Source organism: Sorex araneus, chromosome 2 (genome assembly GCF_027595985.1).
Source record: "Sorex araneus isolate mSorAra2 chromosome 2, mSorAra2.pri, whole genome shotgun sequence".
In the NCBI taxonomy this organism is placed as follows: domain Eukaryota; kingdom Metazoa; phylum Chordata; class Mammalia; order Eulipotyphla; family Soricidae; genus Sorex; species Sorex araneus.
The window spans coordinates 79439530-79511618 of record NC_073303.1 but is presented as its reverse complement, the minus strand read 5'-3'; positions in this window follow the sequence as shown (position 1 = coordinate 79511618).

Genomic DNA, 72089 nt, shown 5'->3' with positions numbered 1-72089 from the left:
CTAGTTTTTATCTAATTGCATGACAACTGACCACCACATTCTGAAAATTTCCTGGATTGTGTTTCCTAGTGTTAGTAAACCATTATTTGTGATTTGCAATGACATTCTCATGGGTAACAAGTTTTTGTAAGTTCATTTTTGTGTAATCACATAAAGCTGGCATAAGTATAAAATAGTATACCAGAGATAAAAATCTATATACACTGGGGCTTAGGGACTGGCTCAGTGGCTAAAATTGCCTGCCTTTCAAGCATGAGGCCATGAGTTCAACCCCCAGTGCTATCTGTATGTGCCTGTTGTCTCCTGTTAGTCTGCTCCCTGGGCTCCAAGCATCATAACTGAATGTAGAATCAATCTCTGGCACACTGCAGCCAGGAGTTTGCAGCATCACAACTAAAAGTGTCTGGACCCACTGGCTGGGAGTGCTATCCTCATCAAGCACATACATAAGCACCACAGTGATCCCTAGCACCTAACAAAACCAAATGTATAAGCACCACAATCAAATACATGTAACCCCTGGCCATCATTATAACAGCAACTGATGGGAAGATAACTGGGAAAATTTACATACAGAAACAATTACAGGGTTAGCATAGTTGGAGATATCTCCCAAGCTTATACTTGTGTTATAGGCTTTGGAAGGGATATGACAAAAGTCTGGGGGAAAAAGAAGAGGAAGGAGAGAAATTCCCATTTGACATTCAGGATAAAGAGACTGGTTAGTGGTAGGAGAAGCCAGACACAGTGAGCATAATAAAAGATTAATAGGGGCTGGAGTGATAGTACAGCAGGTAGGGTGCTTGCCTTGCATGAGGCTGGTCCAGGTATAATCCTCAGCATCCTATACGGTCCCCCAGCACTTCCAGGAGTAATCCCTGAGTGCAGAGCCAGGAGTAACTCCCGAGCATCGCCTGTGTGGCCTAAAACTCAAGAAAAATAAAGATAGATAAAGAAAGATAATACAAATAAAAAGTGAAGTCTCTTAAAAGAATTATATAGAAAAAAATTAGAGCTGGGGCACTGGTATCCTTGTCCTGTGCTGTCAAGTATCCTGAGCATTATTATGACAGATTACATGTATTTTGGAGATGCATTGGCCCTACACTTCACCCTCACACCACACACAAGATTTCATGGTTGATTTTCAAAACCATTTCTTCTCTATGTCACTATCAGGTTTTCAAAACTTCTCGCCTTTACAGAGTCTATTGTTGATTAGTGTCTTCTATATAAAATTGTTTTTAAAAACACCTTAGGCACACAGGGAAAAAAACAAAGCTTTGTAGCTTGTAAGTGTTTTGGAAAACATTTTTCAGTCCACTGTTCCCACCAACACAACTTCGTTAGAGGCAACTGACCAATTTGACCATTGCTTGAGTGATCTTCTGATAAGGCTAGTATGGGAATAATGTTTTGTGATTGGTTACCTATTTGTATTTGGCTATCTATCCATAAATTTAAGTGCAAGTTTTTCTATGTGCTCTGACCTACCTCATCTTAAGAATGTTTAGTAAATAACTGTTCGACATATTTTGAATATTTATACTACTTTTCAGAAAATTCTCTTTTTTTAACAGTAAAATTTCACTATAGGGGCTGGAGCGATAGCACAGCGGGTAGGGCGTTTGCCTTGCGCGCGGCCGACACGGGTTCTAATCCCAGCATCCCATATGGTCCCCTGAGCACCGCCAGGGGTGATTCCTGAGTGAAGAGCCAGGAGTAACCCCTGTGCATAGCCAGGTGTGACCCAAAAAAAAACAAAAAAAAATTTCACTATAAAATACACTAATTAACTGAATAAGATTCAGTGGACTGTAATGAAAGGCTATTGATATGTTGATTGTGAATGTAGTGTTGTAACATTGTACCTCTAAACTATAAATATTTATAGTTTTGCAAGCCAACTTTATCTCAATAAAATAAAATAAACACATACTAAGTAAATATGCTTTTAAGAAGTGGTGTTTCAACATAATAACTTCAGGCAAAGATAAGCTTACTGATTCACTTAAAATAAAATTTTGTAGTACAGCATGTGGACCAAATTTAAATTGTGCACCATGCTAAAATGCACCCAAAATGCTTTTCTTTGTGTATATAAGATAAGCCAACAGATGAAAAGGCAGCATTTTCAGCTGGTTATTCACATGGTCTATTTTGATGGGTTTTAAAGCATTCTTAAAGTTATTTAGTCTTTATTTTTCCCTAAGGGTATGTTTCTGTGGTATAATTTTAAGTATATATTTGAGTATATTTGAGTATAAGAACAGTTATGAATCTCAAAATGATTAAAAATTAAGAAAATAATTCAGAAAAAAGTGGTCTTTTAAAAAAATTTTATTTTCAGAGTTGTTACAGTGATTGATTACATTCAATATTTCAACACCAATCCCACCACCATTACACATTCCTACCACCATTGTTTCGAATTTTCCCACCACCATACAAACCTGCCCCAAAGGCAGATGCTAAATCATTTATTCTGTATTGCTTGTTATTACTAATTGACTAAAATGACCCCAAAAGATTTCCTTAGACAGAAGCGGCAGGCATTCTGGTGAGCAACGCGGCCCGGACAATACTCCGGACCCAAAATGGGGCCAGCAACACCAGGGAGCCGGAAGGAGGAGGTGCCGCCAGCACACCTTCTCCAGATGGAGCCCTGGCGACACTGAGCAGCAACTAACACGGCTCCAGGATTCGGGACTGGGACACATCCGAGCCGCGGGGGGGGCACTGGAGTGGGGCGGCGCCAGCCCAAAACTCCAAGTGGTCCCGGCAGCCGGAAGTCACGCCCTTGACCCACCCTCGGCGCCATCTTTCCATAATCCACACAGAAGCGGCAGGCATTCTGGTGAGCAACGCGGCCTGGACAATGCTCCGGACCCGAAACGGGGCCAGCAACACGGGGGGGGCGGAAGGAGGAGGTGCCGCCAGCACACCTTCTCCAGATGGAGCCCTGGCGACACTGAGCAGCAACTAACACGGCTCCGGGATTCGGGACTGGGACACATCCGAACCGCGCGACCTTTTCTAAAACCTGAAAACATACAATTTTTTAATGGAAAACTAATTATCAAATGCCTCCTTATTAGGGTTATCTTGTTTGGGGATATAACTCCCACAACAATAGTGAGTTTTGTGTTGAAATATGGAACGTAATCAAGGTGAAGAGAAAATGAAGTGAAATTCATCAGTTATACAGTTGGGGTGGGGGGGGGGCGGGGGGTACACCGGGGATTTTGGTGGTGGAATATGGGCACTGGTGAAGGGATGGTGTTTGAATACGGTATAACTGAGACAGAAACCTGAGAACTGTGTAACTTTCCACATGGTGATAAAATTAAAAAAAATAAAAATTTTTTTAAAAAAAGGTTTCCTTAGAGGAAATTGTGTGAAAATTGTTGTATCTCATCTTGAAGCTATTAAGTCCCTGTATTAGAGATCATGTACATTATATATATACAAAGATTGGTTGTCTTCTGCTTTATACCCTATCACATGTGATGTGCTACTCTTAGTATATCAGTGGCATAATCATATGAGATGTTGCACAACCACACGCTCCTGGAATTCTAAAATTTTTTCGTAGGGTGCTAGAACTGGAGTTAAAATGTTTTTAACTGGAGGATGATGTGGGGGTCTGGAGGCATCTCTGCAGCATTGCTCTCTTCTGAGATTCATTTGTGAGTCTGAATCTTGGCCATTAATGCACTTACACTTCTCCCAGAGGCAGTTTGTGGGCAACTGCCAGGAAAGCAGAAGTGCAGGGAGATGGGAGAAGGGGCACATTCCTGACTCAGAAAGCCTGGAGATTTTAGTCACAAGTCCCACATTCCTGGGTATTTCAGTGGATTCAATCTAATGTGTGGGGGTTTTGGGTCTAGCCAGTGAAGGTTGGCAGTATGCATGGTGGTGATTGTTTCTGGAGGTTTGTGGTTACTGGGGGATTTTTGTGGCAGGTGGAAGGACACACTTGCTCCGTCCAAGGTGCCCAGATGAGATCTGCCTGGCACAGGGTGGGGAGACATCTCTGCAGAGTGTTGCTCTGATCTTTCAATATTTATTTGTGAGCCAAATATGTGCTCTTTTTATCAGGAGAGAGGTCTAAACGTTTGAGCACATGCTTTATATGTTGGAACCTAGAGTTAGATCCCCAGTACTAACTGTCCTAAGCATCTCTGGGAGCAACTCCTGCACACCAAGACAGAATACCCCAAGCATCATTGGGAATTACCCAACAAACAAAAAATGTAGATTCCAAAAAATATCTTTATCATATTCCTTCTCTACTACCCAGCTCTTTTTTTTTTCAGAGCATTTTTAAAATTTTTTTTTTATTTTATCACCATGTGGAAAGTTACAGAGTTCTCAGGTTTATGTCTCAGTTATACTGTATTCAAACACCATCCCTTCACCAGTGCCCATATTCCACCACCAAAATCCCCAGTATACCCCCCCACCCCAACTGTATAACTGATGAATTTCACTTCATTTTCTCTTCACCTTGATTACGTTCCATATTTCAACACAAAACTCACTATTGTTGTGGGAGTTATACCCCCAAACAAGATAACCCTATTAAGGAAGCATTTGATAATTAGTTTTCCATTAAAAGATTGTATGTTTTCAGGTTTTAGAAAAGGTCGCGCGGTTCGGATGTGTCCCAGTCCCGAATCCCGGAGCCGTGTTAGTTGCTGCTCAGTGTCGCCAGGGCTCCATCTGGAGAAGGTGTGCTGGCTGCACCTCCTCCTTCCGGCTCCCCGGTGTTGCTGGCCCCAATTCGGGTCCGGAGCATTTTCCGGGCCGCGTTGCTCACCAGAATGCCTGCCACTTCTCTGTTGATTGTGGCAAGATGGCACCGAGGGTGGGTCGAGGGCGTGACTTCCTGTGGCTGGGACCATTTGGAGTTTTGGGCTGTCTACTACCCAACTCTTAATCACTGTCACTGTCATCCCATTGCTCATCAATTTGTTCAAGCAGGCACCAGTAACGTCTCTCATTGTGAGACTTATTGTTACTGTGTTTGGCATATCCAATACATCACGGGTAGCTTGCCAGGCTCTGCTGTGCGGGCTCGATACTCTCGGTAGCTTGCCAGGCTCTCCAAGAGGGGCGGAGGAATTGAACTCGGGTCAGCCAAGTGAAAGGCGAACGCCCTACCACTGCGCTATCACTTTTTTATTATATTCCATAGTAGTTTATTAGGACTGCCTCCAGCACCATATAATCCCACCAACGGCCAACATCCAGAGACTTAAAACCAAGCTCCCGGAAGAGAGCGACACAGAGAGTCTCTTGCCTGTGCACCTGGCTGTCTTCCCCAGGGCCCCTCAGAGACAGTGGGCTCCAGCTTCCCTCCCGGCCCAGAGCAGAGCTTCCGAGGCTGAAGACCTCCAGAGTCTAGCCACAGCCATGCTCAAGGCCCCTCTCCACACGTTCAGACAAGCCTCATGCATGAAGGTACCAGCAGAGGAACCCAGGTGTGTGGGACCCAGGGCTGAGACCTCCACGCCTGCTTGGATCAGGACTGGGCCTCTTCCACTCAGATTTCCCATTTTCCAATAGCTAGGCGGTCACACCCAGGGACTGCGCCCCTCACGCCATGTAAGCTCCTAGAAGCGACATCTTATAGCCTACTTCTCCCTCTGGAAGAGCTGGCAAGCTACTTAGAATTTCCTGCCCATATGGGATAACCTCACAGACTCCTCATGGTGTATTCATATGCCAAAACCAGTAACAATGATGGGATGGGTCTCATTCCCCTGACCCTGAAAGAGCCTCCAATGCGACATTGTTAGGAAGGACAAGTAAAGAGAGGCTTCTAAAATCTCAGGGCTAGGATGAATGGAGATGTTACTGAGACCGCTTGAGAAATTCGATGATCAACAGGATGATTCGATAATCCATAGTAAGTACAAAGTTCTATTTATTTTAAACTATTACTTTTTTTTATTGTTCAAGTGACTTATTTTCTAAGAGTATTATTTGCCTCTTTGGGGCTTTGTGCACAAGTGGGAAAATATAATAATGTTTCCTACTAAATTTAGTGATTATTTTTTAGTGGATCTTCACCTGGTGACAGTATTTCACAAATAAATAAAAGTCATAGAGCAAAGGAATACATTGGTGAGGTATGTATGTTATTGTTCCAGTCTTGAAGAAATGTGCAATTGTTTAAAGAAAGTGAATGCATTTGTACGTATAGTAAGCAGCATGTAAAACTTTATATGACCTATAAAAAATATGGCCAATGTTTTAAAAATAAGATATGTGATATCACATTCCATATTGTATCTTTTAGAAGGTCATTCAGAAATATATGTCACTTCTCAATTGATTATTTGATTTTTAAAATAAGATGTGGTGGCAAAGGGACTAAAGTCATGAAGAAACATTGGGATATAAAATGCCCTGTATAAGGGAAGTAACCCCAATGAAAAAAACATAGTCAAAGACATCATTACTAAGAAATTTCCAGAGCTGGAGAAGGCAGGCATCCAGATACAAGAAGTCCGAAGAGTGCCAGCAAAAAGAGACCCAAATAAAAAGACTCCAAGGCATATCATAGTCAGAATGGCGGATGCTGTAGATAGAGACACAATTCTACAAGTAGCAAGGTCAAAGAGGGAAATCACATACAAAGGAGCACCCCTCAGATTTACGGCCGATCTGTCAGAGGAAACTCTCCGAGCCCGAAGACAATGGTGGGACATAGTGAAAAAACTCAACGAAATGAATGCCTCACCAAGGATACTTTATCCGGCTAAACTCTCACTCAAACTCGAAGGAACCATACACTATTTCTCAGATAAACAACAGCTCAGGAACTTCATAGACTCAAAACCAAACTTAAAAGAAGGTCTAAAGGGGCTACTGTAAGCTAAGGAGGAACCCCATAAGAACTACTAACCCCACAGAAAGATGACACAAAACCCCATCACAATAATCTCTCTCAATGTCAATGGCCTAAATGCACCTATCAAGAGACACAGAGAGGCAAAATGGATCCGGAAATTAAACCCAACATTCTGCTGTTTACAAGAAACACATCTGAACAAACAGAGTAAACACAGACTCAAAGTCAAAGGATGGAAAACAATCCTGCAAGCAAACAACTCCCTTAAAAAAGCTGGAGTGGCCATCCTAGTATCCGACAATATAGATTTCAGGTTGAAAAAGATTAGAAGGGACAGCGAAGGCCACTTTCTATTCATCAAGGGATATGTACAACAGGAGGAAATCACACTCTTAAACATATACGCACCCAATGAACGACCGGCTAAATACTTAAAACAACTCCTTACAGACCTCAAAGAGGACATCACTAACAGCACAATAGTAGTTGGAGACTTCAATATCCCCCTATCACCTCTGGATAGATCAACAAGAACAAAACTCAGCAAGGAAACACTGACTCTGAAAGAAGAAATGGAAGAGAGAGGCCTAATAGACCTATACAGGGCTTTACACCCCCAAAAGAAAGAATACACATTCTTTTCGAGTGCACACGGAACATTTTCCAAAATAGACCATGTACTGGGCCCCAGAACATACCTCAATAGAATCAGAAAAATAGAAATTGTATCAACCATCTTTTCAGACCACGAAGCGCTGAAGATAGAAGCCAACCACACTCCGACACGGAGAACCAAATCAAACACCTGGAAACTAAACAACTCAATGCTGAACAATGAGTGGGTCAGAAAGGAAATCAAAGAAGAAATCAAGAAATACTTAGAAACAAATGAAAATGAGGACACGAGTTATCAAAACCTATGGGACGCAGCTAAAGCCGTGTTAAGGGGAAAATTTATAGCTCTCCAAGCATTCCTCAGGAGGGAAGAAAGGGCCCACATAGAGAATTTGACTTCACAGCTCAAGACTTTAGAAAAGGACCAGAAAAAGGAACCCAAACCAGACCGAAGGAAAGAAATAATAAAAATTAGAGCCGAAATTAATGACATCGAAACCAAAAAGACAATCCGAAAGAGCAATGAAACAAAGAGCTGGTTCTTCGAGAAAATAAATAAGATTGATAAACCGCTAGCAAGACTCACAAAGAAAGAAAGAGAGAGAACCCTAATAAATCGAATCAGAAATGAAAAGGGGGACATTATAACAGAAACCAGTGAGATTCAAAAGATCATTAGAGACTACTTCGAAGGTCTATACGCCACAAAACAAGAGAACCTAAAAGAAATGCATGAATTCCTTGACTCCTACAATCTCCCAAGTCTGAACAAAGAAGACTTGGAATACTTGAATAGACCCATTAATGTTAAGGAAATTGAAAGTGTAATAAAAAATCTCCCCAAAAGCAAAAGCCCAGGCCCAGATGGATTCACTGGTGAATTCTTTCAAACATTCCAAGAAGACCTGTTGCCAATTTTCCTCAAGCTTTTCCAGGAAATTGAAAAAACAGGAACTCTCCCCAACAGTTTCTATGAAGCACACATCGCCCTAATACCAAAACCAAACAAAGACACCACTAAGAAAGAAAATTATAGACCAATATCCCTGATGAACACCGATGCGAAGATCCTCAACAAAATACTAGCAAATAGGATCCAACAACTCATCAAGATCATACACCATGACCAAGTGGGATTCATCCCGGGGATGCAGGGATGGTTTAACATCCAGAAATCGATCAACATAATCCATCATATCAACAAAAGTAAAGATAAAAACCATATGATCATATCAATAGATGCAGAGAAAGCATTCGACAAGGTTCAACATCCGTTCATGATGAAAACTCTCACCAAAATGGGTTTTGGAGGAACTTTCCTCAAGATAGTCGAAGCCATCTACCACAAGCCTACGGCAAGCATTATTCACAATGGAGAAAAACTAAGGGCCTTTCCTCTAAGATCAGGCACAAGACAAGGATGCCCACTCTCACCACTTCTCTTCAATATAGTACTGGAAGTACTTGCGATAGCTGTTAGACAAGAAAAAGAGATCAAGGGCATCCAGATAGGAAAGGAAGAAATCAAACTCTCACTATTTGCAGATGATATGATACTATATCTAGAGGAGCCCAAAGCCTCTACTAAGAAACTCTTAGAAACAATAGACTTATACAGTAAAGTTGCAGGCTACAAAATCAATACGCAAAAATCCATGGCTTTCCTATATACAAACAATGAGGCAGAGGAAAGGGACACGAAAAAAGCAATCCTATTCACAATCGTGCCCCAGAAAATCAAGTACCTCGGAATCAGCTTAACCAAGGATGTAAAAGACCTCTACAAAGAAAACTATAAAATGCTACTCCATGAAATAAAAGAAGACATGAGAAAATGGAAACATATACCTTGCTCATGGATAGGGAGAATCAATATTGTCAAAATGACAATACTCCCCAAAGCATTATACAGATTCAACGCGATCCCTATAAGTATACCCATGCCATTCTTCAAAGAAATGGATCAAGCAATCCTAAAATTCATATGGAACAACAAACGCCCATGGATAGCTAAAACAATTCTTGGGAAAAAGATGATGGGAGGCATCACCCTCCCCAACCTCAAACTCTACTACAAAGCAGTAACAATTAAAACAGCATGGTACTGGAACAAAGGCAGAGCCGTAGACCAATGGAACAGGGTGGAATATCCCTACACACAACCCCAAATGTATGATCATCTAATCTTTGATAAGGGAGCAAGAGATGTGAAGTGGAACAAGGAAAGTCTCTTCAACAAATGGTGCTGGAACAACTGGACAACTACATGCAAAATAATGGGCTTAGACCTTGACCTGACACCATGCACAAAAGTCAGATCAAAATGGATTAAAGACCTCAACATTCGACCACAAACCATAAGGTACATTGAAGACAAGGTCGGCAAAACCCTCCACGATATTGAAGATAAAGGTATCTTCAAAGGTGACACAGAACTAAGCAATCTAGTAAAAACAGAGATCAACAAATGGGACTACATTAAACTAAAAAGCTTCTGCACCACAAAAGATACAGTGGCCAGAATCCAAAGACTATCCACAGAATGGGAAAGGATATTTACACAATACCCATCAGATAAGGGGTTGATAGCAATGGTATATAAAGCATTGGTTGAACTCTACAAGAAGAAAACATCCAACCCCATCAAAAAATGGGGCGAAGAAATGAACAGAAACTTTACCAAGGAAGAAATACGAATGGCCAAAAGGCACATGAAAAAGTGCTCTACATCACTAATCATCGGAGAGATGCAGATCAAAACAACCACGAGATACCACCTCACACCACAGAGACTAGCACACATCCAAAAGAACAAAAGCAACCGCTGTTGGAGAGGATGTGGCGAGAAAGGGACCCTTCTACACTGCTGGTGGGAATGCCCACTGGTTCAGCCCTTCTGGAAAACAATATGGACGACTCTCAAAAAATTAGAGGTTGAGCTTCCATTTGACCCAGCAATATCACTGCTGGGAATATATCCCAGAGAGGCAAAAAAGTATAATCAAAACAACATCTGCACATGTATGTTCATCGCAGCACTATTTACAATAGCCAGAATCTGGAAAAAACCCGAATGCCCTAGAACGGATGACTGGCTAAGGAAACTTTGGTACATCTATACAATGGAATACTATGCAGCTGTCAGAAAAAAGGAAGTCACGAATTTTGTATTTAAGTGGATGGGCATGAAAAGTTTCATGCTGAGTGAAATGAGTCAGAAAGAGAGAGACAGACATAGAAAGATTGCACTCATCTAGGGTATATAGAATAACAGAGTGGGAGACTAACACCCAAGAATTGTAGAAATAAGTACTAGGAGGTTGACTCCATGGCTTGGAGGCTGGCCTCACATTCTGGGGAAAGGGCAACTCAGAGAAGGGATCACCAACTATAATGTAGTCGAAGGCCATATGGGGGAAGGGAGTTGCGGGCTGAATGAGGGCTAGAGACTGAGCACAGTGGCCACTCAACACCTTTATTGCAAATCACAACAGCTAATTAGAGAGAGAGAACAGAAGGGAATGCCCTGCCACAGTGGCAGGGTGGGGTGGTGGGAGATGGGATCGGGGAGGGTGGGAGGGATGCTGGGTTTACTGGTGGTGGAGAATGGGCACTGGTGAAGGGATGGGTTCCCGAACTTTGTATGAGGGAAGCATAAGCACAAAAGTGTATAAATCTGTAAATGTGCCCTCAGGGTGATTCACGAATTAAAAATAAATAAATAAATTAAATAAAAAAATGCCCTGTATATAAATAATTCGCTTCTCTAGGAAGAGACAATCTTTAAAGAACCCTTATCCTCATAAACTTAAAGGAAAATATCTTCCTTTCAGCATGTTATACAGAAGACAATAGCAAGGTTAAGAAGAACTGACATAAATGGAGTATTGAAATATACTAGAGTGCTTTTCAAGAGGGTAGGTCAAGCTCAGTTCCCAGGAAGTGCTGACATTTATGTACCTCAAAGCAGTCAGTCAGCAAAGGAATTGACTGTGAATAAAGATTTCAGTAAATACTTCTTTCACTCCTTAAAACTGTTTGGTGAGGAGGTGGTGGGAGTGATTGGTGACTTAATACCTTCCCATTCAGAAATAAGAATTTGTAAAATATATTCATGGGCACTTTAGGACATTACAAAAAAAAATTCAAAGGCAAGAGAAGTTAAGTTTAGCCAGCTTTGTGTTTGAAAGAATTCTACAATGAATCACAAGTGATGGTACAAGTCAATATCCACCTTAGATTAAACAGTTCAAAATTGGAGACAAGTGAGACTGAAGCTAACATTCAACAGGACATATATTTCAGAATTTCTATGCTTCTGTCAGACTTTTCAGAATATGCTATAGTATTGCAATGGTAGTAGTTAGCATTATAGTTAGCATTAGTGCCTGAATACACACACACACACACACACACACACACACACACACGCATGCACGCACACACACAGACTACATTAGGGCATATTTTCCACTAACCATTCATTTCCATTCAACCAATTTCCTTTTTTGTCCTAAGTTTTTTTTTGTTTGTTTTTTCAAATTCTTAAGTTCATTGATGGGAGATTCTTGAGCTGATCATTTGAATGGATGCCATATTTTTGTAATCTGGCAGACATGGTATATTACATCTTGTTTTGCTAACAAGCAGATTGGTCTCCCTAGTGAACAAACCCATTTAGTAAAGATTCTTGCATTAATCTTTCTACAGCATGTACACGGGGCCTGTGAAGTCGTACTTTCCTACCCCAGATTTACAGAGATGTCTTTAGCCCTATATTGGCACATACCTCTATTTTAACTCTATCATCATTCTTAAATTGATCACAGGGAACTAAGACTCTCTAAGTACTTTTTAGTGCTGGTTCTAATACAGTCTTCTGATATAATCTGTGCATTTTAACATCCTGCCCAAGAAGATGACCTGAAAGCACTGCATTCTACAAGTTCGTCTGTCCTGGGCTTTTGTTTACAAGTGCAATACAGGAGAATGGAGAGTGAGAGAAGGAAGAGGTATTTATTTATATTGGATATTTATTTCTGCTTGGGTTAGCAGTCCGCATTTCTTCATTTATGGTCTTATAGCTTGTCAGGTGACTCATCTTCCAGGGTTATAGTTCTTCTGGGTTCCAATTCAGTCTTCTACCTTCTCCTTACGGAGAATAATGTGACTTCCAGGGTTGCCTCATCACTCTGTTGGTTCAAGTCCTTTGCAGCCAGTCACTAAATAAAACCCTCATCAATTACACCATTTTGATGTGTTATAGTTTCTGGCCTCCACATATTTCACAAATGTGATTTCTTCCTACATCATTTTATTCAATTCCCAAAATACCCCTATAAGAATTAATACTTTATTTATTTATATTTTTTTTGCTTTTTGGGTCACACCTGGCGATGCACAGGGGTTACTCCTGGCTCTGCACTCAGGAATCACCCCTGGCCGTGCTCAGGGGACCATATGGGATGCTGGGATTCGAACCCAGGTCGGCCGCGTGCAAGGCAAACGCCCTACATGCTGTGCTATCGCTCCAGCCCCAAGAATTAATACTTTAATTACCACAAATTATATTAATAAAAACTGTAACATACTCAAATCTAGATTAGACTGACTTTACTCCCTTGATTCTTCTACAGTATATGACTTGTCTCTTGAAAACATACTAGCACTTAATATTATCATCCATATACTTACAATAATTATTCCAATTTTGTAAGGATCAGAAGCTTTTTCTCCCCACTACCATCCACTCACATAAATAGCTTATTGTCTATATTATCATAATTTTATACTGCCACTATCTTTATCACAGTTTTAACTATTTTAGGAAGCATTGATACATAGAGATAAAAATATGAAATTTATTTAATATTCCTCTTGAGAAGTTCCTGGGAAATTTATTTTTAATGAACTTAAGACTTTTTGCCTTTCTAGTAGAGAACATTAAACAAAAATTTGCTTTCTAAGACTCTCATTCTCTTATCTCAAAGACCTTATTTTGCTATCCCATATATCCACTCTTCTATTGTGATATTTACCCACACCTAATCAAGATCCCACCCCTGACATTAAAAACTTGCCTGATCCTCTCAGTATCTGTTTTGCAAACCATAGTGCCCAAAAGGAGAAGGGAGAGAAGGAGGGAGAGAGAGACAGAGACAGAGACAGAGATAGATAGATAGAGAGAGAGAGAGAGAGAGAGAGAGAGAGAGAGGAGGAGAGAGGAAAAGTGCCTTGATGTAGAGGCAGAGAGGCAGGCTGGGAAATGGCAGTTGGATATTAGTGGTGGGAAATGTACACTGGCGGTGGGATGGGTATTGGAACACTGTGTGACTGAAAATCAATCACAAAAGTTTTGTAACTGTATCATGATGATTCAATAAAAAATTTTAATCAAAAATAAATAAAAACTTGTCTGAGACCAAACCCTTAAAACTCATAAATATTACACATTTACTCTCTCCTCTCCAAGATGCTACTAATATATTATCAAGGTGTTTTCAGTTTTGTTTTGGCTTCCTTTGTTATTTTGGCCACACCCAGAAATACTCAGGATTTACTTTGGGCTCTGTGATCAGGTGACATTCCTGGCAATACTCAGGAGATCCTATGTGGTGCTGGGGATCAAACAGGGGCCAGCAGCTTGCCAAGCAGGTGTGAAATCCCTATATTATCTCTCCAGCCCTAACAAGAAATTTTTTATTACTGAATAAGTAAAAAACTCAGATTTATCTTATTAAGAGATTATGTTAGTGATGCTTCAAAGAGATAGGATTTGACAGTGTTTGCATCTATAGATTTTTATTATTACCCATGTTCATTGGGATAGAGGTAGAGCTAAGCTTCAAACCCAAGGGAATCTGACCCAGAACTCTTTCATAAGTAGCAAAAGAAAAAAAATTGTCTCCATAAGCTATAACAAAGGAAATTTTGATAAATTATGTAGCAAAATGCCATTCCCCAGTGATTTGAGTACCAGAGCATTATTATCATTTTTAGCTAAAAGCAAAATTACCAAAATATCGTTTTTTTACAAATCTTTCTAACCTTAACTTATTTAAGTTTTTGTGTCTTAGATTTTCAAATATGTCAGAAGTAGGCAGTGAAAGTAAAATAATTTCTTTGTCATATCATTTTTATCTCATTAAAGTGTTAAATTGTGTCTGATTATTACTGAAAAGTGACAAAAGGGACTTGCCTTGACATGTTATCATTATCCAGAGTACCCATTCTGAGTTGTTTTTACTATTTTATCATCTAGATGAAACTGAACAAACTTTCATTTTCTCCCCAAGCTGAAAATGTGGAAATAAAAGTAGACAAAAGCTACATAGCATTTTATTCCCCCCTTCTCCCCATCCCTATTTTGTTGTTGTGATGACCTAAGATTACACACGTTTGGTTCCAGTACTTGCCAGTAGTCACATATCTAGTGGCAGTTAACACAAACACAACCCTGGGATTTGCTTGAAGTGGGTCCACTGTGCTACCCACACAGCTCCTGGGCAGAGCCCAGGCTTTCTGCCATGTGGGTTGCATATTTTTTAAGTTGTAGTGTTGCTGGATCAATACTGAGCATGGTTAGGAATGATTCCAGAGCATAGAACCAAGAGTAGCCCCAAACACTGCTAAATATGAGCCCTCACAAACACAAAAATATCCAACGTTTTAATTATGAGAAATGTCCTTTCAACTTCCAGTTTTTAGTGATTATTTTGTTCTCAAGCCAGGGGAATGGAGCATTATGTTTTGGAAATAAATAATATTTTTCCCAAACAACATTAAGTGCATTCTCAGCCTAATTTGCACAAACCAAGTCTAAAAATGTTTTATGTTCTCTTGGGAATAAATTGATATGTTGAGTGGTAGGAGAAAAACAAAGATACTGGTGTTTGTGTGCCCCAGGTAATGCGCATTCAAGGGCTATCTGCAACTGATAGGTACAGCCCTTGAATAGAGATCCTATGTAGCATGAAGTATAGAAAGAAAAAAGGCAAAAAATTATAATAAATGGGAGAATTTGGAGCAAATAAGGAATGCAAGGATAGACAAAAAATTATAATGTGTTCAAGGAATAGCAAGATGTGACATTCACAAAATAAAGACTGGTATAAAAAGGGACAGTTAAACCCCAATTGGCATTTATGGTCATTGTGTACAGCATTAGGAAATCTTGGGATGTAAGAAAGAGTAAATCTAATGTAAGGGAGAGCTAAAGAGAATTCGCAGACAATAAAGGAAAACCCCTGCATGCTTGCTGTGTGACAAGGAAGGAGATGTGAAATGAGTCAGGAGTCTTGATGGCTGAGAAACTCAGAGTGAATAACTCACAACCAGCAGGAAAGTGGACAATCAGTCTGATTCTGATTTGGAGCCTTAACCAGCTGCTGATTCTTCTTTCAGCTCAACTAAGGTTGACAGAGGAGGACTCAAAGCTGATAAAGTGCCATCCAGAAAAACGTTATCTCTGGAGCCAGAGATAAGCATAGCACAGGGGTTAAGACACGTATCTCATATGGTCACCTCGTACCTTCAGAAGTGGTCCCTGACAGAGCCAGGAATAGCTACTGAGCACCAGGTGGAACCTCAAAACAAAACAAACACAAAGGCCATCTCATGTACAGAATAGTCTTCCCACAGGCTTCATTTATTACCTTTATAAAATCTTTCCTTCATGTGGCTGTCGATTTCACTAATGATTTTTTCAAGGTGGAAAAAAAAATCCATGAAAGTACAACTACTCCTCAAACTATAGTCTCAATAGCCGTAAGCTGCATTGAACATTGCCATTATTTGACATGAGGCTTTAAAACAATTTATTTTTATTTGTGGCAAACCAACTCCCTCCTCCCTCCCTCCCTCCCTCCCTCCCTCCCTCCCTCCCTCCCTCCCTCCCTTCCTTCCATCCTTCCTTCCTTCCTTCCTTCCTTCCTTCCTTCCTTCCTTCCTTCCTTCCTTCCTTCCTTCCTTCCTTCCTTCCTTCCTTCCTTCCTTCCTCCCTCCCTCCCTCCCTCTCTTCCCTCCCTTCCTTTCTCTCTTTCTTTCTCTTTCAAACTGTTTTTGGAGAAATGCCATAATGAGGCAGTGGAAGAAAGTAGAGCACTCTGGGCTATACCGTTTTGTACTCACGAATAAGGTTCCCTAAAGTTCCCTTATGAAAATATATTGAAATTAATTTGCTTCTGAATGGAAGAACCTGGAAAGATAGGGAAGTAAAGAGAAGTAGGAAAGTAGATATTACAGCAGAAATTTATGTGGTAATTGAATAAAGATAAAGCAGCAAGTGGAAAAACAGAATGACTAAAGGATTTTCTAAGAGGATTGTAGAACAGTCAGTGAAAGTGTATGCATTTCCACAACCAGACACACTCTCAGCTGGCTTTTCCCATCCCATCTTAAAGGGTGCCACACTTACCAATAATAGCACAGATTCGCTTGAGAAAGAGGATTATTACACTCAACTGCATGTTAAATAAAGCAGGCCCATAAGTATGATCAGATTTGGATGTAAGAGGGTCTATTCTTGGGGCTGGAGCCATAGCACAGCAGGTAAGGTGTTTACCTTGCATGCGGCTGACCCGAGTTCGATTCCCAATATCCCATATGGTCCCCTGAGCACCACCAGAAGTAATTCCTGAGTGCATGAGCCTGGAGTAACCCCTGTGCATTGCTGGGTGTGACCCCTCCCCAACAACAACAAAAAAAAGAGGAATTCGCTAGGGCTAGGAATGGTAATAATTTGAAGTAGGCAAGTCTGTACTAGTTTAATTCTGAAAATAATATGAATGTTTAGTTGATATATGAGATTACACTTCTTAGAGCACCTCGCTAACCATAACAAAGCCTTAATTGTGACTTTTCTTTAATGGCTAATACGTTATCAGTATTTTAACCTAATTGTATTTAGTGTCAATTGTATCTCAGTTTTCATTTAGTGACTTTCAGAAAATCCTGTAAAATTAACTATATCTAATGAATGATTTGTGTGTGTGCGTTCATAATTTCTGATTCTAAAAATAAGCCAATTCTTAACAAAATAAGGCTTTTGGAAAAAATATGACTACATTTTGCGCAGTGAAGATTGCTTTTCTCATTTTCTATGCTTAGCATTACTTTAAAAACTCTGTTGTATATCAAGAGATAGTACAGGGGTAAGGTGCTTTTGCCTTAAACTGCTCCACACCAGTTTGATTCCTGCATATTGGCTCCTTAGCAGCCACAGAAGTGATCCCTGAGCACAGAGTCAGGAGTAAGCCCTGAGCACCATGGGGTATGACCCCCCAAACCAAAATAAATATTTCAATTTAAAAAAATTTAAAAATCACAATTTTACCCTATTTTTTAACTTCTTTATCTTCGGTATCAGTGCGTGTCTTTAATAAGCTGATATTCTCTTTATATATATCAGAACATAGATTTGGTAATAGACATCCTTTTTTCTAAATGAGCTCAACATTATTTAGAAGATCTCTGTATGACTTCTGAAGAATGAACCACATAAGAGAATTTTCCAAACTTCCTAGTTCAAGGATTAGTTCATTTGAAAAATAGAACACAGAATCCTATTAAATTACTACCAGGTCATTTTGTTAAAAAGGGAATCTATTTTGTTAAACTGGGAATCTACTATTGGAATCTGTACATAGCTGAGACAATCAGTGATTAAAGATAAAGAAGCAGAGATGCCAGTTCTTTCTCCCTTTTAGTTTTTGCATTGTCAATGAGTAATTTTTTTTCTATTTTCCTGGAAAAGAAAAGCAAATCTATGAGAAGAAACACCCTCATTTCCTCTTATAAGCAGTAGATTAATCAGCCTCTGAATTAACTTCTATTCCTAAGTGGCATCTTTTCTCAAGAACTAGCATTTCCATGGCATTCCATCCTCTTTTGCCTTCTATATATTGTTCCTCTGGGATTAAAGAGATGTGCCTTGCATGTGGCTGAGCCTGGTTTGATCCCTGAAACACAGGATTTCATGAGTATTGCCAGATGCAGTTGACATCCCTGCCAGCTCAGTTAGCCGAGAATCACCCTCAAGCCTCCTGAGCACCTTGTGGAAGGACTTTCCAAAATAAAATTTAAAATGTTACTCCACCAATCTTTTCCACCCAAATTTTCAGTTTTGGCCCATTCTATCAGAATTTGAATATGGCCAAAATACCCCAACCTTTATAACATTATCGATCCCATACCCTCGTACTAAAACTATTTCACATTGTCTTACATTTTATAGCTGAACTTATCTGAAAGTTCTATATGTTCACTCCTTCTATTTTATACTCCACAGCCCTTCACTTTGGTTATTATGATTACACCCCCTGCCCAAAAAATCCAAATTATCTGAAATCATCAGAGACCTTGGTTAAGATAACTGTATAATGATATAATTGTTGCCTGGTTTCTCATTCTAATTTAACAGTTCGCCATCTTTTCTTCTGTAGAACACAAACCCCTTTTCACCCACAAACCCCCAGTCTCAGCTTCCACCACCTCCCACTTTACACTTATTTCTCTATATTCTTTTTCTGAGATTTCTTCTACTTTTCAATGTAAATTATTAGTAACAGCTGCCCAGAGTTTGACCCCCCCCCCCCGCCATCTTCCTCCCCTAAATCCATAGATTTTCACTCCTGAACATTTGTGGAGGTTTTACTTATCAACTTTTCCCTGATAATTGATTTAAATGACAATGACTATATGGAAGGCACTGATGATAATGATTTCTGAAGCGCCTTTGAGAAAATTTTGCAGAGATTCTAGCTTATATTTTGTCACATCCCAATGTAGGCAAAAAATCCAAGTGGGAAATTCTTTAGCAAACTATGAGCAATTTGAGACATTTTGATAAGCTCATCATTTTGTTCTTCCTCGGAAAATACAATTCATGTGACTGGATTCCAAATATCTTTGCTTTTTACTTTAAGGTTTTATTTTTCAAAAGGGTATATTTTACTTTGGGCCATTGTCTGTATTCTTCTTAGGAAATACATGATTTGTTTTTAGTACCAGGGTAAATACAATCTTTGTTTGAGTACTGTTTAATTAAAAATGCCTCCCTGTTTGAAATATTCATTCATAAAGGAGCCCAGGGACAACTCAGTTGTTAAAAGTACCTGCTTTGCAAGCATGACTCCATGAGTTCAAACCCTGGGGTCACCCTCATACACCAGTGCTGTCTCGATAGCTCTACTAAGTGGGAACACCCCGCACCCACCCCACCTTGGCACAATACAAGATATATGCTCTCCAGTAGACATCCATGTGTTTGCAGCAACTGAAAAACTGTGAGCACTTCAGCCAGAAATGCAGCTCTAAAGAGCACATTTGTAAGCACCACAGTGGCCCCTGATGAACACTATCACCAGAGTGTGTAACAAGAACAACAACTAAGTAAGTGTGATCCAGGTAAGCGTGCATGCAAGCACCATGACTATCAAGTGTGGGACTATGAAAGGCTTTGAGCAGCACAACCAGATGTGTGAGTATCATAACTGAGTGTCTTCAGCACAACAGCGTCAAAGGGAATGGAAGGGGTTGGTGAGAAAGAGCTCTGAGGACTGGAACATGTGATTATATGGTCGCCTAAGTTCTAGGACAAGCCCCTGAGCACCAACAGATATGGGTCCCTAAATGAAAGCACCTCAAAAAAGCAAACAAACAAAACCCCCAAGCAAAGAAAGGAAAATACTCACATTTAAAAATGGAATATTCTTGAAATTTTCTTAAAGCGTTTTAGCACAATGTAATAAGCTTGTAGTTGAATGGAGTAGACAGATGTTTATTTCAGGCAGCCTGGGTGCTTCAATTATTTCCAAAAAGGTTCCTTAATTAGGGCTGTTTCCTAGAAACCTGCTAGTTTGCATATTGAGAAACTTCAGCAGAGGTGAGCCCTTCTTCGTGGAAACTGCAGCGCCTTCAGGCTGAAAGTCCTAGTTTTGTGACATGATAGCTAGATAGCTTTTTGATCCTTAATTGGAAGGAGACTCTTTAAGGAACATTAAATTCTTTCAGTTAACCAGCTTTAAATCTGCTGCTCCAATTGGTGTCTGTGTCAAACAATAGAAGGCATGTGATTTGGAACCAAGCCAGAGTAGGTTCAAATGTAGACACTATACTTGCAATTAATAGTTGTAAGTTGGTAATTTAGTCCTCTTGAACCTCACTTTTTCACCTGTAACTTAGTAATATTTTAATACTTATTTTTTTTAAATTTTGAGCCATACCCTGCAGGACTCATGAGCCACTTCCAGACTTTATCTCAAGGTTTGCTCCAGCAGTGCTCAGGGGACCATGCGGTACTGGGGATCAAACCCAGGCCTCCTGATTGCAAGATTGCATTAACTATTTGAGCTGTATTCCTAGTCCCTTTAATTTTTTTAAAGAATAGTTTGGTTTTACAATGAAATTGAAAAATTCTAGAGATTTCCCATATATCCCCTACCCTGTTCTAGAGTCACATTCCTCTCCCCCATGTGTAATATTATCACCATAATGAACACTAACTCATCATAATCACTAAAGTCTGTAGTTTATCTGAAAATACCCTCTTGGTATTTTATATTATATAGGTCTGAATAAACACTCATTAACATGCATCTACAATTGCAATTGCATATAGAGTACAGTCATCTATTTCTTAGGAACATTTTAGTCAACAGCAGTCTATACATATGATGGTAATTTCAGTAATATAGACTATATAGCTAGATGTGTAGTAGGTGGTAACAACTATATATATATAAAATTACACCATGTCACTCACACAATGACAAAATAACCTAATGACAACTTTCTCAAAGGGTATCCCTGTCATTAAGCAATGCATGACTGTATTTTCACAGCTATAAAAATCTTCAGTGCTCTACCTACTTATCTCCCTTTCCCACCCTCCCTTCTCATGTAAATACCAATTTTTTATTGTCTCCATAGTTTGGCCATTTTCTAGAATATAAAGTAGAAAAATTACATAGCAGGTAGTCCTTTCAAATTGGCTTCTTTTACTTAGAAATGTGTATTTAAGTTTTGTTGGAGTATAGCTCTAAACATTTTAGGATAACATTGGTTTGTTCTTCCTCCCTTATCACAGGGAGCTTAGGTTTAAGCGCTCTGGAGACACTCCCGCTCTAGAGACACTCCTGTTCCTCTGTTTACCCGTAAACTCCTCTCTGTGCTCTCCTCCCCAACCAGTTAATCACCTTTTCCCCTGATCAGATTCTGTAAACTTGTAAGATCAGGTCCTTCTAAGAACATTGTACTTGCATTGTAAGTTAAATATTGCTTTCCTCTCTTTTGCATAGTTTACCTTAAGCAATGTCCTTTCTGCATGGACACAGGAAGACAGTTAATTTTATGCTTTGTAACTTGGGAGTTGATTGACTCCAATAATATTTATTCCTGGGCATCTGCTTTCTCAACTCTGTTGCCCTTAGTTCCTAGCATCCCCAAAGCAGGGTCCCGACAAGGGACTAAAAGGACCAGGGCAAGCTGTGAGCTACCCTGGCATTGAAATGGGCCAGGCCAAAGCACCACAATACTCAACTATAAGTTGAAGGCATGATCATGGACAAATGCTGTCATGATCCAAAGGTAATGACGAGATTAAGACCCTGCTGGGGTTAGGAAGATTAACCTGGCCTGAGGACTCTGGTCTGGAATGTATAGTGAGATGTCTTCAGGAAGAACCAAACTAAGTTTATATCTCTTACTGTGCTCATACAGAATGGCATTGCTAGAAATATTAGAGGTAGATTTACTACAAGTATTTAAGTGGATTACTAGCTGAGGAAAGAAGAAAGCGAAACACCCTTGTTTGGATCCCACCCTTGAGCAGATTTCCTAGTAATCTGGAGTAATCTCTTTAGATGAGATTTTGTCCTTGAGGAGTGATCTTACCTCTCTTTGTTGATTTGTTATTGTTCCAACCCACCTTTGTGTTACCACCCTATGTGATTGCTATATAAACTAAGACTAATATCTGAGGGGGTTGAGAGACAGAAGCAGAAGAGGAATGGAGATTGGAATAAACTGCAATTGATATCGACTAGCCTGGCACTCCTTCCTTCCTTCGCCTGCCCATCCTCATCAGCCTCCCCAGAGTAGGGGAAGTGGCATGAGACTACCGAACTCAGGCGGCAGGAGAGATAGAGTGCCGCCAGAGATAGAGTGCCACCGCTGCCTTTTGTGAATACACAGTTTCCTCCATATGTCTTTATAGCTTAGTAGCTAACTTATTTTTGGTGCTGATCTATATTTCATTGTCTGGATAAATTGTAGTTTACCCACTCCTCTATGGAAGGACATCTTGTTTGCTTTTAGTTTGGGTTCTGAATAAAGATGCTATAAAATTCCAGGTGAACATTTTTTGTGTGTGCATTTTAAACACTTGTGGTTGATTGCTAGGTCACATAATGTTTAGCTTATTAAGAAATCATAGGGGCTGGAGCGATAGCACAGCGGGTAGGGCGTTTGCCTTGCACACGGCCAACCCAGGTTCAATTCCCAGCATCCCATATGGTCCCCCGAGCACCGCCAGGAATGATTTCTGAGTGCAGAGCCAGGAGTCAGCCCTGAGCATTGCCGGGTGTGACCCAAAAAGAAAAAAAAAAGAAATCATAAAAATATCTTTTGGCATGTTTAAATATTCCACATTTTCAACAACAATGCATGAGCATTCCTGATTCTCCATCATCTCTATAGCATCTAGCATTGCCAATGTTCTGGGTCTTCTCCATTCTGATGGGCATGCAGTGATATACCATTGTATTTTTAATTTAAATTTCCCTGATGATATGTGATATGAAGAACCTTTTCATATGTTTACTTTACTATCTCTATATCTTCATTAACTAGGTATCTGTTAAGGTCTTTTAGCTATATTTTAATTATGTAGCTTGCTACTCAGTTTTTAGCATTTTATTTTGTATATTTTAAGTGACATGTTGTTGGTTTTGTTGCTCTTCTTAGATGTGTCTTTGGAAAATGTTCCTTTGTGATAGTTGACTAATAATTTAGTTATATTGCCATTGCATGTCACAGAGAAGACATTTTTAACTTTAGTGAAACATGGTTTATTTCTTTCGTGGGTCAGGTCTTGATATTGTAAACCGCCACCCCCCCCAAATTACAATATATATATCACCATAGCAAAGGTCATCTATCTTGATTTTTATTTATTTATTTGGTTGTTGTTTGATTTTGTTTGGGGGCCATATCCAATGATTCTCAAGGGTTACTCTTGGGTCTATGCTCAAGAATTACTCCTGGCAGTGCTGGGTGGGGGGTAGGAGGGGTGGGGGGTATAGATGGTGGTAGATCAAAACTGCATTGACCACAAGCAAGGCAAATAACCTAACTGGTGTATTATCACTCTGTCCCTATCTTGACTTTTATAAACCTCATAGTTTTGTGTTTTTGCTTAGATTTGTGGTTCATTTAAAAATATATATATTTTAGTGAATCACTGTGAGATAGTTTCTTACAAAAGCTGTTCATGATTAGGTTTCAGTCATACAGTGTTCCAACCAGTGTACATTACCCAGCTGTGGTTCATTTTGAACTACCTTTTCTGAGAATCTAAAGTCTGTATCTAGGAATGATATTTTGGTATGTTAATGTTAATTTTCTCCAGCTTCTTTTGTTGAAGAGACTTTCTGTGCTCCATTTGATTTCCTTAGCTTCTTTGTCAAAGATCAGTTGACTAGGTTTATGGAGTTATATTACATGTGTATTATTTTCCATTAAAGAGTACATTAAAAATATTATTTTAATTGAGGTAACATTGATTTATACTAGCATAAGTGTTTCTATGTTTTGGGGATAAAATGTCACCACATCTTTCACCAATTTCCTTCCATCAGTCTACTGGATTCTCCCAAATTCACTTCTTCCCCTTGGTATTCTCAGTCCTATCATCAAAGTATAAAGGTTTATTTTCATTGAACTTTGTATTTTTCCTTTGTTTCTTTTATGTACTACATATGAGTAAAATCATTCTGCATTTGTCTCTTTCCTTCTTATTTTGCTTAGCATAACTCCTTTTATTTAGTCCCTTTCATGTAGCTAAATATTTGCTATTCTTTTCCCATATGGTCTTTATTATAAAAGCTTTATAGTAAGTTTTGGAATTAAGTAATATCCATTTGTCTATAATCATAAGTTAAATATTCTAGTTATTTTGACTCACATAAACTTCAAAATGAGCTTGTATTGCTCAAAAATAAAGGTTGTGATTTTTGAATGAAATTATCATCAAATTTATAAATCAAGGACAAACAGATTTAAAATATTTGGTCTTTTTGTTTATGAACAAGAATTATCTCTCCATTTATTTAGTTTTTTTTATTTTGTTAATCAGAGTTTAGTCAGTTTCTCATATAGACTTTGTACACACTTTATATTTATATTGTGTTTATTTTCTTGAGTAAATAGTTCCATAAAAAAGGCTTTTATCGCTGTCAATTCCTTTGCATTTTTTCCATAAGCAATGATATCATCTGTAAGCAATGGCACTTTTGTTTTTGTCCAATCACATGTTTTATTTTATGTCTTATTACATTAGGAAGGATTTCCAGTACAACACTGCAAAAAAAAAAAAGTAGAAAGACAAATATCCTTGTATTATTCCTGATCTTAGTGAAAAATCATCTATTTTTTGTCATTAAACTATGAAATTATTTTTTGGGGGGGATTACTCCTGGCTTTGCACTCAGGAATTACTCCTAGCAGTTCTCAGGGGACCATAGGGATGCTGGGAATCAAACCTGGCTCATCCGTGTGCAAGGCAAATACCCTACCCACTGTACTATCACTCCAGCCCCAATCATTGTTTTTTTTTATTCCTAGATTTTTTCAAGTTGGGAAGCTTCTATTTTTAATTTATGGGGTTTTTTTTTGGTTAATGGGTGTTGGATTTTATCAAAAGCTTTTTCTGGTTATACTAATTTAATATACATGATTTTCATTTTGAATTTTTTTATCTGATAGTTTATATTTTTTAATTTTTGATAGTTTTAAATCTGTGATAATTTTTAATATTTTTATGTGATAAGTGAGGTTGACCTCATAAATGAAGTTAGGAAGTGCTACCTTTGCTACTATCTTCTGGAAAAGTTTATAGAGCGTTGGTATGATCTCTTTCTTAAATTTTTTGTTCAGTCAACACATATGGTCCTTATGCTTACTGTTTTGGGACAAATTTGGCCTAATATGCCTATCCTACAGAGTTATTATGAAAAGGCTGGAGTATATGTATTACTTGTGGGAACTTAGGTTCTCACGAGTAATACATATATGTCTCAATAATTTTTTTTTAATGACAGACATTTTCCTTAGTTTTATTCTTAAGACTAAAATATCCTCCAGGATATGAATCACTTTTTCAATGTGCCCTCCCTTTCTTCTTCCAGCACAGCTGGGTGTGGGCCTCAAAATTAAAAAAATAAAAAAATAAACAAAACAAAATAATGATCTCTTCTCTTCTTTCAGAAAAGGATGTTCTCCTTACTAACATAGATAGGCCAATATTGAAGCTCACATGACAGAAGATAGAGCAATCTATTGAAATAAAATCTCCCAGAGAGACACATGCCTTGGTTATTTTTCATTGGAAGTATGAATTCTGCTGACTGCCTGTTCATCTGGAAGGATGTGGTTCCTTCTGGGTTTGGGGTGGTGGGAGACTGTCATGGTGGGAATAGGGAAGGGGGCTTGTGCTATACACATCTGTGCTCAGGAGACAATAGGTATTGCCTTGGATCCAGGCTGGCTTTGGCTTGGCCAGTTCCTTAAATCCTACTATCTCTCTGGCCCTCACTTCTGGGGTTTATATTAATGCAGTATGTTGCAAAGACTTGATGACCAGACCTCAGGGTTGTGAAATTGAACCCTAAAGAAACCTAAAAAAATTTAGGTTTTCTTTATACCTAAAAGATATGTGGGACACGTTCATCTCTAAAAATTTGTTCCAATTTTCTAGAGCAGAACGTGACCTAGTAAAAAGAAAATAGTAAGGCTCTTCATCTGTTGACTAGGTCCTAAAATGTTATCCACTCTCTATGAAACTCATTTTGTACATCTATAGTGGAGGGAAGCAATGTGTATATAAAAGAATTAAACCATATATTTATTGTGGCTATTGAACCTGAAATGCAGAGAAGGTACCCAGGTGATGAAGATGTTCACTCATAGAAAAAATGGCTCTATCCCTGCCCAAAGTTGTCTGACTTTAGGAAAGCTATCACTAGTCAAATCTTATCTCTAAGGTTCAGTAACAACCACAATCATGTGGTTTTCAGAGTTCTGATGTACCTTTGGTGGAGAACATCAGTCAGTTTTCAGGCAGACCTACTCACATTATGGAAAATATCTTGTAGTTATTATTTTTGGGGGAGTGCTTTGCTAATTTAAAGTAGGTTGCCTTGGAGGAGAGGTCAAAGTACTGGGTGGATGCATTTTGACAAAATTTGAAAGCCCCTCAGCTCTATACACACTCCCTAAAGTCTTTGCTAAAAGTGGTGCTTGGTATTGTAGCTCTTGGCTCAGAGCCTCCAACTTGCTGCAGAAACATTGAAAATAATATAGAAAATGCCTTTTTCAAGAGATGTTATTTTCTCCTTTCTTTAGATACCCTCTTCTGTGCTGAGTCTAAACCATCCTTAAAAGTCTGTGTTATCAAGTTACAGTGATTGCAGTTTATTTTTCTTAGGAGACGGGATCTGTGCCACAACCAGTAATGCTCAGGGGCTATTCCTGGCACAATGCTAGGAGTGATCACCTACAATGCTCAGAGATCCTTATACTGAATTAGGGATTCACAAGCAAGAAAGCACGTTACCTCCTGTACTCTTTCCTCCATCCTTGGTTGTTTTTTTTTTTTTTTTTGCTTTTTGGGCCACACCCAGCAATGCTCAGGGGTTACTCCTGGCTTTGCACTCAGGAATTGCTCCTGGAAGTGCTTGGGGGACCATATGGGATGCCGGGGATCGAACCCGGGTCGGCCGCATGCAAGGCAAACGCCCTACCCATTGTGCTATCGCTCCAGCCCCACCTCCATCCTTGGTTTAGCTGGTAATGAAAGGGATAAATTACCTGTGTGTTGGGCTCTAGGGCAACTATATGCTGTTGACAAACTGAAGTTAGTTCATAGCCATTTGACTGCCCAAATCTCCCAGATTTTGTCTCACTTAGGTTCTTGCTCTGGTCTACATAACCTAGCATAACTGGCCCTTCTCCACTACTCTTATGTCACCTGCTGCCTTTCACATCAACTTTTAGCATCAGCTTCTCTGGACAAACTACCTCAAGGCTCTTTGCCCAGTAAACCATCTATCAGCAGGTTTCCTTCCTCACTCCTTTTACTAATATTGCATCTTTTCTCAGTCCCTGTTGGCTACTCTGTAACCTTGCAGTCATCACATTCCTCCCTCCTTCCATCATTTTTTTCTTCCATCATTTTTTTGCTAATTGCTATTTAATAGTATTTTATACATTTATTTACTTCTCTTGTTGTTTTACCTCCTCCCTTTTGTGAATTACAGGAGGATGCTTTTCTTTAATTGCTTTATTTTCTACTTATAAAGTACTTAAAATAAGATAGGTCCTCCAAACATTTGTATTGAATAAATGAATGAATGTTGTCCAACTCAACCAGGAGAAATGATTCATTTGGACAAATCATAAAATAATCAGAATCTAAGCTCCCTAAGAAACTGATTAAGTCTTGCTAATTATCCGCCATTTCCTCAAAATACAAAGTTTATAAACAGAGTGGGCATGCAATAATGATTCTGCAAATAAATTTTATCTTACAAGTAAATTTATTAATTATCAGTTTATTCTGGAGTAAAACATCAGATTCTGTGCTGCTGGTTTACTCTCATGTTAGAGATTGATCTAAGTAAGCATAATACAATGCATGTGTTTAAAATGCAAATCATTCACTCTGCCACTGAATTTTATCCCCTGCTCCTAGCAAAGAGCATCTTATTACAACTACACTCCCAATTATTTTTTCTGGTTTTGGGGCCACATCCAGCAGTGCTCAGGGCTGACTTCTGGCTTTGTGCTCAGAAACCACTCCTGGCGGGCTCTGGGGACCATATGAGATGCCAAGTATGGCATCCAGGTATGCTGTGTACAAGACAAGTGCCCTACACACTATACTATCACTCTAGCCCCTACATTACCAATTTTTAATTTAAAAGTTTAAATAAATTTCTCATTCTTGAGCTTCAATCTTTTATTCACTGCTTGGGAAAAATACTATTTTTTAGTGTTTCTATCTAAAAGTAGCAGAGTTAAGCTATATACAATGTTTGGCAGATAGTACAATTTTAGTAAGTATTATGTAGATTTTGTTGAATTTTAAAATTCTTCAATACCTTTATTGCAAACTACAACACCCCACAGGAGAGAGAACAAAAGGGAATGCCCTGCGGCAGAGGCAGGATGGGGTGGTAGGGGTTGGGGTGGGGGGTGGTGAGAGGGATACTGGGAACATTGTTGGAGGAGAATGGGCACTGGTGGAGGGATGTAAACAATCACTGTATGACTGAAATGCAAACATGAAAGTTCATAAGTTTGTAACTGTACCTCACGATGATTTCACTAATAAAAAATTTTTTAAACCAGTAAAAAAATTAATTAATTAAAAATAAAAGTCTTTTGGCTATAAAATTACTTTTGTGATACTGCTTCCATTGACACTGTTCCCAACTAGAAAGAATTTTTTAAAAATCAGCTACAATACAGCATTTGTAACAATAAACAAATTATAGATTCATGTTCTAAATCCTCCCTAAACTTCAACTACACCTGTGCAGGATGTACTATAGAGCACAAACAAGTTCTTAATCATTGACCACGATCAAAAAAAGGGGGGGGAGAGGGAGGAAAATCTATAACTTCCACAGGAAATTCCAAGCACAGATTCTCACAGTTGTGTCTATTCATTTGTTGTTACCGCTGTCCCCATTGTTTCAACTACAGCTCAAACAGACATTTGTTATATGGTGCTTTCACCTCCTTAAAGTTAATTGTTCTTTAATGACTGCAACTTACACTAGTAAGTAACACTAGTAAGCCAGACTGGAAAACCCTAGGAAAACTGGCAAGACAAAAGGTAAATCCTGGAAGTTAAAATTAAAGTTAAACTGTTAAAAATTCCAAGTGCAGAAAGTATGTATGTAATCCTCTCCATTGTAGCTCAAGAAATCAGTTTCTGTTGGAAAATATGCTTTATTAATCTTCATCTACATAGGTTTGGACATACAAGGATTAAATTCATAAAAATAGTAATATTATGGCTATTTTTTTCTTATCATTAACAATGAAGTATTTGTAAGAGGTATTGTTTTAAGAGAATCTTGATAAGAGAACTAATGTAATACTTCAGAGAGACTTCTAAATATATCCCAATTGTGAGCTTGCCCTACATATCTAAATTCCTGGAATTTATGTTTTGTTTTGTGCTGACAAGCCTTTGACTTGTTTATCTCATTAGTCTTCTTTGTTAAACTTTAATTAAGTTTTAATAGAGGCCACGATAGAGAACAGCACTAATTATCTGTGGGATAATTTGTTTTCTGAGTTGGTGAAAATGTCTCTTTTTGGGCAATTTTCAGTCATTTTCTAAACTTTCTTCATAGTGGTTAAAACTTTAAGCAAATATTTTTAAAAGTAAGACAAGCTTATGATTGGAATAAGTGTGGAAATGTCTTAAGATTAGTTTGCATACTTTTGAGTTAAATTCCATAGGAAAAAATATTCTATTTAGATACATTTAAATAATGACCTACAAAGATAAGCTTTGAAAGATAACTGAACTTTCAGAGAGATTGCAGGGCCCAGAGCGATTACAGCGGCTAAGGTATTTGCTTTGCCTGCAGAAGACCCATGTTTGAATGCTGGCACTGCATGTGGTCCCTTGAGTATCACTGGTGCTCCCTCCTGAGCACAGAGCCTTGTGTGGTCTCTGAGCACTACCAGTATGCAGCCCCCACCCCGCACCCCAATGTTTAATTTAAAATAAATGGTTTAAGGCCAATTGCTTCAATCCAAACTAATTTTGAGCTTAATGTAGTAAAATTTTGCTGAGTGGTAAAATTTTGCTGAATGGATACTTTGGTCAAGCTACCACATGGATTCTCTCACCTCTAAATGGAGCCTAATACCCCATTTAGGTTGAATAAAAATAACAATAAACCATGGTTTTCATTTCGAGACAGCCTTGGGTTGGCTTTTTAACTTCTGTGTAGTTCTTTTGTATACATTATTGACTATCTAATAGACAGAGGTAAATGTAATTTGCGAATTATGTTTTAGTAATATGGCTAACATTTTCATTTATTTATTTTGCATGTCTTTACTGAGGACAGCTGCATGACCTATACCAAATAACAAACATCTCAAAACTCTGTAGCTCAAATAACAGGAATCTTGATTATCTTTCATTATTCCTTGTGTTTGACTAGGACTCAGTTGGGTAGTTGTTCTGTTGGTCTGCTTGCAGATTCATCTGACTGTTGGCAGATGAAAGGTGGGTCCTCATTCACCCAGCATGTGCTTACAGTTTAGGCAGTTGGCGCATTTTTTTTTGTATTTTCATGTATTGTTTAGTTTCTTAGTAGCTCAGGCTCTGTGACATAGTAGAAGTTGACATAATAGAAGTTGCCTCCCTTCTGTAAGTCTTTTCTCAGACTTCCAGAACATTTCCACTGCATTTTATTGGACAGAACTGATCATAAGATAAGGCCATTTAAAAATTATTCACTGTCACTGTCATCCTGTTGCTCATCGATTTGCTTGAACGGGCACCAGTAACGCCTCCGTTGTGAGACTTGTTACTTTTTTTGGCATATTGAATGCGCCATGGGTAGCTTGCCAGCCTCTGCTGTGAGGCAAGTTACTCTCAGTAGCTTGCCGGGCTCTCTGAGAGGGCCGGAGGAATCAAACCTGGATAGGCCACGTGCAAGGCAAACGCCCTACTCGCTGTGCTATCGCTCCAGCCCAAATTATTATTATTATTATTATTATTATTATTATTATTATTATTATTATTATTATTATTATTATTATTATTTGCTTTTTGGGTCACACCCGGAAATGCTCAGGGGTTTGCACTCAGGAATTACTCCTGGTAATGCTTGGGGAACCATATGGGATGCCAGGTATCAAACCCAGGTCGGGTGCATACAAAGCAAATACCATATATGCCAAACTATTGCTCCGATCCCTAAGAATTATTTTTAAAGGAGGAAAATGAGAATTTCTGCTCAGGATAGATGGCTGGACAAATTATCACTAATACTACTGAAAAACAATAGCTGAATAAGCTGCACACTTATGGTATTTTGCAAGTTTCAGAGAAATAAGACTGAACAAAAGTCTGTTGGCAATCTAAAGAGAGATATGGACTTATAAAGAAAAATAAAGTCTGAGCACTTACATACCTCGAACTGCAATACACTGAAAAGATCATTTGACTAACAACTTTGAATACATTTCTAAGGGTTAAGCATGGGCAAGAAGGAAAGTCTTCTGAGGACTGAGAACATATGAGTGACTGTATGTTTCTCAAGAATTCTCTTCAAGAATTACACTATGGACACACAAGGAAGATCAGGGAGGATCCTCAGAAAATTTCTCCAAATGCTTTGTTTGCACCAAGAATAAATCACTCTCACAACTTTGCCTATACCTCTTTCTCTCTCCAATCTTTCTTATATGGCAAAAAATATTGCTTAAGAAAAAAAGCAATAAAAAACATAGCTTATGGACACTAAAGCAATCCATTTGAGCTAGAGAAAGAAAATCAGGGATAAAAACCCTCCAACCTCAGGGGAGGACAGAAACATGCACTTAAGTCAGCATTACATCTGAAGATCAGGAACACTTCCAAAAACATATTTCCAAGATTTACAGCATCTTTGTCTAAGATGAGGCTTAATCACAGCCCTGAAGAACAAGCCCATTACCACCACCACATTAATGAATTTGCTTACAGATAACTGAAGTTTGGAGTAGAGAGTGAATGCAAAGAATAGAACCAGGACCAAGACAAGAGCACGTGTTTGAAAAAAAAAAAAAAACAGAAAAAGTTACCCATACTATAAAAAAAAGGTTTCACCAGAGACATTGGGGAAGGGAGGGGTGGGCAAAGCACATGCAAGAGTGTTCAGGGCTTACTCCTGACTCTGTGCTCAAGAATCAGTCCTGGGGCCAGAGAATAATACAACAGAAAGGATACACGCCTTGCACATAGCCAACCCCATTCAATCCCTGGCACTCGATATGGTCACTGAGCCTGCCAGAAGTGATCCTTGAGGGCCGGAGGGATAGCACAGCGGGTAGGGCGTTTGCCTTTCACGCGGCCGACCTGGGTTCAATCCCCGGCATCCCATATGGTCCCCTGAGCACCGCCAGGAGTAATTCCTGAGTGCAAAAGCCAGGAATAACCCCTGAGCATCGCTGGGTGTGACCCCCCCAAAAGAAAAGCAAAAAAAAAAAAGAAGTGATCCTTGAGTGCAGAGCCAGGAGTAAGCTCTGAGCACTGTCGGTTGTGCCCCCAAACAAAAACAAATCACTCCTGGTGGTTCTGACGGTACAATATGGGCTGTTGGAGATTGAACCCAGAGCAGCCGGGTGCAAAGCAAGTACCTAACCTTGCATTGTACTATCTCTTGTGCCCCTTCACCAGAGGAATTTGATTCTCTAGACCTGTGTTTCTCAGCCAAGGGCCATATTGTCCCCCGCTCCCCAGGATATTACTGGTAAATATCCACAAAAATTGCACAAATGAGGGGTCACAACACAAGACTAAAGCTCTAACTGGCACCCACAGTAGAAAAAAAATGAGAAAAAATTATCCTAGAGAGATAATCAGAGCAAAAAACTTTAAGCTAAAATTCAAATTCAGTTTAACAACTGACTAGATTAACAAAAGTCTCTCTCTCTCTCCCTCGAAACCTAGACGGAAAAAGACAGACTCATTTCTGAATTTAAAATGTTACTTACCTCAAAATTGACTCCTTGGTAAAACACAACTAAATTCAAAAACAAAAACTAAAATGTGTGAAGTTTGTAAAAAAAATATGAAATGACAAATTATCAAAACTTGATACAGCTTCAGACCTAAAAATCAGAGTTGAATTACCAAAGAACTTAGAGAATTTAGAAACGCTACAATCACTTTGTTAGAGACTTTTTGTTTGGTTGTTTGTTTGTATTTGTACTCTACCCCTTGGTGCTCAGGAAATACTGTGGCTCAAAGTTCTGGTGTTATTCCTGTTGGTACAAACTCAGGGACCATCCACAGCATTGGGGACCAATTCTGGACCTCCTGAATACAAAGAATATATTCTAATCCATTGAATTCTCACTCTGGTTCATATAAGAAACTTTATTTATTTTTTTTATCATTTTAAATTTTCCCGCTGTTCGATTTGCTCGAGCGCGCACCAGTAATGTCTCCATTGTGAGACTTGTTGTTACTGGTTTTGGCATATGGAATACGCCACGGGTAGCTTGCCAGGCTCTGCTGTGCAGGCGGGATACTCTCAGTAGCTTGCTAGGCTCTCTGAGAAGGGCAGAGGAATCGAACCCGGGTTGGCCGGCTGAGTGCAAGGCAAAAGCCCTACCCACTGTGCTATTGATTCAGCCCCTCCCCTGTAACCCTCCCCTTTACCTTCCCTCATAACCCTCCCCTGTAATCTTCCCCCCAAACCATCCCCCTATAGCCCTCCCCCACAAACCTACCCCTATAATCCCCCACAACCCTACCCCTATAACCCTCCCCTCCCCCCTCCCTATTACCCTCCCCTATAATCTCTCCTAGTAAAAAGATAGCTTTTTCAAAGAGCAAAAGAAGAAAGGAAAGTTCACGTGGGAGAATAAAAGTGCAGTTTCATCTGATCCAGTTTCAAGTTTTACAAATGAGGTTTAAATATAGATGAGACAGTACAGCGAAATATCCAAAGATAAAAAAAAGGACATTAAAGAAATAGATGGGTTGCAAGCACAGTAACTGTAGAATGAGCAACCCCTCGTAACAAAATTTAAGTTTTAAAGTGAAAGGGAAATTGTTGGAAGGCATGAAGAACCCAGCAGATGCCCAAGTAGAGACACCCTTTAGCCCCATCTCCATCCCCATCCCCATCCCCATCCCCATCCCCATCCTCATCCCCAACCCCATCCCCATTCTCCCCATCCCCATCCCCATCCCCAACCCTATCCCCATCCCCATCCTCCCCATCCCCATCCCCATCCCCATCCCAATCCCCACCCCCAACTGCATCACCATCAACAACCCCATCTCCAACCACATCCCCAACCCTATCCCCAACTGCATTCCCATCCCCAACCCCATCCCCATCCCCATCCCCAACCCCAACCCCAACCCCATCTCCATCCCCATCCCCATCCCCATCCCCATCCCCACCCCCATCCCCATCCCCATCCTCATCCCCATCCCCATCCCCATCACCTATCTCATCCCCATCCCTATCACCTATCCCATCCCCATCCCCATCCCCATCCCCATCCCCATCCCCCCAGGGTAAATTTTACAAGGTTGACTAAAGCTTGATTAGGTAAAGAAACTGTCATAATCATAGGATGATTTTATATATTAAAGGCAGCATTGAATAAACCAGTTATTCTTAAGTTTAAGCACTCTGATTACTCAGAAAGCTTATTTAAAACAAATTACTGGAGCCAGAGAGATAATACAATATATGAGGTACTCGCCTTGTTTGTGGCTGTCCATTATTCAAAAGCTCTACATAAGTTGTTCAGGAACCACCAGGGCTCACTCCTGAGTATGGATCCAGGAGTAGCCCTGAGCAATGCTAAGTGTGGCCCCCAAATCAAGCAACAATAACATCAAATATTTCTTATTCAGTATATTTCAGGTGGGGTCTGACATTTTGAATTCTTCAAAGTTTGCAGATAATATTACTGTCTTTAGGCAGGGGATCACTGTCCTTATAAGCAAGTTCCTTATAAAGATAAACAAATGTCAATAAACAAAGGTTGACATTTGAGTCAAACACAGAACTGCTATCTCTTCACTCTGTAAACATGGGTGCAACCTTATTTTTTAAATAATTAATTGAGTAATGATAGCAACCATGTAGGGCTGATGCTAAAACACTATAAAATTCTAGCTGCATAATCTATAATAGAAGCTGTATGTAATAAATGAAATCTTTTCAACATTAATTAAATTATTTTCTTTTAAAAAATTTTTTTATTAGTGAATCACTGTGAGGTACAGTTACAGACTTATAAACTTTCGAGCTTGTGTTTCAGTCATACAATGATCAAGTGCCCATCCCTCCACCAGTGCCCATTTTCCACGACCAATTGTTCCAGAATCCCTCTCACCACCCCCATCCCGTTCTTCCACCACCCCACCCAACTCTGTAGCAGGGCATTCCCTTTTGCTCTCTCTCTTTCTCTCTCTCTCTTTCTCTCTCTCTCTCTCTCTCTCTCTCTCATTTTAGGTGTTGTGGCTTGCAGTAGAGGTATTAAGTGGCCATCATGTGTTTGGTCTATAGTCTACTTTCAGACCGCATCTCCCATCCTGAATGGGCCCCCCCTAGCACCCTTTACTTGGTGGAAATGCCTTTTCCCCCAGAATTTGAGGCTGGCTTCCAAGCTGTGAAGTACTCCTCCTGGTACTTATCTCTTCTATTCTTGGGTATTAGTCTCCCATTCTGTTACTTTATATGAATTGAATTTTTGATGATATCATTTCATATAACATCATGAAGAAGGTATCATTGAAGAAGGTATCAATGAACTATTGTTATGCTTTTCTCAAAACATCAATTTATTTTTTATAATATATTGAGGAAATGAAGCCATCCAGTTGAATATTTGATCTTGATAACATTGAGAGAAAACCTATCTTTTGAATGAGTAGTTTTCAATGCTCTCAGAAGTAATTTCATCTTGCAAAACAAAAAAGTTCTCAATTCACCAGTATTCACAGAATACTTTTGTCCTATGTATATAGACATACCAGGTCAATTCACTAGTCACATAAAGCTTAAAATGAATATAAATAGGCAGTTCTACTTTTCTTTCTTTCTCTTATCATTTTGCGTCTGGGGTTGGTTTTTCAATTTGCAGGTTGCATTCATTTGCTTTGAGCCCTTCCCCCATGCTCAACAGTCACATCTTGTATCAATTGAGCACCTACAGTCAAAGTGGCTAACAGATGTGAGGGTTCTGTTGTATTTTGGTATTGTAATTTCCTATTGCTGAAAAAAAAATGTAAGTGTCACCAAGAATCCAGGGGGATTTCCTGACTAGCAAGGCCTTTGAAGTTGAAGAATATTTTAAGGCAGAGGTTTTTAATTGTAAGGCATCTTAATCACGTAGAGAAGTATGCCTTTGATAGATTTTTTTCTTTGAATAGAACATTTACCAGTTTAGGAACCTCATTTCTATGAAATGATGTTTTAATTTTAATGCATTTGTTTTCCTTTCATTGTGTGTTTCCATAAAGCTACAATTTTTTTCTTATTCGTATTTTTCACATTCTGCAAATTGGACCACTTTCCATAAGCTATTCTATATGAAAGTTTTTATTCCCAGCACTTATTATTTTAGAGATGTACTATTAGTCTTTAATTAGAGAAAACAATATAAACTGGCTATGATTGATATTGTTCTGGGTTTATATTCCTGCTGTGTCTGCATGGAACTATTCTTCATTAGAAAATTTTAAGAATCTCCATTAATGTTAATTTTGGGTATAAACACATTAATCTGAAGAAAAAGGGAGTCATTATTTCTATTTCAAGTTATTTCCATTTTATCTTTCCTGAGTAATTCCACTTGCTTCACTACCCAACTACCACCATGCTCCAGGCCACTTTCCAGATATTTGGGCTAAGCCTCACTTATGAGTGAAGCCCCACAAAACCAGGTAAAGCAGAACTTTGTGACCTTGGACTCCAGGCTCAATGAGATCCGGAAACAAGATCTTCTGTCTGCCTCCTCCAATCTTGGCGCCCCAGAGATCAAACCCAGACGACCCACCCTACCCACGCCAGATAAATACCTAATCAGCTGACCTTTACTACCTCCACTACCCAGCCACCACCATGCTCAGGCTGATTTCTTGACCAACACACCATAAGACACTTAATACCCACTTTCCATAATTTCCACACAATATTTGATGAGGTTCAAATATGGTGTGAACCATGAGAACACCTGTAAGAGCGATTGGAGCCCACCCTAAAAGCCTCCATCTCTCTCAGATCCCTGGCAAACTACCGAGAGTACCCCGCCCTCACAGCACAGCGTGGCAAGCTACCTGTGGCATATTTGATATGCCAAAAACAATAACAACAATGGGCCTCATTTACCTAACACCGAAAGAGCCCCCAATGTGGCACCGTTAAGAAGAATGAGCAAGGAGAGGCTGATAAAATCTCAGGAACAAACTATACTGCCAAAACGAAGGACTAAAATAACTGTCTGTACTTTCAATGCACGTACACTGGCATCAGAAACACTCATCAAGGACCTAATGATGCAAGTGCAGAAGATCAAGTATGACATCATTGGTCTGACTGAAACGAGAAGGCATAGATCACATCACGCCATTTTCCACACTGGAGAAGAACTGTTTCTCAGAACATGTGACAACAGAGGTGTTGGTGGCATCAGTGTCCTTGTCAACATGAACTTGGCCATGAGCATTAATTCATTCGAATGCCTAACAACCCGAGTCAGATGATTACACTTGAATATATGTGGATCACTGCCAGCAGTTTCTATCTTTGTCCTCTACGCACCAACATCTAACTACGATGAAGAAGAAATTGAGAAGTTCTACATGGAGCTGGAGAAGTTCTATAAAGAAGGCCACACCTTCTACAAGATCATTGTTGGTGATTTTATTGCCAAGATAGGACCCAAAAGGTCACCCTAAGAACTCCACATTGGGACCCATGGCCTAGAATGGAATGAACCGGGTGAGAGACTGTCTGAGTTCATCATGTTGACCAAGACCATCCATGGTAACTCACAGTTCCAGAAGGCCGAATCTAAACATTGGACATGGGAGTCTCTCGATGGACAGTTCCACAACAAAATTGACCACATCGTATTCAACTGAAGATTTTGCCTGACCAATGTCTCTGTTGTCCCAAAATTCCAAATGGGATTTGACCACCATCTCCTTTGTGCAAAATTCTACTTCACAGAGCAGGGAGAAAGGGCTGCAAAGTTTAAGTTTAAGAAGAGAACTCCCAGAATAACCACCAACTGGGAGATCTTTGGCACTATTGTGGCAACGTGGGAAGATGCCGTCCTTAAAAACATCAACTGGGAATATGATTGACTGGTTCAACACCTCCATGACTGCTCAAAGAATGCCAAGAGTGGGGCCAGAGCGATAGCACAGCGGGTAGGGCGTTTGCCTTGCACGCGGCCGACCCGGGTTCGATCCCCGGCATCCCATATGGTCCCCCAAGCACCGCCAGGAGTAATTCCTGAGTGCAAAGCAAGGAGTAACCCCTGAGCATCGCTGGGTGTGACCCAAAATAAAAAAAAAGAATGCCAAGAGTGGGAAAGCCACAAACAGACGCCTGTCTTCGGAAACTCTCGAGCTCATTCACCAATGTGGTTTGACATGAGCCTCAGACAATCACAAGTTAAAGTTCAAGTTCACAAAGCTGTGCAGATAAGCGATAAAGGAAGACCTCAGAGAGAGAAGAGCAGCAGTGTTGGCCAATGCGGCAGAAGCTGGGAAAAGTATTCACAACACTCGCCTGTCCCTCGCCAACTACAAGATTAAGATGACTGCTCCCTGATATCCTGATGGATCTATCACATCTTCCAGAAGAGCAATGGAGATTATTATTCACAACTTCTACTCAGATCTCTTCGATAGCCACATCCACCTGCCCACATACCAAATTCCTCAGGATGGATATGTCGTTGCCAATGTCCTCCCTTCCAAAATCCAACACTCCATTTCATCGGTAAAGATGCATACAGCACCTGGTCCAGACAAGGTCAGACCTGAACACCTGAGGAATCTGCCACCAGTACTTGTCATTACACTGGCTCGGCTCTTCACATGCTACCTGTCTGAATGCAAGATTTCGTCCCAATGTAAAACCAGAAGGACCGTTCTGTTGTACAAGAAGGGAAACATCCACGATATCGCCAACTATTGCCCAATCTGCCTGTTATCCATTGTCTACAATTTGTTCACTCGAGTCATCCTGAATAGAATAGGCAGAACACCAGAGGAAGGACAACCATGTGCATAAGCCGGGTTCTGAAAAGGATTCAGCACAATCAACCATATCCACACAGTGACCAAGCTTATTGAAGTTTTGCGAGAATTCAAGATGCCGCTCTGTCTAACGTTCATCGATTTAAAGAGGCCTTTGATTCTGTTGAGACTGAAGTGGTCATCAAAGCCCTAGCTAAATAGGGTGTTCAAACTCAGTACATCAAGATCCTCTGTGAGCTGTATTACGAATTCACCACCAGGATCTCACCATTCTATGAGGAAGTGATCGTCGACATATAGAGAAGGGTTCGGCAAGGTGATACCATTTCAATGAAACTTTTCAGTGCCATCCTCAAGAATGTCATGCGACAACTGGAATGGGAAGGAATGGGAGTGAAGATAGACTGTTGGCAACTACACCACCTCTGCTTCGCTGATGACATTGTTCTCATAACATCAAACATTAGCCAAGCAGCACAAATGCTGGTTGACTTCAACCTCGAGTATGGAAAGGTTGGACTGCAGCTGAGTCTCACCAAAACAATGTTCATGAGAAAGAAACTAGTCCCTGATGTTCCATATGCTCTCAATGGAACGAACATCTCCGAATGCAGCAGCTATGTGTACCTGGGTTGAGAATTCAACATGAGGAACAACTTGGTGCCAGAACTGCGCAGGAGGAAGAGAGCAGCATGGAACGCCTTCAAGAGTGTCAAAGAAGTGGTTAAGAGGACAAAGAACCTCTGGCTCCCAGCACATCTTTTCAACTCCACCGTTCTTCTTGCACTAACATAAGCCTCAGAGACCTGGGCCCATGAAGACAGGATGAGAATGCTATTCGGATATCCCAAAGAGGAATTAAAAGAGCTGTGCTTAGAGTGTCACGTTTCAGGCAAGTGAGAGAATCCGGAGTTCCAACCTCCATTGACGGTCAAGAATCAGGGACGCTGTCTCCTTTACCAAGGCATCAAAAATCAGATGGGCTGGACACGTAATGAGATTTAGAGAGGACCGCTGGACTAGAGCTGTTACCGACTAGATTCCACAGGATGTCAAAAGATCACATGGCCGCCCACCTACGAGATGGTCAGACTTCTTCGTCAAAACCCTGAACAAACAGTTTGAGCTCTTCGTGTTCCTGCAGGGAGCAGATACCACTGGGATACACTAGCAGGCGACAGGGACGAATGGAGACATTACTGGCGTCCACTCGAGCAAATCGAAGGATCAACGGGATGACAAGTCATACAAATGATACAAGTGAGTAATTCCACTTGCTTGAAATTTTCATCAAATGCATTCATCTTAAAATGAAGACTTGATTCCCCAAAGATTGACACAAAAGGAAAGGTTTATCATTTAAGACAGGAGAACATTGCTCAAAGTTTCTCAAAAAACCCTTATTGTCATGTTTCATTAATCACCTCAATTAGAAGATAAGATTATGTTTTTGCTTATATTCATAAACAGTATTTCTATCTAGACATTTAGTTTGTTTTTACTATAAGAAAACATACACATATAAAATCATAAAACACAATTATATAAAATCATCAAAACCCAAATAAATTGATAAGATTCCCACTAGGAAAATATTCTTTTGGTTTAACTGCATTTCTGAAATGAATAATTTTTGTTTTGGTTTTATTTTATTTTGTTTTGTTTTGGTTCGGTTTGCCCGGTGTGACCTGGCAGTCCTGGGGTGTTACTTCTGACTCTATGCTCAGGGTAGCTCCTTATGTTACTTGGGAGACCATGTAGTATCAGAGATGGACAAGGCTGCTGGCATGCAAGGAATGAGCATTAGCCCTTTGCAAGGGTCTTGCAATCTCTGAAATAAATATTTTAGGTAATATTTTCATTTAAAACATGATCACTACTTGCAAATAGTTACCATCAACATAGTCTAAATGAAATATGTATAAATGTATTATTTACACTACTACAGCAGAGCCTGGCAAGCTACCTGTGGTGTATTCGATATGCCAAAAATAGCAACAAGTCTCACAATGGAGACGTTACTATTGCCCGTTCGAGCAAATCAATGAACAACGGGACGACAGTGCTACAGTGCTTACACCACTACTGATGTATATAGTAAGTAGATATATCTCTGTCTTCCTGTTCTTAAGATTTAGTTTCTAGGTAGTTTGTTTTGTGTTATTTTTGTCTTTGGTGTGCATTTTTAGTTCTGTTGCTTGGTAAATTTAATTTTTGCTTGAGGGAATATCTACTCCCTTTGCATATATGCATCTAGCATTAAAATATCTGGGTAACAGTAATTTTTTTATAAAAGGTAAACTGTGAGATAAGAAAGACTACATCCAGCACTGAAATGAAGTCCACTGAGAAGACCCCAGTGTAGTTCTGAAGTTGTGTAAAGGAAAGCTTAAATGACACTTACGACACTTTCCTTGCATGTGGCTAACTTTGGTCGTGAATTTATCTCAAGCAACACATAAGTCCCTTGCCCCATCAGGAATGCTCCCTGAGCACTACACAAGTAGTAAGCCCTGTCTACCATTGAGTGGTACAAACAAACCAAATAAACAGATAATTTATAAAGGATAAATTACATAGGATGGGGAAAATGGTGGACCTTCTTAGAAGCTGAGATTACACATTTACTAGATAAAACTGAGGAATGTCAATGGTATGTACCAAAGAATGAGAATGGGAGAAAATATATGTTTAGAAAAGCTACATGATGAAAGAATATGATTATAGTAGAATTGATATAGGAAGAGGATAAAGGTACATATAAAATTATCAATTTGCATGTCAAGAGCACTTTTATCTAAACTCAAATACTTATGTGCCAACTTAGTCAATGTTTAAAAAATAAGAATCATCTGGACATCTCAAATATGCTTTTATCTTTGCTTTAGTGAAAAGCCCAGAAAAAAAAGTCCTTAGGCAGTTTCATAAGTCATCTTTGTTTTTTGTTAAAAACAAACAGGCACATTTTTGAAATTCCCACACTTCATCCATCTCAAGTTTTCTTAGGAAATAACAAAAATAGCATTCTCCTTTAAAAGAACATTTTTTAAAAAAAAATCTTGCTTATACAAAAGCTGAGCTCTTGTAAAATTGGTAAAATAAAAATTCATTAATGATTTTGTTTTCTTTACTCTCCTCCTTCCCTTTGGCTGTTGTTGCAATGACTGTGACTCCCGTGGTGACTGCTTGCTCTCCATCGGCTGTGGAGCGTGTGCACATTCCGGCTGCCGTGTGCCTTTGTGGCACTGTGGGCATGTACACATGGGTCCATTGATGGCATTCCTGGCTCCCATGCTCCGGACATCTGTGGTCTTATTTGCAAGTTGCCATCCTCTATCTCAGGATACTAAATTTCTGGCCCAAATCAAGAACTAATTTTCTATGCCATCAAATGTGATTATACTTCTCCCAAGCTTTTTAAAAGCTAGGAAGACTCGGACTAACTCTTTTTAAAAGACATATTAAAGGAAATCAGTAGACATTCTCTAATGTCTGTAATTTTTTTAAAAAAGAAAATGTCAATTATATAAAAGTACATCTCCTCCATTACAACAAATTGTTTTGAATTCCAGAAAAACATGAAGTTAAAAACATTTTTTTTGATTCATAAAGACTAAGAATTACGGTCAGCATTAATAAGTCTTGCTCATGACAAAACCATTAAGGCCTGTTTTTCTTTAGAATACCATAAGAGCACTTCAATTAATAATGGAATAATTTTTAATCTTAGAGATGATTAAAAACAAAATTCAACTGAGAAAATTTTCAAGATCTTATTGATTTTGTTCGACAACTCATGACTTGGAAGTTTGCCTGTCTAGCAAATAGAAAGGAACTGTACAAAACGGGGGTGGGAGGACACCATGATAAGCAGGAGCAGAAAGAAAAATACTGTGCTTGTCTAAACAGCAGCACTTGGCCAGAGAGCAGGGAGAGAGTTTAGAGGATGAGCATATGGCTTGCATGCATGAGGTCTTGAGTTTGATCCCTGGGCACTACACGGCCTCTTGAGAAGTCCTGGGTTTGGTACCCTTCACACAGGCGAAAGTTTTGAACTTCCAGACCCACACACTAGGCCAGGTATTTCTAGGAGTGGCTTCCTGGACCCCCAAGCACTGCTGTGGAAATCCAACCCACATCCCCCCCAAAAGCAGATTGGCTACTGAAAGGGCTACTCATTGTAGAAGGTGGGTGTCTGTTCAGCAGATAACCTTATTAGCACTGATCAGATCTTTCCTAACTGACTGGTTAAATATGTCATTTATTTTATTTTTAATTTTTCTCTTTTTCTTTTTGGCTTTTTGGCTTGTTTGGGTTGCACCCAGCAATGCTCAGGGGTTACTCCTGGCTCTGCATTCAGGAATTACTCCTGGCAGTGCTCCAGGGACCAGATGGAATGCAGGGGATAGAACCCAGGTCAGCTACAGGCAAAGCAAATGCCCAACCTGCTGCACTATTGCTCTGGCACAAAGATGACAAATTTGTAATCTTCCTGGTTGGGCAATTTGGGACTCTATTATGATTTTATAATTGGCTTGTTATTAATTTTTAAAATATTTGGGGGGCTGGAGAGATAGCACAGTGGGTAGGGCATTTGCCTTGCACACAGCCGACCCGGGTTTGATTCCTTCGTCCCTTTCAGAGAGCCCGGCAAGCTACTGAGAGTATCTCGTCCGCACGGCAGAGCCTGGCAAGCTACCCGTGGCATATTCGATATGCCAAAAAGAGTAACAACACGTCTCATGATGGAGATGTTACTGGTGCCCGCTCAAACAAATTGGTGAGCAACTGGATGACAGTGACAGTGACAATGACAATATTTGGGGAGTACCTGGATCCATTATTTATGGATAAGATTCTTTCGAGGGACAAGAGTGACAGTGATCAGTAAGTTTAAGTACTGATTAGCAGGCTGGAGAGATAGTTCAAAGGGATGGATCTAGAGAGGTCTGGGTTTGAGTCTAAGCATCACATGAACTCTTAAAACACTTCTAGGAGCATGTTGTCACTGTCACTGCCATGCCGTTGCTCATCGATTTGTTCAAGTGGGCACCAGTAATGTCTCTCATTGTGAGACTTATTGTTACTGCTTTTGGCATATCCAATAGGCCACGGGTAGCTTGCCAAGCTCTGCCATGCGGGTGCACGTCTAACAAACTGGGACAAGCCCTTGAGCATAGCCAGGTCTCCCCCCTCCCCCAAAAAACCTTTATCTTTGGTCTGGAGGTCGTATGCAGTGGAATACAGGTGTTAATCCTGGCTCTGTCCTCAGGAGTGACCCCTGGCAGTGCTCAGAGGATCATAGGTGGTTCCAGAATCATACCGGTGTCAGGTCCAAAGCAGCAGCTTGCAAGACAACTACCTCATCTTCTTTAGTCTCTTTCAGTCTCCAGACCAAAATTACTGATTAGCAAATGATAAATTACTTTTCTTATCCCTGGTGTGTAAATAGGAAGTAATATTTCTTTTTATCTTTAATTATTCTTTTTTAATTGGGAAGCTAACTCTTGAATATTACTTTGACTATAGACTTGAATTCTGGTCCTTTCAGGAAAAGTTGAAAAATAAATATTTTGTTCAATTAGTAAAGTCATTTTCAGATTTAATGAGAGTCCTCAAACCTGCTGATCATGCTTAATAAAACCTAGATTGATGAAAATTCCACAGAATTTTGTAAATTTTTAACAAATATGTGTAGTGTCATCACTTTTGTCCTTGAATCAGTATTCAAAACACCTTGATTTTACAGAAATGTCCATCTTTCAAATATTCTCTTCTGTTGTGACTGTTTTTGTTTCAGCATTTAATGATTTTGGTACAAAAAAAATATCCATTGGTAGTTTGAATGCCTTTTGATTCTGCTTCTCAAGAATTTAAGCTTGGGGCTGGAGCAATAGGACAGCGGGTAGGACGTTTGCCTTGCACAAGATCAACCCGGGTTCGATACCCGGCATCCCATATGGTCCTCAAAGCATTGCCAGGAGTAATTCTTGAGTGCAGAGCCAGGAGTAACCCCTGTGTGTTGCCAGGTGTGACCCAAAAGCAAAAAAAAAAGTAAAATAAAATTAAATAAAAATAAAATAGTAAGCAAAATATTTATATTAAAGAATTAGAAGAGGATCCTCATTCAACTTTACTTGTCTTTATCTTAGTTTACTTCTTGTGTCTCTACCTCTAGTTCTCATGTGGAAATAAAAAGAAGTAAAAGACCACCAACACCTTCTAGATTACCTATTTTTCTTTGGTTTCATTTACTCTGTAAATGCTAAGAAGCAGCTCACACTCAACTCATACGGCTTTTTTCATTGTTTCCTTAGCAACCTGCTTACTACCTACTGAACCTGTGAAGTGTAAGATTGGTGAAGTCAACAAAATCACTGCTTCAAGTTTGCTCAGTAATTCACACAAACCTTCATAAGTCATATTCTGAGATGTTGGTTCTAGAAATTGCAGCAATATTAACTTTTTTGAAACTTTTTTATTGAATCACTGTGAGATAGACCATTACAAAGCTGTTCATGATTGGATTTCAGTCATACAATATTTCAACACTCATCCCTCCTCCAGTGTATATTTCTCAGCACCAGTGTCCCCAGGTTCCTTCCCATCACCCCCTACCCTCCATCCGCTTCCTGCCTCTATGGCAGGCACTTTCCCCCCCCCCCCCCCCTCTCTCTCTCTCTCTCTCTCTCTCTCTCTCTCTCTCTCTCTCTCTCTCTCCTTTTGGACATTGTGGTTTGCAATATTGATACTGAAAGTTTATGAAGAATATTCCTTACCTACTTTTAACCCTCAGATCTTGTCCAGCGTGATCGTGATCATTCCCAGCTATTATTGTCATAGAGTTATCTTATCTACCTTCAGCCCCCAAACACTTATGGTTAGTTCCAACCGTTGACCAGTCCTCCAAACCCATTTTCCCTGGCTATAGATATTCTTCTTCTACTATATATATATGTGTGTGTGTGTATACATATATATATGTATATATATATACCACAAATGAATGCAGTCATTCTATATCTGTATCTTTCCTTCTGACTCATTTCACTCGGCATGATACTCTGCATGTCCATCCATTTATAGGCAAATTTCATGACTTCTTTTTTCCTGACAGCTTCTATTGTGTAGATGTGCCATAGTTTATTTATCAACTCATTTATTCTTGGAAACTCAGGTTGTTTTCAGATTCTGGATATGATGAATAGTGCTACAACGAACACGGGAGTACAGTTGGTGTTAATGCTGTGTGTTTTGGGGCCCCAGGGTATATTCCCAGAAATACTGCTGAGTCAAATGGGAGTTCAATTTCTAGTTTTTTGAGAAACATCCATATTGTTTTCTGGTCAGCATTCCCACCAACAATGAAGGAGAGTCCCCTTCTCCCTACATCCATGCCAATATCGGTTCCTTTTGTTATTCTGTATGTGTGTTGGTCTCCAAGGTGTAAAATAATATCTCATTGTTATTTTGATCTGCATCTCCCTGATGATTAGTGGTGAAGAGCATTTCTCATGTACCTTTTGGCCATTCAAATTTCTTCTTTAAGAAAGTTTCTGTTCATCCTTATTAGGGTTATCTTGTTTGGGGATATAACTCCCACAACAATAGTGAGTTTTGTGTTGAAATATGGAATGTAATCAAGGTAAAGAGAAAATGAAGTGAAATTCATCAGTTATACAGTTGGGGTGGGAGGCGGGGGGTATACCGGGGTTTTTGGTGGTGGAATATAGGCACTGGTGAAGGGATGGTGCTTGAATACGGTATAACTGAGACAAACCTGAGAACTCTGTAACTTTCCACATGGTGATAAAATTAAAAAAATAAAAGAATAAAAATAATAAATGTTAAAAAAATAAATAAATATACAAAATGAAAAAAAAGAAAGTTTCTGTTCATTTCATCGATCCATTTTTTTAAATGGGATTTGATTTTTTTCTTGTAAAGTTCAACCAGTGCCTTGTATATCTTTGATATTAACCCCTTATCAAAAGGGTATTGGGTGAATATCATTTCCCATTCTGTAGGCTTTGTATCCCTATGACTGTTTCTTTTGAAGTGCAGAAGCTTCTTAGTTTAAGATAGTCCCATTTGTTTATCTTTGCTTCACTTGTTTGGTCAGTGGTGTTTTGTCTTTAAACATACCTTTAGCTCAATCTCGTGGAGGGTTTTGCCGATCTTTTCTTCAATGTACCTTATGGGTTCTGGTCTGATGTTGAGATCTTTAATCCATTTTTTATCTGACTTTTGTACATGGTGTTAGGTAGCGGTCTGAACACATTTTTTTCATGTAGCTGTCTAGTTTTGCTAGAACCATTTGTTAAAGAGGCTTTCCTTACTCCATTTTATATTTTCTTGCTCCCTAATCAAAGATTATATGATCATATATTTGAGGGTGTGTGTGTAAGGATGTTAAACCCTATTCTATTGTCTGCAGATCAGTCTTTGTTCCAATACCATGCTATTTTAATTATTGCTGCTTTGTAGTACAGTTTGAGGTTGAGGAAGGTGATGCCTTCCATCTTCCCCCCACCCCCACCAAGAATTGCTTTAGCTACTCACAGGGGCGTAAATATTAACTTTTATGCTCAGGAACATACTATATCACTGTATCACTGTCATCCCATTGTTTGTTGATTTACTTGAGCGGGCACCAGTAATTTCTCTATTCCTCCTATCCCTGAGATTTTAGTAGCCTCTCCTTATTTGTCATTCCCAATGATTGGAGGCTCTTTCAGGGTCAGGGGAATGAGATCTATCATTGCTGTTTTTGGCATATCGAATACGCCATGGGTAGCTTGTCAGGCTCTGCCTGTGCAGGTGGGGTACTCTCAGTAGCTTGCCAGGATCTCTGAGAGGTATATGTATATATATATATATACATACATACATACATACATACATATATACATATGTATATATATACACACACATATATATATCTGTGTGTATGTATATATGTGTGTATAAATATATATGTATATATATATTACTCTCTATGGTTTGTTGCCTACTGTCTGAACTCCATCAAATATGGTGAGGTAATTATGGAAAATGTGTAGGAATTATCTTATAATATGTCTTGCGGTCCAGAAAGCAGCCTGGAGCATGGCGGCTATTGGGCAATGGAGGTTGGCTACAGGGGCTAGGTCCCTTGGGGCGGGGAGGGTTCTCACCCTCCCCCATTCTGTGGTGCCCCAAGTGAAGACAGCCTGGTGCAGAGTCCAGAAACATACTAAGAACTTTAAAAATAAGAATAAAATTGGTTTGAAATATATAGAAAGAAAACAAGGGTGTTTTTATGGACAGAATACTTGTATCTCCCTTAAATTCATGTACCAAAATTCTAGACTTCAATATGATGATGTTTTGAGGTGGAGGTTGGGGGGAGGGTGTTTGAGAATTAATGAGATCACGAGACTAAAATATTCAAGAGTAGGATTAGTGGGAAGCAAAGAGATAGTATTAGGGTTAATGCACTTGCCTCAGAAGTGGTTGACCACAATTCAAATCCTGGCACATTATATGGTTTTATTGTCCCTAGCACCACCTAGAGATATCCCTGAGAACAGAGCTTGGTATAGTACCTTAGCATAACTGAGTGTGATCCCCAAAGAAATCAATTAGTGTCCTTAAGAAAGAAATCTCTTGGGCCAGAGCAATATGGCAGCTGGTGGTGAAGTCGTAAACAATTTCAGTTTACAACCTGCCCCACAGATGGCTTATGTCAGGTGGAGAGGGCAGAGAAGGTCATTTTCTCCCAATCCACCTCTGACAGCCCAGGATTGGTTGAGATGGCTAGGACTGATGAAGTCTGTGATGAGCCACTGTGTGGCATGGGCCAGCCAGAGCCCTTCCAGCCCCACCAGTAGTCCATCAAGCCACACCTGATATCCACTTGGTCTTCCAGGCATGGGAGTTGATCCCTGCGACCCAATTCCTTGGGGAACCACAAACTCAGGCTGAGTGAGGAATTACTCTGCAGGAGAGGAAAGTCAGTCCTAGGCCTTATCCAGGGTTTCTAGGTACTTTATCCTATCTCACAGAAAAAAAATCGGAGTAGATAAATAATGAAATAAAAAGATATTTTATTTGGAAACTTTTAGGAAGGGGAAGGAGGGAGAACAAAGAGAGAGTGATGCATTCAAGAAAGAATGCGACCCTCTCCATAGGTGGAGAGAGCCCCAGTACACCTCTCAAGAGGGGAGATGTGAGTGACACTTGTGCTCAAGTGCCACATGTGCTTGGTCATATAGGCACAAGTCATAAGTGGTCTTGGGCAACATATACGTCATATGCATGCCTTCCTTTCTTCGAGGTGGCTTTGGCCTTTTTTTTTTTTTTTGCTTTTTTGGGTCACACCTGGCAATGCACAGGGGTTACTCCTGGCATACAGGGGTAATACTCAGAATTACCCCTGGAGGTGCACAGGGGACCATATGGAATGCTGGGAATCGAACCCAGGTCGGCCGCATGCAAGGCAAACACCCTACCCGCTGTGCTATTGCTCAAGCCCCTGGCTTTTGCTTTTATAGGGTTCCTCCAATCTGCCCCCCATGTGGAGCTTCTACCTAGATAAAAGTCTGTTGCTAAAGTGCTAGCAAAGGGTAAAGTTGGAAGTGGTTCATGGTCTTCTCTGACATTCCTCTCTTGACCTTTGGTCCTGCTGGAGCTTCTCTAGGAGAGCAGTGGAGGTGGGGGCCCAGATTTCTCTGGTTCTCTTGGATCCTGGTGAAGACATCAAAAGTTGAGCTTTTTGCAGCCTCCAGAATGCTATTGTCATGGGGCCTTTCAAATCTACCTGCCTGATTACATCAGTAGGGCACTTGTACCTCAGAGGTTGCTATCTGTTTTCTGCAAGAGACACCTCATCAGACGCTGATCTTGATGGAATCTAGGTCTTTGTCAGCATCTTGCCAGTGGAGTTCTGAGGTTGTAGAGCTATGCCAGTGGGTTGATAAGAACAGGAGTAAACCCTAGCATTACTTCTGTACCAATCCTCCCATAAAGAAGGAGAAAAAGGAGGAAGAAAAGAAGAAGGAGAAGAAGAAGGGGAAGGGGAATGGGGAAGGGAAGGGAGAAAGAGAGGGGGGAGGGAAAGGGGAGTGGAAGAGGAAGAGGAAGAAGTATAAGGGGAAAAGGAAGAGGTAGAGGAAAAATGAGGAGGAGGAGGAGGAAGAAGAAGAAGAAGAAGAAGAAGAAGAAGAAGAAGAAGAAGAAGAAGAAGAAGAAGAAGAAGAAGAAGAAGAAGAAGAAGAAGAAGAAGAAGAAGAGGAAGAAGATGAAGAGGAGGAAGAAGAAGAGGAAAAGGAAGAAGAGGAAAAGGAAGAAGAGGAAAAGGAAGAAGAGGAAGAGGAAGAGGAAGGGGAAGGGGAAGAGGAAGAGGAAGAAGAAGAAGAAGAAGAAGAAGAAGAAGAAGAAGAAGAAGAAGAAGAAGAAGAAGAAGAAGAAGAAGAAGAAGAAGAAGAAGAAGAAGAAGAAGAAGAAGAAGAAGAAGAAGAAGAAGAAGAAGAAGAAGAAGAAGAAGAAGAAGAAGAAGAAGAAGAAGAAGAAGAAGAAGAAGAAGAAAGAATTTTCTGCTATTTATTCTACAATGAAAGCTTATGTGACTCTTATAGGGCCCCCTGGACTAAACTATATATCATGTAATTTATGCAATAACAAATGAGCTTGGCCTAAAAACAATCAATTTGTAGGTGGGAGAGATACCAGTGGGGTAAGCTACTTGTCTTGCATACCATTACCCTTGGTTTGGTCCTCAGCACGTCAGCACCACACACCACACACCACCAGGAGGGATCCCTGAGCACAGAGCCAGGAGTTAGCCATGAGCACCACCAGATGTGATCCCAAACCTCTGCCCAAAATCAGTTTCTTAAATGAAATTTATCTTTTTCCATGAAAGAAGAATAGATAAAAGTACAGGGATGTGGTAAAGGGAGAAGTAAAACACTCTGAAGTCAGACTGTGACCATAGTAAGCACATCTATGCTTCTTTTTCTTGTGAAAGTTGGGATCCACTGATTACTCTGTTTTTCCTTTTGACAATACCCAGAACAATAAGAAACTCAATTAACAATTGCTTGGCGCTTGAAAGGATAGAAGTTTCAATAAGGAAATACATCAGAATTAAGATTTCTCTTTTGTTCTGTTATGACTTACATGGTCTACCTGAGCTCTATATCAGCAAGCAGTTGAAGAAAATCACAGAGAAGCCAGGCTGGAGTCATTGTGAAATCAAAGATTCTAATCTACCCGGGAGCCTTCATTTCTTTTTTCCTATACCAGTCTTTGACCATACAATCTGCCACATGAGTTCACAGCCTGCTTCCTAGATAAATTAGTCTTTAGTGGAAGGAAACTCCATTCTTTCCCAGCCATATCCAAACTCTCTTACACACATCTTTGTCTTGCTTCTGCTGCAGCGGGAAAAGTGTCAGGCCTGGAATTCCTTCCATCTGTACTTGAGTCCCATCCTGCCTGCCTTCTCAGGAACATTTTTCGTGAACTTTTCTTTCCCTACTTTCAATCTTTTTAACTTTCTCCCTTTCTCTCTCAAAGTCAGCATGCAACAGACTTCACTTTTCGTCTAAATACTGTAACATTTTCTTGTCTCCAGTCCTTTTCTCATAAAATAGCCATTGTCTGCATTATTCTTTCCTCCCACACAACTTCCTCCTTAGTTAAATAGTTCTTACCATCCCATCACAAAACCCTGGGGAGGTATTTAAGCTTAGACAAATATCATCACATCACCTTGAAGGTGAGAGTTTCATATTTGAATTTTGGAAGACACAGTTGAGTCCACAATAGTGGATTTCTTAGATCTAAGAGTTAATACTCTTCATCAAATTTGAAATAAAAAATAGCTATCGATTTTCAAAAACTATTTCTGTTCCAGAAAGTCTTTTCTTTTTTCCTTAAGATTTAATTACAAGAGGTTAGGTCATTTATTTTCCCACATTTCACTGAGGCTTTCTTTGATGTCTCCTTGTATTCAATTTTATATAATTTTTACTTTGTTATCTTCAAGTTGACTGATGCTCCATTTACAATTTCCAATCAGCTTTTAATTCATTGTAGTTTTCATTTTAGATATTGGACTTTTATCCCTAGGGCTTCCTGTTGCTTCATCTTTTCTTTCTTTTCACTTTCTCATGAGCTTCCTCTAGTGTCTCCAACAAAGTTTATTTATAACTTTATTTGCACATCCTTGTATACTTATTCTAGCATGTTATTTATAGGACTATAGATATTAGCTGATTTTTTTTTCTTGGTTATGGGTCACTTTTTTGCATACCAGCTCATTTTCATTGAGGGTCAGACACTGTCACATTTTACATTGTTGGTTGCTGGATATTTTTGTATGCCTTTAAATAGGTTTGGGTTTTGTCCTAGACAAAGTCAAAATACTTGAAAGCAGTTTGACCTTTTCTTGGTTTTTGTTTTGGGTCACACCCAGCTGTACTGAGGGTTTATTTCTGTCTCTGCACTCAGGGATCACTCCTTGTGGGCTTCGGGGACCATATGGAGTATTGTAGCTTAAACTTGGGTCATCCACATTCAAGGCAAATGTTCTACCTATTGTACTATCACTCTAGGCTGAGTTTACTTTTAATATTCATTATGGTAGGCTGAGAACAATATTTAGCTTAAGGAGTATCCACCTACCACTAAGTAATAACCTTTAGTGGGCTGTATCTGATAGCTTTTTAGTGTGTGTGTTTGTGTGTGTGTGTGTGTGCTTATGTGTGTGTGCGCATGCACATGCATGTGCATGGCTGCTGGAAACATAAATCATTCATGGATCTATAGGAGGTGTGAGGATTGTTCCCTCTGCTTCTCTCTATCCTTTTCCAGCCTTGAATCAGTTTCTCATTTATATCCTCAGATCAATTCCCAGTAAAAGATTTTAGAAGATATCTTACCATGTCTTCCAGCTGTCCTCTGCATTTCTTTCCTCCCTGCTATTCTCCCCTGAGAATCAGAGTCACCAAGGCATCCTAAATTCTTTCTCTTGGTCAGTGAGATTGATGCTATGTTTGAGTATCTCTTAGACTATAGGCTGAAAATATTCTCTAGACAGAAAGCTATATTAGCAGCTCCTGGTTCTCATCTTGCTTGTATGCCCTTTCTTGGGAACCATTACTCTAAAATGGTTTATTATCCAAAGTCCAGAAGCTCAAATCTTATTTTCTAGTTGTTTGAGTTAAAAGGCTAAATCCTGGGACCAAGATACATATGCAAAAATTCTATCAGCATAAATATAATTCAATCAATCTGTTCTTATTATATGTTGTTTGATTTGTTAATCAAAAGGTGATTGCCTAGAACACAGCTGTAGCTACCACTCTCATTCAAATTCAGTACCTTGGTATTGTGCTTCAGTTGTGCCAAAGATGATCCCTAAGCACAGCTAGGCCTGCCCCTCACCCCACCTCCCAAACAAAAGGCTAAATCCAGTTCCTATTATTCCATCATGACCAGAAATAAACTTCTCATTTTCCAATTACATTTGAATATTGTTTTATTAAATTTCTAAATATTAAATTTCTGCATGTATCTAATTACTTCTCTGTTGTTCTAATCAAGTTGCCTGTTCATGAGCTAATAACACTTGTAATGTGTACAAGAAAAATCTCTCCTGTACATCTCAACTTTTCAAATGCATATGTATATATGTGTGTGTGTGCATATGTATATACATAAAGATATAAAGATTTTCTTTTTTCAGATAATATATGATATTTAGAAATAGTTTATAATTAGTCTTGCTCTTCATGTCTGTGTTCATTCTCCCTTGAACACATGTCTTCTCGCTTGTCTCAATATTTCTTTGCTTGCTTATTTCTACTCTGTAGAAGCCTATATTCTCTCTCAACACACTTTCTCTCATCACATCTTCCTAAACAAGCTTCATTCAATAAAAACTACCTTAGTTCAAAAAAGAGGAATTTTTTAATTATATTCAACTAGGTAGTTAGAAACTATTATTTATTATTTTAATCATATTATAAACAATATGGTTTGTGCTTTTAATTTGCTTATTATTCCTAGTATAAAATAAAACACTAATTTTTGCACATTTATCTTTTACAAAGTAGTTAATTTTAGCAAAAATTATATCAGCATAAATATAATTTAATCTGCTCTTGTTATATATCATCTGATTTGTTAAAAATTTCTGATTTTACTAAATTTGTGTCATGAAATGGCAGAAACAGTGTTGTATAATTATCGTAATAGAAGCATTTTTCTTGTTCCTGGTTTTAATGAAAATGGCTTTAGTATTTCAGCATTTGTACTGTTTGTTGGTGGTTTGGAATATTTAACTCTTATTATATTTAAAATATTATAATGCCTTCTTGGGGCTTAATTAAAATCTATGTGATATATCATATTGTATGTAATAACATATTGTATTTTATCAAGTGCCATTTCAGAATATATTAAAATGATCAACAGATTTTCTTTTTTGACTTACTAATAATTATGTCAATTAGGGGCTGGAGCGATAGCACAGCTGTAGGGCGTTCGCCTTTCACGCAGCCAACTGGTGTTCAATTCCTCCGCCCCTCTCGGAGAGCCCCGCAAGGTACTGAGAGTATCACGCCCGCCCAGCAGAGCCTGGCAAGCTACCCGTGGCGTATTGGGTATGCCAAAAACAGTAACAATAAGTCTCACAATGAGAGACGTTACTAGTGCCCACTCGAGCAAATTGATGAGCAACAGGATAACAGTGACAGTGATGTCAATTTGACTGCTTTGAGGTTGGATTTCCTTCCATTTTTAACATAAATCCTGTTTATTCATCTGGACATATTTTGCAATTGTATTAAATTTAGTCAAATACTGGTACCAGGTAAGCTGTTCATGTGGAAGAACACATGCCTAACACATGCAAGATTCCATATTCACCTCTCGGTGCTGCATCCCCACCCTCTCAGCCTACCTCCAAGCATTGCAAGGTAGCTTTAGGAGTAGCCTCTGTCTGAGACGCCCTAATAAAATATATATGAGTTAGATACTATTCAATTGGATTTTAAACCAGCACCATTATGATATTTTTTTGGAGTCAGAGAGGTAGCTTAGTGAATAAGAAGCTTGTTTTGCATTCAGCTAAACTGGGTTTGGCCCCCAGCAACACAGGGGATCCCCCAGGTCCCTCCATGAGTAATCTCTGAGCACAGAGACAGGAATTAGGCAGACGTTAATCCTGAACACAGCCAGGTGAGGTCCAAAAAAATTAAAAATTGTTGATTTCAAGGATTCCTCTTCCCCTTCCCCCAGATGTGTATGCCTCCCAAGCTTGGGAATAGGAGTGCTCAGGAGTCCCTGGCCCTGCTGGGAAATTTGGTGCCAAACAGGTTGAAAGTTTAATTCCAGAGCCTGAAGATATGGTACTGCCCAGTCTCTGCCAAGTCTCCCTGGCAGTGCTGGTGGCCTCCAGGGCTGCAACTGCTGTGCTTGGAGGACCACATGCTCCTTGCTGGAGATCAGTCTTAACTAGACTCTCTACTAGTTTTTCAAGGATTACCTTCATGTCTGCTGTTTGTTTGTCTGTTTGTTTGTTTGTTGCCACACCCAGCAGTGCTCAGGGCTTATTCTGGCTCTGTGCTTGGGTTCACTCCTGGCCTGGCTCAGGGACCACATAGAGTGTTGGGGATTGAACTTGGGTCAGCATATGCAAGGCAGACACTATACCTACTGTACTACCACTCCAGCCTTTATAAGGATCACTCTTAAAGCCAAAAATTAAAACTGGGAAAGTGCAAAGTATGAGGGATGCAAGAAGAACATAAAATTTCTCTATATACTTATGATGATAGAAATATTGTCATAGTTCTTTCAGCATCTGGTAAAATAAGAAAACATGACAAGAAACTGAAACACTAGGAGAAAGAAAAAAATTTTAATATGGAATGTGACATCTTTATTAAAAAAAGCAACCAAGATAAACAAAATGTTTATGTTCTCATTTAAATCAGTATCACTGGGGCTGGAGCACAGCGGGCGGGGCGTTGGCCTTGCACGCAGCTGACCCGGGTTTGATTCCCAGAATCCCATATGGTCCCCCAAGCACCACTGGGAGTAACTCCTGAGTGCATGAGCCAGGAGTAATCCCTGTGCATCACCGGGTGTGACCCAAAAAGCAATAAATAAATAAATGAATAAATAAATCAATAAATCTATATCACTGAACACAGGCAAAAGTGTGAAGAGAGACTAAGAGTTAAAAGCAACCTGTCCAGCACCTGTATATTTCCAGCTGTTTATGAATAACATCTTAATACTCTCTATAGTCAACCTGGGGCTGCCTGCCTGCAACTCACAGTTCACTTTTGAACTTTAGCTGTACTCAAACCTAAGAAACTAGAATATGCAGAATCTTCTGAGGTGCAGTTCATATGAGAAAAACCCCTATCTGGCAACTGTTTAAAGAATACGTAGATATCAGACTCTTGGAGGCAAAGAACTACTCTTCAGAGACCCAGGTGTGGGCATTACAGAGGTACATAGATCACTCTAGGCAGCTGCTGCTATGGGCATCCAGAATATCTCCTAAACACCTGGCACGTTAGCGATGAGTCAACTTTTTCTCTCCTTAACAGCTAATTGTGAGGCTGTTATGTTTCTTTCACCTCCCAAGCTACTATGGTTCTAATGGAAGGAGCATGTAGCCTTTTCAAACCCTTCCATGAGTTTATCTTATTACTATTACTATTATTATTATTATTATAGAACTGGGTCATCCCCCAGGGAATTAAGACTTTACCCTGGCTCTGTGCCCTGGGATCACTCCTGGTGGAAATTAGGGGACCATATGTAATGCCTGGGATCAAACTGGCATTGGCCAGGCAGTGCAAGCACCTCACCCCCATACTATATCTTTTATCCTCCAAGCATTCTTTATCTTTGCAACCAAGTTAGGATTGAATATTGTCCTCTGTCTCTTTTTGTCCCTTATTTCTATCTCATTACTTTCATTTCTCCAGGATTTTTTTTCTGGTTATATCCTTTCCACACATAATTATTTTGCAAAGGTGTCTATCAGCATGGCACTAGTTGCAGCTCATTTTAAAAGCCCACTGCCATGAAAAATAAAGAGTAACTTCATAATACTAGTAGTAGTGAGCTTGGAATTATGATAACAAGTTCAGAAGACTCAGAAGAAGTGGTAATTCTGGTGGTGGCATATTGAATAAAGGTAGAAGTACTTTCCATGGTGACAATCTTAAATTCAAGAGAACCTGGAAGTGAATAATGGTCATATTCAACTTCTCCGAGGTCAGTGCTACTATCCCACTACTTGTAATGGGAAAAGTAACTGCCTCTCTAACATGTAATTTTACTTATACCTTTGGCTTGGATATAATTTAACTTAATCTTAGTTCTAGAAATTGGATCTGGTGTAACTTAAATCAACTTTGACAACTATTTTATTGCAATGGTTTTAATAAATCAGTTTAAGGATAAGTAAAAGTGCAAGCCTAGACCAGCCAGTGCATAGAATTCTGGAGTGATAGCACAACTGGTAGAGCATTTGCCTTGCACGCAGCTGGCCCAGGTTTGACTCTTCTGCCCCTCTCAGAGAGCCCAGCAAGCTACCAAGAGTATCACGCCCGCACGGCAGAGCCTGGCAAGCTACCCATGGCATGTTCGATATCCCAAAAACAGAAACATTGTCTCACAATGGAAATGTTACTGGTGCCTGCTTGAGCAAATCGATGAACAATGGGACAACAGTGCTACAGTGTGTGGCACACTTGAAGCAAAGAATATGTACTATTAACAATGTCTAACCAGAGACAAAGTTCAGAACTTCGGTTAGATATTATTTCAGTACTCCATTGCTCTATTATGAAAAACACTCAAATATTTAATCTCTTAAAACATCAATGATTAATTTTTCTTCTAATATTGCGAGCTCACCAAATGAGTGAGTGTTGTTACTTCTGCTCTTACCTGGAGTCTTTTATACGGTCGCAGTCAGCTGACCGCTCACTTTGGACTGAATAGGGCCTGAAGACATCAATTCCTACTCTGGCAATTGATGCTGACTGCTGTTTTGGGTGCCTAGACTCTTCCTTATGCTTATTTTTTTTTTATCATGCAGTAGACTATTTTAGGCTTTTTGCAAGCTCTTTTCTTTTCCTAGCATTTGGCTTTTTAAGAGAACAAGAGTAAAAGTCACACTTTTTTTTTAAGCTTTGCTCTCTGAAACATGAACATCATCACTTCCATCAAGCTTTATTGTTAAGAATAACTTACAAAGACATTTAAGATCTAAGGCAATGGTTCTTAGAGATCTTTAAATGGATCTGAGAGATAGTTCAAGTGATTTAACTCCTGTACTATCTTTCTGGCCCCTGTAATGGTATTTCTAAGGCCACTATTTGGCTGGGAGATTTGTTTTTTAGTCTTTTACATTGAACCTATGTTTTCATCATTGTTCAGGTCTCTTATCAATTGATAAGAGGTTGGTTTCAGTTTTCTGATGCATCTATTTTATGCCACCTATTTTTTTTTAGTTTTTAGGCTACATCCAGCAGTGCTCAGAGCTATTTATGGCTCTGCACTTGGATCACTTCTGGCAGACTCCGGAGACTGTATGTGGTACTAGGGATCAATCCTGAGTCAGCTGTGTGCAAGACAAGCACCCCTACCCACTGTACTATATTACTCTGGCCAATTCTATGCTTTCGGTAAGCCAGAACATTGATATTAAGTAAAATTATGGGAATAAAGGAATTTATTGACATCTTAGATCATCATAGATCATCATCATTACAGCATTGTAGATCATGAGTGATTGTAGTTTGTCTTTTGCTTCTTTTTTCCCCTCCCCTGTCCTTGTTATCTGCCTAATGGCTAGTCTCCAATTGCCTCTTGATAGTTGTGTTCTCTAAGTGTGTTTGCCTTTACATTGCCATGTAGCTTTCCTCTAAAATTCTAAGCGCCTCATAAGTTCAAAGCAACTGAATCTTATGTACACTGTACAACACTCCGTTATATCTCTCATCCTTTTTAACTTTTTATTATCTTACTAAATGCTAAAATAAATGTTAGTACCTTACTGCTAAATATTTTGTTTTGGGTGTCTTATTATTCACAAGTAGGTTTTCATTTCAAGACTTTCCATACTGCTTACGAAGCTGGCTTAGTAGCCACAAACTTCAGTAATTATATATCTTTGTACAAGTTCTTCAAATTCCAATCATATAACCTAGCTGGATAAAATATTCTTGTTGGGATTATTTGTTTTTTCTACCCAACAGGTTGGTTATATCAAACCACTCTCTCCTGGCCTGTAAAGTTTCATTTGTTAGATCTACTATGAGTTTTATGGAGCTTCCTATATGTAAGATTTTTTTCTTTGATTTCTTTGAGTTGACTTCAGGAGTATATCTCTTAATTTGGTGTTAGTCATTTTAAAAACACAAGCTGTCTAGAGCTGAAGCGATAGCACAGCAGGTAGGGTGTTTGCCTTGCACGCGGCTGACCCGGGTTCGATTCCCAGCATCCCATATGGTCCCCCAGGAGCACTGCCAGGGGTGATTCCTGAGTGCAGAGCCAGGTCTGAGCATCGCCGGGTGCGACCCAAAAAGAAAAAAAAATAATAAAAAAAAAACCCACAAGCTGTCTTGGAGTTCTCTCTGGGTTTACTTTGGAATTCTTTGAGCTTCATGGATTTGAGTCCATGAAAACATCCTCAGAGTTTTCATTTATAATTTCTCCACACAATAGTTTTTCCTTTCACTTTCCTTTCTCTTGGGAACTTGAGTTTCTGAGATGCTGTTCCTTTTAAATTATCCCATAATTCTCTCATATTACCTCATCTCTATTTGTTCTTTATCCTTCTCTTTGTTGGTGTTTCCTCTCGGAGAGCCCGGCAAGCTACCGAGAGTATCCCATTCGCACAGCAGAACCTGGGAAGCTCCCCTTGGCATACTCGATATATCAAAAACAGTAACAAGTCTCACAATGGAGACATTACTGGTGCTTGCTCAAGCAAATCTATGAACAATGGGATGACAGTGCTACAGTGCTACAATGCTTTGTTGTTATTATTGCTTTTATTGCTGTTGGCTTTTTGGGTCAAATCCAGCAGTGCTCAGGTGTTACTCCTTGCTTTGCACTCAGGAATTACCTCTGGTGGTGCTTGGGGGACCATATGGGATACCAGGAATTGAACCTTGCACACCCAGGTCGGCCGTGTGCAAGACAAACCAGCAGTGCCTCCTTGCTTTCACAGTTCCTGGTGTCTCCCTTGTCTTCATTGCCTCAGTTACTGGGTTTGGTTATAGACAACCTCCATTATTTCTCCTCTCCATTCAACTCCCTTCTCTGAGTTCTCCCTCCTCAGAGCTTCTCGAAGGAGCTCTGGGGAAAATGATAACCTTTGTTGTCAACTCTGCATAGTCTGCCTGCCCACATCTTGGTCTTTAATGCTGGAGTGTAGCAGCCCTGCCTGGGGCCAGCAAATGAGTGCAACTACAAATGCCAGCCTGGGACCCTGCCAGACCCAGGCATAGTCTGCTGTTCAGGCCTGGTGTGGGTGGAGATTCATTAGGTTAGAGGTGAATTTTTAGTCTACTCTTTCTTTCGCATGGCTGTGCTTCATCTATTGCCCAGCTGTGAGATGGCCTTGATCAAATTCTTTAATGCTCCAACTTTCAGGAAAAAATCTGCCAGAGCTGTTTACCAGTCATTGCTGAACACATCTTTGAGGGGCCACTTTCCTTTGGTAGCTCCTCTGTATTGTTTCATTCTACACTTGGTATTGTTCACAGGATGCTTTCTCTTCCAGTTAGGCCCGCAGTGTCTCCCTACAGAGATTTATTTCTGTTTTTTCACCTCAGAAGCACATAAAAGACTGAAAATAGAGCCTTGTCAGCCCCAGCTCAGCCCTGTCTCCTTGTGATTGATAATTAAACTTTCAATGTCACCAAGATTCTGACAGCATCTGGAGGGGGTGGTCGCACCAAACATTGTTCATTCTGGGTGGAAGGATCAATGCTTTGAGCATACAAAACCACAGTTGCCTCCTCCTGTGAGTTTCCTCTTTTCTGAATTGTTTGTGCGAGGCTCGGGTCCTAGGGATTATCTTTGAGGCAGGATTCCCAGTTGCGGAATGTTTTCCCTTTTGGCTTCATAACTGATGAATTTCTGCCTTTGCAAATCTATGTTCAATGTCCAGATTCCTTTTTTACCCCAGTCAGGCATTCAGGAACACAATCCCAGTTTCCTTCTCTAAATGGGAGCTGTGAGCTATCCAATTACTATTGGACACATTCATTAAGGAATATCTATCTTTAATGGTTGAGTGAAACTAGTTCAGCAGCAAAAGTCGTACCTAACACCACATAATCTAATGTCTAGTATTTTCTTTTTATTTACAACATTTTCTTTTTAAGACAGTGTGATATGAAGCATTATTCATAGTTGAGTTTCAGGTATACAATGTTCTAATGCCAAACCTATCACCAGTGTCAACTTTCTTATGCCAATTTCCGTCCGTTCCCTCCCAAGCCCCTGTCTGTCTCCTTGATAAGTATTTTATTTTAAGTTTGGCTGTTGGAATTTGGGTCTCATGCTTGCAGTGCTGTTGACTCTGTGGTTTATATGTACATGTACCTCATCTCTATATCACTGCTGTGTCCAAGGCCCCTAACCTCTTTCCTTGTGTTCTCCTGTCCTCTTCTTAATTCCACCCCCTCAATTTCCTTCTACTATTTCATTAGAAAAAAAATTGCCATGTTGAGTCTTTCATCAAATATATTCCACTTTTAAAATTTTTCTTTGAAAACAAGTTTTCTGTTCTATCACCTCCTTGTGGATGCATTTATATAAATATAGGGTGCACATGTCATTATAAAGGTATCACTGGTCTTTTCTTTATATAAATGTTCCACTGACAACTATGAACTGGAGCACTGGAGCACTGTCATCTTGTTGTTCTTTGCTTGAGTGGGCATCAGTAATGTCTCCATTGTGAGACTTGTTTTTACTGTTTTTGGCAAATCGAATATGCCACAGGTAGCTTGCCAGGCTCTGCCGTGTAGGCAGGATACTCTTGGTAGCTTGTCGGGCTCTCTGAGAGGGATGGAGGAATTGAACTCAGGTTGGCAGCATGCAAGACAAATGCCCTACCCGCTGTTCTATTGCTCCAGTCGACTGACAACTATACTATATGAAATTTGAACTGTCTAGGTAAAAATGGTTCAAAATTATGAGTTAAGATTATGTCTTTCCTTAATTTCTTCTATACACTCTCATACAACATGATACTATAATAGTAAGAGGAAGCACCATTGCTATAATGAGAATGAAAGAAAAATGTAACAGATTTTGACAGGTTTCTGAGAAATGAAAAGAGAATGGAAGATTTTTGGGCAAGGCAAGGAAAATCTACACAAGTAGTGCAAAGAAACCAAGAGAAGGCTGTAGTTGGGGAGAATTGGAGATTACAAAGATGAGGAGAGCAAGAAGAGTGAGCTAAATGAAAATGACTTTAGAGCAACTTCATGTTTTCTTCTTGTCATGCTCATGCCTTTGTTTCCATTATTACATAATGCTCAGTATAAGAAACCAATAACAATTCCAGAGTGGAAATACCTTAAGATTCTTCTGGAATACGATGCAAGTATCAGCATAGGAAGAGTTAGAACTATCAGATCCAGAGAGGTATACGGTTGGTAAGCTACTCGTCTTGCACATGGCTGACCTGAGTTCAATCTCTGGTACCACACATGGTCTCTCTGTGCCCCACCCTGCCTGTAATCACCCCTGAGCACAAAACCAACAGTAAACCCTAAGCACAGTCCTGTGAGGCTCAACCCTTTAGCCCTTCCCCCCAATAAATAAAATTAAAGCTTTTGAAGCCAGCAACCCAGAGTAAGTTCTTCCATCCTAATGTTCTGATGATTGGAAATGCCACTGCTATAGAATTGATGTCAGCCAATTTCCACTGAAGGATTTATGTCACTGAAATAAGCCCTGGACACATACATAAACTTCTGAATCAGTATTTCTACAAGTGAAAAACTCAAGCAGGATAAAAGACCTGGTTGAGCTCTTTATTGCTATATTTCTATATAGCAATAGAGAAAACATGCCCCAGCAATATAGAGAATTATCCTATATCCCTTTCTTAAATAGATGAATATCCCAAACCATCAAAATCATGAAAAGACAGGATGAAAAAAGAAAGAAAGAAAGAAAGAAAGAGAGAAAGAAAGGAAGAAAGAGAAAGAGACAAAGAAAGAAAGAGAGAAAGAAAGAAAGAAAGAAAGAGAGAAAAAGAAAGAGAGAAAGAAAGAGAGAAAGAAAGAAAGAAAGAGAGAAACAGAGAAAGAAAGAGAGAGAAAGAAAGAAAGAGAGAAAGAGAGAGAAAGAGAGAGAAAGAGAGGAAGAGAGAAAAAAGAGAGAAAGAAAGAGAGGAAGAGAGAAAGAAAGGAAGAGAGAAAGAAAGAAAGAGAGAGAGAGAAAGAAAGAAAGAGAGAAGAGAAAGAAAGAAAGAAAGGAAGAAAGAAAGAAAGAAAGAAAGGAAGGAAGGAAGGAAGGAAGGAAGGAAGAAAGAGAGAAAGAGAAAGAAAGAAAGAAAGAAAGAAAGAAAGAAAGAAAGAAAGAAAGAGGAGAGAAAGAAAGAAAGAAAGAAAGAGAAGAGAAAGAAAGAAAGAAAGAAAGAAAGAAAGAAAGAGAGAAAGAAAGAAAGAAAGAAAGAAAGAAAGAAAGAAAGAAAGAAAGAAAGAAAGAAAGAAAGAAAGAAAGAAAGAAAAGAAAGAAGGGTATATATATATATTTTTCCTGCTTCTTGGGTCACCCACAGCAATGCTCAGAGGTTACTCCTGGCTCTGCACTCAGGAATTACTCCTGGTGGTGCTTGGGGGACTATATGAGATGCCGGGGATTGAACCCCGTTTGGCCACACACAAGTCAACACCCTACCGCTGTACTATCACATAAAAGGATATTCCTTTAACTCAGAAGATTGTCTCCTAAAGAAAAATGAAACCTTCAGAGAGAGACTTGAAAAGGTAGTGCCCTCAGAATTTAAAGGAAGAATCATATGAAGAAGGAACAATTAGAGAACAAACCACAATTTAATTGCATTTCTAATCCTTGTAAAACTAAAATGTTAAAGGGTTATCATATAAAATGAGTAGGGCTATAATTTAGAAAAAGAAGCAACAGCAAAGCTATTGGAGAAAACAAAGAAACAACACAAACAGCAAATTACAAGGCTGGATGTGTATGCTAGAACACACAGAAAATTGTTTGAGAAAAATTCAAAACAGTTGATTCCAGTTTCAGAAATGTGGGTCTTTAATAATAGAGAGAGAAATTTTAAAGAACCAAGTCACCTGAAAAACAGAAACAAAAACTTTCCCAGAAATCAGAAGAGATTACTTTTGTGTTTGAGTCTATCATGTTTCTAGCAAATAATTGAAAGGTCCACAAGTCAACACAGTTCAGAATTTTCTTTTTTAAAATTTAGTCAGAACACAAATTAAAAAGAATGCTCCTAAAAACTTCCCAGTAACTAAGGGGAGTCAGGACACTTGCCTAGCACGAGTCCTGGCTCTTAATTGATTCCTGGCACTGCACGTGTTGCCCCAGCATTGCATAGAGAGTCCCCTGGAGCATTGCCAGGAGTGATCCCTGAGCATCGGTGGGTGTTGTCCCCAAACCAAGGGAAAATAAACAAATAATATCCCAGTGAATAAAAGAAGCCTTCTAAAAATTTTTCAATACAAACATTGACCTTCTAATCACCAATAGAAGACTCAAAGAATTAAGTGAGCATTGTCTTCAAAAGTCCACTGATACACAGTTCTGAACCTAGCATTCTTATGTAGCCAATAAGACAAAAAGGCAAAATAAATATATTTTAGTCACATGAGGACATAGAAATCTTATGATTCCTTTCCAGGGAGTCACTTAATATTTAATCTAGCAAAATGAATGTATATACCAAGTGTCAAGCTGAATTATATTACCCCCAAAGATGTTGAAATTCTAAATAGAAAGAAATAAGCTTTCAAGAAAGATACATGAAGGAACTTTAAAATGCACATTCATAGATTTTGGGATAAAGATCAACAGCAGAAATTTTGATTTCCCTGTGCTAAAAATTAAAAAGCCAATGTGCAAGAGCAGCATGATATGAAATTCTGTTTTATGACATTCTGAAAGACAAAAACTACAGAGACAATAGTAAGATCAGCTGTTACCAGGGTTTTGGGGAAAGGGGTGAAAAAAGTAGAACACAGGGGATTTTTAGAACAATGAAAGTCAAGAAACTGTTATTCACGGTCCCCTGGGCACTACTAGGAACAACCCTCAAGTACTCAGACAAGAGTAGCTAATGAGCACAGTGAGATTGGTCCTAAAACCAAACAATAATAACAAAAAGTAATAACTGTTACTGCAGAAATACAAAGGATCATGAGAAACTACTACGGTAATCAACATGTAAGGATACTAGACAACTTAAAATAAATTGACATATTTTTAGTATAGTACAGCATTCCAAAACTGACAAGAAATAGATAGCTTGAAAAGACCAATCACAAGTACATATATAGAAATGTAATCAAAAGTTTCCTTATGGACCAGATTTTTTTATAAGAAATTCTAAAAAAAATTTTTTTTAAAGAGCTATTACCTATTCTATTCAAACTTGCAAAAAAATTCAGAGTGGAAAATATTCCCTAACACATTCTACAAGGCCAACGTGATTCTAATCTTCAAACCTGAAAAGATCAGCACACAGAGCAGGAGAGATGATTCAATGGGGAAAAACATATGTGCTACATGAGAGAGGACTATTACCCGCAGCACCCAAAATTTTCTCTCAAGCAAGTGACTCCTGACCACTGAGCCTAGAGTAGCTCCAAGCCTCTGCTATTGGCCACTAAACAAAAAACAAGCCATAAATGATCAGCACAAAACAAAAAGAAAACTAGAGACCAATATCTTTGATGAATTTAGATGCAAAAACCATTAGCAAGGGCCGAAGTGATAGTACAGTAGATAGGGCATTTGATCCCTGGCAACCCATATGGTCCCCTGAACCTTCGAGGAGTGATTCTTAGTGTAGAGCCAGGAGTAAGCCCAGGACACTCTTGTTGGTATGGTCCAACAAGTTTCTCTAGTGCACCCCATAAGTAAAATTTCTCAAGTATACCTTGTCAAATTGAATTCAACAACACACGAGAGAATCATTGATCATAATCAAGTACGATTCATCCCAGAATTGCAGGATGGTTCTATGCATATAAATTCATTACTCTACTTCCTATTAAATAAGGTAATTGACAGCAAATAAACAAAATAGAGGATAAAAAAATCATATGATCATCTAAATTTATGCTAAAAAGACTGTAAACAGCATTCACTATCCATTTGTGATTAAAAACTTCAACAGTGAGAATAAAAGGACATACCTCAACATAACAAAGACCATCTATGAAACACCTACAACTAATATCATACTAAATGAAGGAGATACTGAAAACTTTTCCTTATGATGTGGAACTAGAGAAAGATTCTCCACTTTACCATTACTTTTCAACATAGTTTTGCAAGTCCTAGAAGAAAATGTAGGCAAGAAAAATTTATCAAAAGAAATCAAATTAGAAAAGAAATAGAGTTAGGACTATTTGTGGACAATATGATATTTTACACAGTACACCCTAAAGAAAGTTAAATACCTAGGAATAAACTTAAGCTCGACAAAGGAGGTAAAAAGTATGTACACAGAAAACTATAGGACATTACTAAAAATAAGTAGAAGATACAAAGCCATAGAAAGTCATTCAATGTTCATGGATCTGAGGAATAAGTATTAAAATAGCAATCTTACCTAAAGCAACCTGGATTCAATGCAATTCTTATGAAAATATTGATAAAATTTTTTCAAGGAAATAGAATAAACAACTCTAAAATGTTTATGAATTGTTAGAGACACTGAACAGTAAAGCAATTCTGACAGAAAAAAATGGATGATTCATACTCTCAAATATTAAATTATTTTACATAACAGTAATAATTAAAACAGTGTGGTATTGGAACAAAAATAGACACACAGGACCAAAGCAAAATCTCTATGGGCTCCTGTATGCAAAGGGATAAGGTATGATCCCTAGCACTGAATGATCTTCAGAGCACTACTAGGCGCAGTTTCCACTAAGTACAGACCTCGAGTAGTGCCCATGCAATGCCAGTGTGGCTTAAAAAATCAAACAACCAACCAGAAAATTTAAACAAACAACAGTGGAAAAGAATAGAGTCCAGAAATAAATCCACACCTATGTGGACATTAATTCTATAATAAAGGAGCCAAGACATGTAAGGAAGTATATGGGAATGAACTTGAAATTCTGTAGTGCTGACAGGTCCGGTTTAAAGAACTCACCAAATGGCAGTTTAAAATTAAAGTGTTTAAAAAAAATAGGTATGTGAAAAATTCTACAGGATTCTTTATCTGTGTAACTCCAGAAGCATTTCAGCAAAAGGCAAATTATTCTCTACTACTCAGGGTGGCCTAGTACCTTTTGGTATTGGGGGATCATTCCATGCTGAGGATCAAATATAGAACTTTCCATGAAAATTTTATATTTCAGCTTAATGAGCTATCTTCCAAACTCTAAAGAACATTGTCACCCTTGCCCTCACCCACCCCAGGTTAAAAGTTTATCTACCTTGATTTCTCTTAAAGGAAGGTAGAAGGAAAATAGAAATACAATGATTAAACTCTAGGAGGCCAACAGAGCTTCTATTCATTTTATTGCCTAATTCCCTCACTCATTGATTTATACATTTGTTTAACCAACTGTTAATTAACTCCAATTGCCCGCCAGATTCTAGAGAGACCCCATGCTTACACTGATAATATGCTCCCCTCTTTCAATGCAATGAGGTTTGATAGAGAATTGCAGCAATTGATTTAGTAGTTCTGAGAAAGTAATGAATGCCATGACATAAAGGACTGCTCTATGGAACTCAACATTGTAAGAACTCAGAAAGTAGTATAGTGTATCTGGGGTTCAGTTTGCAAAGTTAGAGATCCTGGGTCATAGACATTTATTTTAGCCTAAAAGGTTTCAAGTATAAGCAGACCCCTCTTGTATTCCAGGAAAACTCTCTTGACCTCTTTTCTTTTCTTGATGATTATGGAAACAGTTCCTCAATGTGCAGACACATTACATACAGGAACAATTAGTGAGTGCCCCACCTTTCCCATTTCCTGACTCAAATATTTTCTGTAAAACCATCTAAGCATTCATACATGGGCAACATGGAAGATCATAAACAAAACAATGCCAGGTGGGCCAATCCTTATCTAGCTGAGAATGACAGATAAAGAATAGCCGCTTCCCCTTTATATCCCTCAGGTGGATAGTTTTGAGAAGTATCACCTGACTTCTCAGAAGTATTCATAGGGAAGAGCATCCAATTTCCCATCGAGATGGTAGACAATTTGATTTCTTGCCCTTGTATTGACATTTCCTCTTTCTTTGGCTCATCTTTTTCCATCACTCTTGACCCCTAGGGTCCCTTGGCTCACATTACCATATATGCCATATTCCCTTTAACTTTTGTATTATATTCTGCCTTCTAAAAAAAACAGAATAAGGACAGCTTTCTATATATTGGAATGATAATTTGAAAAGGACACATCAATTAATATTTCATTGAGTTTTTTCACTATATCTCACCAGTGTCTTTGGACTTGGAGAGTTTCCTCTGATAGGTCTGCTGTAAATCTAAAGGTTGCTTCTTTGTATGTGATTTCCTTTTTTGCCTTGCTGCTTGCAGTATTGTGTCTCTATCCGTGGCATCCATTATTCTGACAATGATATGTCTTGGAGTCTTTTTATTAGGATCTCTTTTAGTTGGCATTCTTTGTGCTCCTTGGATCTGGATACCTGCATTCATTCTGGGAACTTTCAGCAATGATATTTTTAGCTGTGGCTTTTTCATTGGGGTTGTCTCCCTGTCCTTCTGGTGATTCTAATGTTGTTCTTGAAGTCATCCCCCAGGCCTTAGAGCTAATTTGAGGTCTTTTCCCATTGTTGTTGCCTATAAGCTTCCTGCAGCTCATCTTCAAGCTCACTGATTCTGTCTTCTGCTGTAGTCATTCTACTGTTGAGGGCACCCACTGAGTCTTTAATTTCATCTACTGAATCCTTTATTTGTGACACTTCCTTTTGTAGCTTTTTTATTTCTGCTCTCATTTCCTCCTGTATTTTATTGGTTGTTCGTTTCACTGTTTCTTTCACACATCAGTTAATGTTAGTAAATGTTGATATCAAAAGCAGCAATAGTAGCACAGAGTCAAGAATAGTATTGGGTATGTGGCTCCCCCTTCCCTCCAAAAAAAAAAAAAGAAAAAAGAAAAGAAACGAAAAAACTTTATTGGCAACAAGTCTGCAGGTTGGAAGATGGTGGACTTGTCCTTGGGGTAACCATCCTGTCTACATGTTCATAAAAAGTGGTTTTTATAGAAAAAGAGAACAGGGAAAACACACTTTTGGAAAGAGTAGGTTATGGAACGGCGGGTCCCAGAGTGACCAATAATTTTCTCTTGGACTAGTCCTCAGAGGCATGTACCTTCTTGCTGCAAACCTAAACAGAATTAAGCTTCAGGAAAGAAAAGAAAAGGACAACTGCCCATGCCTTTAGGCTTTTGTGGGAAGGACAAGATGAGGATAATGGTCCTTGCCCAGAAGAATTGATGAAAATGCTGCTGTTCATTTACTCTGAGCTGGTTTCATAAACTAGAGAAACTGGTTGCTGTTGGTTGGGAAGCAGATTCTGAAACTCAGGAGCACTGAGATGGAGACAGAATTGAAGCTCTTTTTTGAATATGCAAATAGCCTCTTGAAGTCAGGAAGAGGGAGTAGGAAGAAGTCTTTAGGAAAAAGTCCTATAAATGCCAGCATTTAGTTTGAGAAAGGACTGGGTGGTACGGAAGTATTTATTTTTATTGATGTAGTAACAAATTACCATGAACCGGATGGTTTAACCAAAACACATTTATTATAATTTTATGAATTACAAATGCCATATGGATCTTACTTGGTGTGGGCAAGGCTGAGTTCTTTCAGGGAGGGTTCTCATAAGGGATTTTAGCATATGGTGACTTCCCACTCTTGTGACTGCCTTCTTTATCATCAGTGCCTGAAAGTTTAACACAATTTCTCTCTCTCACCTACTGTTATGATGATACTTGAATAGTTTCCCAAGTTTAAAGATCTATGCAATTAGATTTAATTGCCTAGATAATCCAAGAGAATCTCCATCTGAGGGTCCTTATTTGAATGGTATCTACATGAGATTACCTTTTTGCTATATAAAGTAACAATCACCAGTACTAGAGATTAGAACAAGGATATTTTGTTCAGCCACCAAGCACTGGCAATGAATGGAACTCTACAACTTTTATAGTGAGGAGAGAAATGCGGTGTAGAACAAAATTTATGAGTTAAAGAGGATTTTTAAAGAAAGTAAAGGAAAGGAAATCTAAGCAAGCGGAAGATACATTGCAAGGATGACATTCTTCAGAGACGAATCACCGTTAAAACTAGTAGTTTATTTCACTGAGATGATTGCAGGTGAAGTTTCTATAATAGGGACGTGATTATATACTACCTCTTAAATTATGGCTACGAGGATGATTTGGGGGTTAATGAAGTTGGTGTAGAAAAAAACCACACCTTTAAGAACTTAGTCTTGCTAAAGTAATCCTAGTCAAGTATTTATTTAGTTTACTATGCCATTAAGATTGCACCTAAACCTAAAGTATGGCTTATGAGAAATACTAAAATTTTTATATAGCTATACTAGAATTAATAGCATTCCAGTATGTCTGGTACTCGTTATTTCAAATTGTCACCAAAATTATGTGAAAGTAGTTAAAAAATAAGGATAAAGCATAAAATAAACTAATATTTACTAGAATTACTTCTTGCTGGGGACTCTTAAAACTCCAATGTGTCTATGATATTTTTATAATATAAAAATATAATAGCTGTCTGGATCTTAGAATTCTCTATTTAATTGGATTGATGACCTTCCAAGTTTTCCTGATTTTTTTTTCTCAGTACTGTTATCTCTTAATGAACCTCAGTGTCAAGTTTGAGCAGATTGCTTTACTTGAGCAAATACTAGTAATTGAAATGACAGAACCAGTAAACTGACCCCTATATGAAATTTAACCAGGGCCACAAGGGAAGACTTCAGAGTTTTCCTTTTCTCTTCAGTCAGGAGTTATCCTTCTCTGAGTAAAGAAAACCTATTTTGCATTGCGCTCTGGCCCTTTGAATTATATGGTAATGGATT